This window comes from Electrona antarctica (genome assembly GCF_951216825.1).
Source record: "Electrona antarctica genome assembly, chromosome: 3".
Lineage (NCBI taxonomy): Eukaryota > Metazoa > Chordata > Actinopteri > Myctophiformes > Myctophidae > Electrona > Electrona antarctica.
This window is the reverse complement of record NC_136808.1, coordinates 289,956-362,044: the sequence shown is the minus strand read 5'-3', so window position 1 is coordinate 362,044 and position 72,089 is coordinate 289,956. Positions and strand designations below refer to the sequence as shown.

At 46.3% G+C, this 72,089-nt stretch overlaps 2 protein-coding genes across 2 annotated transcripts; both read left to right on the top strand.

The window, feature by feature from the left end:
- Window positions 1-21,788: 21,788 nt before the first annotated feature.
- LOC306920537 (disks large-associated protein 5-like) lies at window positions 21,789-26,966 on the top strand (the record flags this gene model as incomplete). The annotated part of the gene is given in 3 exon segments (XM_079497351.1): window positions 21,789-23,038; window positions 25,970-25,982; window positions 25,986-26,966. Coding segments are annotated over 3 exon segments (2,244 nt in total).
- A 22,628-nt stretch (window positions 26,967-49,594) lies between these two features.
- LOC306920419 (ADP-ribosylation factor-like protein 2) lies at window positions 49,595-50,149 on the top strand (the record flags this gene model as incomplete). Its single annotated transcript, XM_079497168.1, has 1 exon — window positions 49,595-50,149. One exon carries the CDS (start codon window positions 49,595-49,597, stop codon window positions 50,147-50,149), a length of 555 nt encoding a protein of 184 aa, XP_079353294.1.
- Window positions 50,150-72,089: the final 21,940 nt, after the last annotated feature.

Below are 72,089 nucleotides of genomic sequence, written 5' to 3'. Positions count from 1 at the left end.
CCCCTTCAGATGCTGTGTACTCCTAATGGCCATTGTCTCTCATGATGAAGATTGTCTCTCAAGCTGACTGCATTCTTTTTCAGACTGGAAGAGGTCCTCGACATGGCAGGGAAGAAGCTGACCACAAAGGTCAAATATTATTCAGATTTTGCAAAGTTTCTGACCTACTTCCTTCACGAGCGCCCGGAAGGCTCAAGGATCAAGGAGGCGCAAGTGAGGTTGACTCTAATGAGGGTCCAGGCCATTGGCAAGGGCCTCAACAAGGAGCTGGCGGTATGGCAGAGTGAGGTAATGATTTCCTTTTGCTACAATAGTGGTTGACCCCTGACAGGTCTGCACTCCGATCTTTCAATGTGTTGTTCCCAGTCCCAAAAAGAGCCTATATGTCTTATCCTAGACGTCTAGGCCCTAAGAAGGCCCACTGGTGACTGTTTCAACTAACAGTTAGTCTACGTGTAAGTGCCATAAGTTGAAAGAAGGTGGTCTAATGAGCTGAAGTTGGTGTTTTGCCCCTGGGGGCCGTTCAAATGCTTGCATTGAGAAAGATCACAGATTGAATCATTTGTCTTAACTTTTAATCTGCTTTCAAGGTTTCAACAAAAGGAGAGGGCCCTCATCCCTCAAGACGTCCTGGCCACATGCAGGGAGAGGAGCAGGGAGATGATCCCTAAAATCCTTGGTAACCTTTTAAATACATCTCTGCTTAATGTAAATATGTGATAAGTCAAATGTACTAATAAACATTTTCTGCTATATCTAATCAATGTTTGTTCTAACAGCTGAGCTGGAGGCTGCCCCTCCCACCCAGACCAGACGAGTGGGCGGCTTTATGACTGTGGCCAACCGCCTCTACGGGTTCCTGGGGGCCTACATAATCTCCCTTTATGGGAAACGCCCGAGCGCCCTGACCAAGCTGCAGGTCAAAGAGCTGCTGGAGGACGTTATCGGGGATGATGAGAGGGGCTACCTAATTAACGTGAGTTAATTATTATTATTATTATTATTATTATTACTTTCTTTCAAGCCCTGACTTGGATAGATACCCTCATCTCTTGTGGCTTCAGGAAGAGCAGATCTACCACTGACATGGTCTTTGTCCTAAGGCAGTTACTGGAGAAGAGCAGAGAGCAGCGCAAAGACCTACACATAGCCTTCATTGACCTCAGCAAAGCATTCGATACCATCAATCGCGAAATGCTCTGGAAACAACTTTCCAAACTTGGGGTACCACCCAAGTTCCTTTCTGTCCTGCAGCAACTGCACGACGGGATGAAAGCCAGAGTCCTCTCAGGAGAACTCCAGTCTGAGTTTTTCGGTGTTAATGTTGGGGTGAAGCAAGGCTGTGTCCTGGCACCAGTATTATTTAATCTCCTCCTCTCTGCCGTCACTTCTCTCTTCCACCGCGCCCTAGGACACGAAGATGGTGTTCAAATACAGTACCGCTTGGATGGAAGTCTTTTTAATATCCGACGCCTCCAGGCCCACACCAGGACAAAGACCTGCCAAATCTGTGAGCTGCAGTATGCTGACGATTGCGCAATCTTAGCACACAGCCCAGAATCCATGCAACAGGCCCTCAACACAGTTTCCACTCTTTACCAATCCTTCGGACTTCAGGTCAACATCAAAAAAACTGAAGACATGTCCCAACTCACTACCCAGTCCTCTCCACCCCCCAGCTTCCACATAAACGGTACCCCCATCAAAACAGTCGATCACTTCACCTACCTTGGCTCCACACTGTCCACACACTGCTCCCTCGCAAGTGAGGTTGACTCTAATGAGGGTCCAGGCCATTGGCAAGGGCCTCAACAAGGAGCTGGCGGTATGGCAGAGTGAGGTAATGATTTCCTTTTGCTACAATAGTGGTTGACCCCTGACAGGCCTGCACTCCGATCTTTCAATGTGTTGTTCCCAGTCCCAAAAAGAGCCTATATGTCTTATCCTAGACGTCTAGGCCCTAAGAAGGCCCACTGGTGACTGTTTCAACTAACAGTTAGTCTACGTGTAAGTGCCATAAGTTGAAAGAAGGTGGTCTAATGAGCTGAAGTTGGTGTTTTGCCCCTGGGGGCCGTTCAAATGCTTGCATTGAGAAAGATCACAGATTGAATCATTTGTCTTAACTTTTAATCTGCTTTCAAGGTTTCAACAAAAGGAGAGGGCCCTCATCCCACAAGACGTCCTGGCCACATGCAGGGAGAGGAGCAGGGAGATGATCCCTAAAATCCTTGGTAACCTTTTAAATACATCTCTGCTTAATGTAAATATGTGATAAGTCAAATGTACTAATAAACATTTTCTGCTATATCTAATCAATGTTTACAATTACAATTTACAATTTAGGCATTTAGCAGACGCTCTTAATCCAGAGCGACTTACATTAAGCAATAACAAAAAGCATGGCATACATCACATGTATAAAAAGTAGTTATCATGAATCATGCGTAAACTAAGAACGTAACAGTGGAGTATCTATGTAAACTATACATACTATACTATATAATATATTATACATGTGTACTATAAAGTGCTATGACTACATAAAGTGCAATTCTAGAGCTGTCTACATAACAAGCTATAAGTCTGTTTAAAATACTATCTAAGTCTACATAATGTGCTATCTAAGGGGCTAGGCTAGGGCAAGTGCTACGGGCCATGGTGGAGTCTGAAGAGGTGGGTTTTCAGACTACGGCGGAAGATTGGGAGTGAGGCTGCAGTTCTGACTGCAATGGGAAGTGCATTCCATAGTTTTGGAGCCAGAAGGGAGAAGAGTTTGGGACGTGTGGAGCGTTGTCCCGGCGTTTTTAGTGAAGGTACCTCCAGCTTCCCTGCGTTGGCTGATCTGAGTGAGCGGGAGGGTTTGTAGGGTACGATCATACTTGTGAGATATGGGGGGGCCATGCCTTTGGTTGCTTTGAATGCCAGCATCAGAGTTTTGTATTCTGTGCGGGCAGCGACCGGGAGCCAATGGAGCGAGCGGAGAAGGGGGGAGACGTGTGAGAATTTTGGTTGGTTGAAGACCAAGCGTGCTGCGGCATTTTGGATCAGTTGGAGGGGCTTAAGTGCACATGCCGGTAGGCCAGTAAGGAGGGAGTTGCAATAGTCAAGTTTTGACAAGACTGTTGTCTGGATTAGGAGCTGGGCTGACTCCTGGGTGAGGAACGGTCTAATTCGTCGTATGTTGTAGAGTGTAAACCTACAGGATCTAGTGACAGCTGTGATGTGTGTTTTGAACGAGAGCTGACTGTCCAGGACAACACCAAGGTTCCTGGCTGTCGGGACAGACTTTACCAGGGCGTTGTCTACGGAGATAGTTAGCTCCCGCATAGGGCAGGACTTAGCTGGGAAGAACAGAAGCTCAGTCTTGTCTGGGTTCAGCTTGAGGTGGTTGGAAGACATCCACTGTGAGATGTCAGCCAGGCATGCAGTGATGCGCTCTTCTACCTGGGTGGCAGAGGGGGGGAAGGATAGAAACAGTTGTGTGTCATCGGCATAGCAGTGATAGGATATATTGTGAGCAGAGATGATGGTGCCAAGGGATTTAGTGTACAGTGAGAAGAGGAGGGGACCAAGTACAGAGCCCTGTGGGACCCCAGTTTGGAGGGTGCGGGGGGGTGATAGCAAACCTTTCCAAGAAACCTGGTAAGTCCGGTCAGAGAGGTAGGAGGAGAACCACTTCAGCGCCGTCCCGCCTATGCCTAGATCAGCTAGGGTGCCTAGGAGCAGCTGGTGGTTCACTGTGTCAAATGCCGCCGATAGGTCTAGGAGAATCAGGACTGCAGAGTGGGAAGCAGCCTGGGCAGCATGTAGTGCTTCTGTGACTGCGAGGAGTGCAGTTTCCGTGGAGTGTGCCTTCTTGAATCCTGACTGGTTGGGATCCAGCAGGTTGTTCTCTGAGAGATGGAGAGAAAGCTGGTTAGAGACAACACGTTCAAGGGTTTTGGAAAGAAAGGAAAGGAGTGATACCGGTCTGTAGTTCTTGACATCTGAGGGGTCAAGAGTTGGTTTTTTGAGGAGTGGTGATACCCTGGCTGACTTGAAGGCAGATGGGACGCAGCCTGAGGTTACTGAGGTGTTGATAATGGAAGTGATGAAGGGGAGCAGGTCGGGTGCGATGGTCTGGAAGATTGGAGACGGGGCGGGGTCGAGAGGACAGGTGGTAGGTCTAGTGGATGTGACTAGTTTCAGGACCTCATCTGGAGATAGAGGAGAGAAGGAGGACATGCATGGTATGTTATGGTTAGCATTGGTTGAGTTTGTTCTAACAGCTGAGCTGGAGGCTGCCCCTCCCACCCAGACCAGACGAGTGGGCGGCTTTATGACTGTGGCCAACCGCCTCTACGGGTTCCTGGGGGCCTACATAATCTCCCTTTATGGGAAACGCCCGAGCGCCCTGACCAAGCTGCAGGTCAAAGAGCTGCTGGAGGACGTTATCGGGGATGATGAGAGGGGCTACCTAATTAACGTGAGTTAATTATTATTATTATTATTATTATTATTATTATTATTATTATTACTTTCTTTCAAGCCCTGACTTGGATAGATACCCTCATCTCTTGTGGCTTCAGGAAGAGCAGATCTACCACTGACATGGTCTTTGTCCTAAGGCAGTTACTGGAGAAGAGCAGAGAGCAGCGCAAAGACCTACACATAGCCTTCATTGACCTCAGCAAAGCATTCGATACCATCAATCGCGAAATGCTCTGGAAACAACTTTCCAAACTTGGGGTACCACCCAAGTTCCTTTCTGTCCTGCAGCAACTGCACGACGGGATGAAAGCCAGAGTCCTCTCAGGAGAACTCCAGTCTGAGTTTTTCGGTGTTAATGTTGGGGTGAAGCAAGGCTGTGTCCTGGCACCAGTATTATTTAATCTCCTCCTCTCTGCCGTCACTTCTCTCTTCCACCGCGCCCTAGGACACGAAGATGGTGTTCAAATACAGTACCGCTTGGATGGAAGTCTTTTTAATATCCGACGCCTCCAGGCCCACACCAGGACAAAGACCTGCCAAATCTGTGAGCTGCAGTATGCTGACGATTGCGCAATCTTAGCACACAGCCCAGAATCCATGCAACAGGCCCTCAACACAGTTTCCACTCTTTACCAATCCTTCGGACTTCAGGTCAACATCAAAAAAACTGAAGACATGTCCCAACTCACTACCCAGTCCTCTCCACCCCCCAGCTTCCACATAAACGGTACCCCCATCAAAACAGTCGATCACTTCACCTACCTTGGCTCCACACTGTCCACACACTGCTCCCTCGACACCGAAATACACACCCGCATCAACAAAGCCTCCTCAGCCTTCGGACGACTGCGCAGTAGGGTTTTTGAAAACCGCAACCTGAAGGTCAGCACCAAAGTTGCCGTCTACAATGCAGTTTGTGTGTCTACCAGACATACAGGCAGAGACATGGACTCCATATCGACGCCACTTCAAAAACCTGGAGGCCTTCCACATCCGCTGCCTTCAGAGGATCCTTGGAATATCCTGGGAGGACAGAGTCCCCCACACGGAGATTCTAAACAACACAAAATCCACCTGCATGGAAGCAGCTGTGGCCAAAAAACACCTGCGATGGATAGGACACACCATCCACATTTTCTCATTCAACATTCAACACATTGTCAACATAACGGCGGACGATCAAGCTTAAACATACAGTTTTTTATTTATTTTTTCTACTTTTAAATTTCTTCTTGAGATGGATGTCCATGTCCCCACGAGTTTGCGGTAAGTCGGCTTTTCTTGGAAAATGTAAACAATTGACCACCGCCTGCCCCGCCAAGTCCTCTACGGCCAACTGCATGATGCAAAGCGTGCCGCTGGTGGACAGAAGAGCCGCTACAGGGACTACACCAAAGACCTCCTAAAGCGCACTACCATAAACCCCACGCAGCTCGAAGCTCTGGCACACGACCGCTCAGCCTGGCGGGTCACATGTGCCAGGGCAATTTCGCAGATAAGCGACAACAACCAACAGAGGAGGCTCGATAGACGCGCCCAGCGACACCGGAGGGAAGCCGGTGTTCCTCCGCCTGTGGACAGATCTGCGGCTCGCGCATTGGCCTCGACAGCCACACCAAGTGGCATCAGCGGCAACAACGCTGAACCCCCCCCCCCCCCCCCCCCCGACCCGAAGCAAGCGTCATCATCGGACACGATGGACAGCTAAGATGTGTGTGTGTTCAGAGTTCAATTGAAGAGGGCACTGGACTGAACGCCACCATGGATGTTCCGGTAAAGCACGCACACACGCTCGCAGAACATGTCTTGTGGTACCTTGTCATATGAAACTAATTCCTGAATGGTAGACTGACATTGTAACAAGATCTAGTGATGCTGACACAAGCGTTCCTCGGGTGTTGTTGTGCATGCTGATCATAATTCTGTTGTGTTTCTACTGCAGTGGAGACTGGAGTCGTCACTGTTGCCCGTCAGTGACGACTATGGGATGGACCAGAATAGTGCCGACTCGACGGATGATGAGTCGGCACCACGGAAACCCATTCCGTCCTGGGCGGAAGGTGAGCCGGCAATTTATATTGACCCCCAATTTATATTGTAAAATCAATGCTAATTTAACTCTGAGAGCGTATAACGGGTCCATTTGGTTCCATTTGTGCACTCTCTGAGTTGCAGACCCATAAGGGTCCATTTGGCTCCAAATTATCATTTCGCTGGGTACCCCCTGGAACTCCCTCAAGTACCCCTGGGGGTCCCCGGACCCCACTTTGGGAACCACTACTCTAGCTGTTCACTTTCATTCTGTTTTCAACTTTGCTTATCCTTTTGTTTATGTTAGTTCCCTTCGGGAAGGAGCTGTAGGTCAAGTTGTAGTTTTCCCCCTTTGTTGATGTTAGGTTCCAGTTAAGTTAAGAGTTTATTATTTGTGTCTCTCCATTTTCTTTTAGAGGGAAACAATACCATTGTAAGTTGCACTGTTCCGCTTGAAATATATATCCTATTTATAATATCGTCTACTACTTATCCTCTATTATAAATGTTTGCCAATATACTTGAAAGTCGATTAGCTTCCATCATGTAATTGTATTCAAGATCAAACCCTTGTAACTCTATAACCTTTTGAGTATACAAGTAAAGACTTTTTCAACTTTTGAGTGAGGTTTCCTGTCCAGTTTATATGTTATGCATACCCATTACCCCTAGACATATTGGGCCGTAACACACACTAAAAGCTGGACATACGGCCCCTCAAAAATTGATTTGTTGAAAAAAATCGATTATTGTTTTAGCCTAATGGAAAAGTAATGGAAATTATATCGTCTGTCAGGTGGAAATCTGTACGTCCAAAATGGTTTCTTTTCAGGATTCAAATGAAAAAGCATCAGATCTACAAGCTCAAAACGCGTCGTGAATGATGGCCTGTATCTTGGCTTTTATGCTGTGTTCAAACTGGCAGCTACAGTTAGTTTAATGTAAAATTTATGTTTTTTTTGTTTTTTTCTCTCCAAGGTCAAGCGCTGCAGCAAACTTCTCAGAGAGTACCTCAACCCTCCAGACCTCCATGCTCTGTTTGGCACCATCTCTTCTCCCAACCTGGAGGAGATCTTCCACACAAAGAAACCTCGCTTCAACAAGAGGACCAGCTCTGCTGTCTGGCCCACTCCACCAATGTTTTAACTTATATACAAATAAAGTATATATACAACAGTGTGTGCGCGGCCTGCCCGCAGGGTGTAGTGATGCGTCCAGTGCAGCACGCTAGAGAGACGTTGCATGTAGGGATGCATGTGGCCCCCCTCCCTTAGTTCCTGCCGCTGACCAACCCAGTTTGGGTAAAGGAAGCCGAGTGTGTAAGTCTTCCGAGGTCAGTACATAGCCTCTCCTTCACCAAGACCCCTCCCTTGCCTCCTCGTGGCAGCACACGGTAACTGGAGTCCCGCGACTCCAGGCTAAAAGGAAGGGGATCGCCGGGCAGCAGTGGGCCCCACCAACACACCACTGCCCCACTGCCATGTGGGTAAACCTGGGAGGGTGCTTTGGCTAGGGGAGTAAACCCCGAAATAAAATCTGCACATGGGGACAGGCACAGGCGGAGTCCAAAATACCGGATCACCGGCAGTCCCCTGCAACTCCAGCCAGATTGAAGGTCGTCATGGGTTTCTCATGCCACTGGAAGTCCACCTGGTTGGAGCGAAGATGGTGGAAGTGAGGACTGCGCACCCACACCTTCACCTTAATCCCCACCTCTGCGCAAGCTTCTTGCTTCACCCCCCCCCTACCTTCCCCCACCCCCCAAGAAGCAGCCCTGTGGCGATATGGAATGGCGGCAGGCACAGGCCAAGGATGTGGCTGGGAGTGTCTAGTCAAACCATGCACACAGGCGGCAATGGAGTGATGGTCGCTGTGACTGCGGGATGGAGAAGCGCATCACCTCGGCAGCTTCCATTGTGACAGAGCAGCCCCACGCTGCTCTCCCCTGAATAGGGGAAGGACCTAGAAAAGGTGGTCCAAACATTGTCTGCTCCTCCAACTCTGGACGGTAAACCGCAACCGTCGGAGCATCCCCCCTCGCGGTCGAAAAACAATGAAAATAAACAAAAGTCTTTGTATTGCCTCATGGAATGTACGCACACTGTTGGACCTGGCCAACAGTGATAGGCCCCAACGTAGGACAGCACTTGTGGCCCTGGAACTTGGGAAGTACAACATCGACATTGCAGCACTCAGTGAGACCAGACTACATGGAGAGGACTCCCTGACAGAGGTTGGTGCAGGTTACACCTTCTTCTGGAAAGGGGTCCCTGAAGGCACTCGTCGCATCCATGGCGTAGGTTTCGCTGTGAAGACCAAGCTGCTGCAGAGCATCCCAGAATCCCACATTGGCATCAATGAAAGACTGATGACATGGCGTATTCCCCTCACAAAGGGACGCTTCGCCACTCTCATTAGTGCTTATGCACCAACTCTTGATGCCGAGCACAACACCAAGGAGGACTTTTACCGGGCACTTGACTCTGTCATACAGAAAACCCAGACCACTGACAAACTCATACTCATGGGAGACTTCAATGCTAGGGTGGGTACGGAGCACCTGGTATGGAACAAAGTTATTGGCCAACACGGAGTGGGGAAAATGAACAGCAACGGGCTACGGCTCCTCTCCCTCTGTGCAGAACACGACCTGGTCATCACTAACACCACCTTCCAGATGAAGAACAAGCTTAAAACAACCTGGCAACATCCCCGCTCAAAGCACTGGCACCTCCTGGACTATGTAATTGTCCGTCAAACGGACAGACAGGATGTTCTCACCACCAGAGTCATGCGCGGAGCAGAGTGTTGGACTGATCACCGCATGGTCAGATCCAAACTCTGCATGATCATCCAACCCTGTCGTCCAAGAACAGCTGCAACCCGAAAACTCAACTGCGCAGCACTAAACAGCCCCACCACCCAAAACAACCTCCGACTGCTCCTTGCAGGAAACCTTGACAACATCCCTGAGGAATCCACTGAATGGCCTGTCCTGTGTCATGCCATCCACAGCGCAGCCTCAGAAGCACTTGGGGACGCAAGGAAACGTCACCAGGACTGGTTTGACTGTAACTCTGCTGAAATACAGTCACTTCTCCAATCAAAACATCAAGCACATAAAGCTCTCCTGTCCTGCCCTGGATCTTCCACTCTGAAAGCCACTTTTGCTGCGGCAAGATCTGCAACCCAACGTGCTCTCCGGAACATGGAAGACACATGGTGGACGCAGAAGGCACAAGAGATCCAAAACTTGGCAGACTGTAACAACACCCAGGGCTTTTATGATGCTATCAAAGCTCTGTACGGCCCTAGGAAGCGGACAATTGCCCCTGTCCGTTCAGATGATGGATCCACCCTTTACAAGGACCGCCAAGAGATCCTCGGCCGCTGGGCAAATCACTTTGAGACTCTCCTCAATCACAACAACCCCATTGACCCCCACATTCTGGACAACCTCCCGGACCTCCCGCCGCTCATGCACCTCGACACTCCACCACAGTACTCCGAAACCAGCCAAGCCATTATGAGCCTGAAGAACAACAAAAGTCCAGGCCCTGATGGCATCCCGGCAGAGGTGTTCAAACGCGGAGGGTACCTCCTCAAGCGCCGCCTACACCTCCTCATCTGCAACATCTGGGAACATGAGACCCTCCCACAGGACTGGAAGGATGCCAACATCGTGGTCATCTATAAAAACAAAGGTGACAGAGCAGTCTGTGGGAACAGCCGCGGAATATCTCTCCTTTCCATCGCAGGGAAAGTGCTGGCAAAAATCATGCTCAACCGGCTGGTGGAGCACATCTCAGAAGCTGTTCTCCCGGAGACACAATGTGGCTTCAGGAAGAGCAGATCTACCACTGACATGGTCTTTGTCCTAAGGCAGTTACTGGAGAAGAGCAGAGAGCAGCGCAAAGACCTACACATAGCCTTCATTGACCTCAGCAAAGCATTCGATACCATCAATCGCGAAATGCTCTGGAAACAACTTTCCAAACTTGGGGTACCACCCAAGTTCCTTTCTGTCCTGCAGCAACTGCACGACGGGATGAAAGCCAGAGTCCTCTCAGGAGAACTCCAGTCTGAGTTTTTCGGTGTTAATGTTGGGGTGAAGCAAGGCTGTGTCCTGGCACCAGTATTATTTAATCTCCTCCTCTCTGCCGTCACTTCTCTCTTCCACCGCGCCCTAGGACACGAAGATGGTGTTCAAATACAGTACCGCTTGGATGGAAGTCTTTTTAATATCCGACGCCTCCAGGCCCACACCAGGACAAAGACCTGCCAAATCTGTGAGCTGCAGTATGCTGACGATTGCGCAATCTTAGCACACAGCCCAGAATCCATGCAACAGGCCCTCAACACAGTTTCCACTCTTTACCAATCCTTCGGACTTCAGGTCAACATCAAAAAAACTGAAGACATGTCCCAACTCACTACCCAGTCCTCTCCACCCCCCAGCTTCCACATAAACGGTACCCCCATCAAAACAGTCGATCACTTCACCTACCTTGGCTCCACACTGTCCACACACTGCTCCCTCGACACCGAAATACACACCCGCATCAACAAAGCCTCCTCAGCCTTCGGACGACTGCGCAGTAGGATTTTTGAAAACCGCAACCTGAAGGTCAGCACCAAAGTTGCCGTCTACAATGCAGTTTGTGTGTACCAGACACACAGGCAGAGACATGGACTCCATATCGACGCCACTTCAAAAACCTGGAGGCCTTCCACATCCGCTGCCTTCAGAGGATCCTTGGAATATCATGGGAGGACAGAGTCCCCCACACGGAGATTCTAAACAACACAAAATCCACCTGCATGGAAGCAGCTGTGGCCAAAAAACACCTGCGATGGATAGGACACACCATCCACATTTTCTCATTCAACATTCAACACATTGTCAACATAACGGCGGACGATCAAGCTTAAACATACAGTTTTTTATTTATTTTTTCTACTTTTAAATTTCTTCTTGAGATGGATGTCCATGTCCCCACGAGTTTGCGGTAAGTCGGCTTTTCTTGGAAAATGTAAACAATTGACCACCGCCTGCCCCGCCAAGTCCTCTACGGCCAACTGCATGATGCAAAGCGTGCCGCTGGTGGACAGAAGAGGCGCTACAGGGACTACACCAAAGACCTCCTAAAGCGCACTACCATAAACCCCACGCAGCTCGAAGCTCTGGCACACGACCGCTCAGCCTGGCGGGTCACATGTGCCAGGGCAATTTCGCAGATAAGCGACAACAACCAACAGAGGAGGCTCGATAGACGCGCCCAGCGACACCGGAGGGAAGCCGGTGTTCCTCCGCCTGTGGACAGATCTGCGGCTCGCGCATTGGCCTCGACAGCCACACCAAGTGGCATCAGCGGCAACAACGCTGAACCCCCCCCCCCCCCCCCCCCCCCCCCGACCCGAAGCAAGCGTCATCATCGGACACGATGGACAGCTAAGATGTGTGTGTGTTCAGAGTTCAATTGAAGAGGGCACTGGACTGAACGCCACCATGGATGTTCCGGTAAAGCACGCACACACGCTCGCAGAACATGTCTTGTGGTACCTTGTCATATGAAACTAATTCCTGAATGGTAGACTGACATTGTAACAAGATCTAGTGATGCTGACACAAGCGTTCCTCGGGTGTTGTTGTGCATGCTGATCATAATTCTGTTGTGTTTCTACTGCAGTGGAGACTGGAGTCGTCACTGTTGCCCGTCAGTGACGACTATGGGATGGACCAGAATAGTGCCGACTCGACGGATGATGAGTCGGCACCACGGAAACCCATTCCGTCCTGGGCGGAAGGTGAGCCGGCAATTTATATTGACCCCCAATTTATATTGTAAAATCAATGCTAATTTAACTCTGAGAGCGTATAACGGGTCCATTTGGTTTCATTTGTGCACTCTCTGAGTTGCAGACCCATAAGGGTCCATTTGGCTCCAAATTATCATTTCGCTGGGTACCCCCTGGAACTCCCTCAAGTACCCCTGGGGGTCCCCGGACCCCACTTTGGGAACCACTACTCTAGCTGTTCACTTTCATTCTGTTTTCAACTTTGCTTATCCTTTTGTTTATGTTAGTTCCCTTCGGGAAGGAGCTGTAGGTCAAGTTGTAGTTTTCCCCCTTTGTTGATGTTAGGTTCCAGTTAAGTTAAGAGTTTATTATTTGTGTCTCTCCATTTTCTTTTAGAGGGAAACAATACCATTGTAAGTTGCACTGTTCCGCTTGAAATATATATCCTATTTATAATATCGTCTACTACTTATCCTCTATTATAAATGTTTGCCAATATACTTGAAAGTCGATTAGCTTCCATCATGTAATTGTATTCAAGATCAAACCCTTGTAACTCTATAACCTTTTGAGTATACAAGTAAAGACTTTTTCAACTTTTGAGTGAGGTTTCCTGTCCAGTTTATATGCTATGCATACCCATTACCCATAGACATATTGGGCCGTAACACACACTAAAAGCTGGACATACGGCCCCTCAAAAATTGATTTGTTGAAAAAAATCGATTATTGTTTTAGCCTAATGGAAAAGTAATGGAAATTATATCGTCTGTCAGGTGGAAATCTGTACGTCCAAAATGGTTTCTTTTCAGGATTCAAATGAAAAAGCATCAGATCTACAAGCTCAAAACGCGTCGTGAATGATGGCCTGTATCTTGGCTTTTATGCTGTGTTCAAACTGGCAGCTACAGTTAGTTTAATGTAAAATTAATGTTTTTTTTGTTTTTTTCTCTCCAAGGTCAAGCGCTGCAGCAAACTTCTCAGAGAGTACCTCAACCCTCCAGACCTCCATGCTCTGTTTCGCACCATCTCTTCTCCCAACCTGGAGGAGATCTTCCACACAAAGAAACCTCGCTTCAACAAGAGGACCAGCTTTTCACCCCAACAGGTGTGTAAAGTGCTTGTCCCTTCAGTACTGAAGATATACACAACAAAGGAAGGCCCCACCAGAAGAATCTCAAAAAAGCTACTTAGTTACCAGTTGTGCTCTTTTTTTTTTGTTGTTACATTTTATTGTCATGATGCTCTGTGTTCTGTAACATGCATGCCCAAATATGGAGTGTTGTGAGGTCAGAACAGGCCAGCTCCATATATGGACCATGGGCAGAGGCCCTGTCCGGAGCCCAGGCCTTTTCGGGGCGGTTCTGGACAACCGTTGGTCTGACCGACTTGACACTGGGCACTGTGGTGGGAACGCATGTGTCGAATTTGAAGCCAGTGGGGCGAACGGTTTTCGAGTTACGTGGATTACACACGTACACACAGAGCTCTTTTTTTAATTTTATTGTAATGGTGTGGTGTTTTATTGGAGTTTTGTGTCGGGTATGCCCAAATATGGAGTGTTGTGAGGTCAGAACAGGCCAGCTCTATAGAGCGTCGCAGTCCCGCCTCCTACCCTGGACCAGGAAATTAAACCCAATGCATTATTCTCATAGACATTTCTTAAAGTATTTATTTAAAGACGGTTACGCCGCGGACAAAGCCAACTCGAGTCGTGACAACTCATGACAACACAAACAATATTTTGGATCAAACAAATAATTACAAAGAAGAAAAACAACAAAAAAAGTGTTGTAACCTGCCGTTTTTTTCTTCTTTCTAATTATTTGTTTGGTCCAAAATATTGTTTGTGTTGTCATGAGTTGTCACGACTCGAGTTGGCTTTGTCCGCGGCGTAACCGTCTTTAAATAAATACTTTAAGAAATGTCTATGTGAATAATGCATTGGGTTTCATTTCCTGGTCCAGGGTAGGAGGCGGGACTGCGACGCTCTATATGGACCATGGGCAGGGGCCTCCGGGCACTGCACCCCCTGCGGTGGGGTGGAAAGTGTGTGTCAATTGTGTGGATCGAGTTACGTGGATTGCACACGTACACACAGAGCTCTTTTTTAATTTTATTGTTATTGTGTGGTGTTTTATTGGAGTTCTGTGTCAGGCATGCCCAAATATGGAGTGTTGTGCGGTGGGGTGGAATTTGTGTGTCGAATTTGTGGATCGAGTTACGTGGATTGCACACGTACACATAGAGACTTGGCATTTATAGTTATAGATTGTGTTGTATTATGGTGTACATTGTTGATTTATATTTTTTGTAAATATATCTTGTACCCTCACATTTGTTGCCTCTCCTTTCTGCCGAACATTCGTGTGTGTGTGTGTGTGTGTGTGTGTGTGTGTGTGTGTGTGTGTGTGTGTGTGTGTGAGACGTTTACAATATGTAGGCTATATAGGCTACTCCAGATGATCCGACCATCATACAAAATTATTATGCATATGCCATGTTAGCTACAGTTTAATTTTGAAGTAGGCTATTTATTTAAACGAGATGAAGAAAGTCCCCACTCGGGTCCAGTTTTAGGTGATAAGGTGACCACCACTTTCACTGAAAACTACAACATGACGTCACTGAGCTGCGGTGAAGAGCAAACCAGCGCTCTCCCCAGCCCCTCGCTCTAATTTGAGGAATTGTTGGCCATGGAGGTTAGGAGATAAGAGCACGGTGATCAGGGTGATGGACTACGAGCGCCGCCATCAAAAACACCTAGTCCAGCAGGAACGTCCGTCCGCTTTCCCCGATACTCTGACCCCAAACTGTAGTCAACAATGTCACTGTCCCGACCCCCTCTGTGTCTCCCCAGTCCCCTTATTATAATACACAACAACTTGAGTGATGTGACAAATGACAGCAGAACGTGTATCCACAGAAATCTGACAGTGTTGTTGGTTGGTTGACTCATAGATGTCTATGGGTTTGACTTTTTCCAGGGCCTCTCTTCTTGTCTTGGGAGTTCTTTGCTGACTGGGCAGTGGTGAGACTACCAGCGAGGTATTTCGACACCGCTTGAGCTTGGAGCGGACTGGAATCCAGGCATCCGATGCAGCCCTACCGGTGGTAGTACTAGCAGGCTGTTTCGGCTTGGCACCGAGGGAAGGCCAATCCTCCACCGTGATGATGGCACCGGCTCTGGGCAGTGGATCCACACCCGGAGGCTCCTTCGGCAGGCCCATGGATTGGCGGCCAGACACTGAGTGCTCTGGAGAGGCCAAACCTGAGGCGGCGACAGCCAAGAAGTCCAGAAAATCCTCATCATTTTTTATCTGGCGGAGGAGCGAGATACGGACCTCCAATTCTTTTATTTTCTGCCCCTGACTGAGACAGCTTTCACAATCGGGATGGGAGGTAAGTGGTGGCATGATAGCCACAAACACCCAGCCCAAGGTCAAGCACTGCAGCAAACTCTCCTCAGAGAGTACCTCAACCCTCCAGACCTCCATGCTCTGTTTGGCACCATCTCTCCTCCCAACCTGGAGGAGATCTTCCACACAAAGAAACCTCGCTTCAACAAGAGGACCAGCTCTGCTGTCTGGCCCACTCCACCAATGTTTTAACTTATATACAAATAAAGACTATTTTTGTTATTGACTTCTTTGTGATGTGAAGTGTTATTCATGTTCAGTTTTGTGAATTTTGAGGTGCTGTACTGGTTGAATAGTTGACTAGACTTTCTTCAAGCTCCAGGCAAGGCGTGAGCTTGTAGATCGTATTTTCGCTATTTTACAATCTTCAGGAACTGTGTTGGACATAGAAGGTTTACACCCGACAGCAACATTTGGAAGTTACTTTATAAATAAGTTTGATTTTAAACACTCCAAACATTACACAAAACGGTACATATTGGGCCCTATCTTTTATCAGCCAGTATTGTACCCAACATTCACATACAGTAAATGCTTCAAACTAATTTAGCATACTTTTAATTTCATGATCCCCAAATCGTTTTTCTTTCAGTGAATTGATGGAAATCTTAATCGGTCCTCCTTAACACGTATATTCCAACCAATTTTATTGTCAAATTTGCTTGGCTTCATTTCCACACATAGGCTATACGTGTATACTTGTTCCACTTCAAATTTTACATGTGATAATATGTTAACCTGAAAACACAGAACGCATTTTGATCTTTCACTGTTCCCATTTGGTTTATTTCAACTGAACACACCAGTTGAGTATATACATTGTACAGTATGTGTTTATGACATGTGTATATGAGGGCTTATCAAATCCTTCAAGTTATCTGATTTTGACAATAGAAGGGCTTCTCTAACTGCGGTAATAAGGAAATTATGAATGACAAATTTGTCTGTCAATGTCTTTGAAACGGCTTGACACCAGTCCTGCTACCTCTACAGGTACTCTCACAGTTATCTTTCTTCAGCTCCTCACTACATAACTCCGAACTTTGCCAACCACACTGGCACGAATGGAATCTTGGAAACCCGAGAGGAACATGAGAAACAAGACTGAGGCTCCAACTAAACAAACTCAACTAAAGTCAAATTCCAGGTTCACTGATGCACAAAAAATGACAGAACACAAGAGAGGAGGGAAGTGTTCTAGCAAATTTCAGAAGCATGGAGTAGATAAAATAGTAGATGACAAAGCACCACGACGGCTCACTTCATTCCAACTCCTCCAATCCAAATTCATGAGATCCACACCCAAACCACCAATGACCAACCAACGCGATGTGGGAGCTCTGGCTTCAAGAGGAAGAGGGGGGGGCTGTTGCCTCCAAATTCAAAACAAAGAGACTGCTTTGGACAATAGGGAGAGTTTAAGAGGAGGCAGTGTGAAAAATATAGTTGCAAAGTTTGCTATGGCTGAGCAGAAAGAAAGGGGAGTGAATGTACTGGGGCAACAGTCCATCAAGCCTAGACAGATTGGAAAAGGGCCTCTGCTATCGTCATTAATGGAGAAGTTTGAAACCATGGCAACCATCTATAAAGGAGGTGACTTGAGATGTTCCAATGAAAGGCCTTTGGGAGGAGTGAAGGTTTCAAGTAATATCAAGAAGATTATTAGTTTATTAGTGGAAAAGAGCAACAGCAGGAGAAATGTCAAACCGTCTATTTACCAAGACAACTGAAGCAGGTGAAGATGACATCTGCTGGACTACAGCTCAAAGAAAACGATTCAACCACAGATAGAGATAAACAGAGACCGGAGCAATGTGGCAATGTTACAGTTGCAGATCAAACTGTGCACAGACCAAGGCAACCGAAGCAGGTCAAGATGACATATGCTGGGCTAAAGCTGATAAGAAATGATTCAGCTACAGATGGAGATAAACAAAGTCCAGAGCAAACCAACAATGTTACAGTTTCAGATCAAACTGCCCACGCACGAAGACAATCGAAGCAGGTGAAAATGAGATCTGCTGAACAAACCCTGATAAGAAATGATTCAACGACAGACAGAGAACCACAAAGACCAGAGCAGCAAAATGTCCATGGACAAAAACAGTTGAAGCAGATTAAATTTAGAGCTGGTGGACAACAGTTAAGATATGATTCAAACACAGATGGACAACAAACACCAGAACAGCAAGTTAGCATTTCAGTTTCAGGCCAAATTATTCATGAAAGAAAATCTAAATCTGTCGAACAACAGCTAAAAGGAAATAATTCCACCACAGAAGGGAAAGTACAAAGAGAAGAGCAGCCAATTAGTGTTACATTTTCAGCAGGAGAAAATGTAACACAAATAGAACTAAATCAATTGCCAGCTAAGCAAGTAATGGACCAGCTGGCTTCAGATCGAATTTTGAAATATGCGAATCTGCAGCAACTTCTCCATTCGATATCTGTTGTAGAGTGTTCACTCCCAGAGCCTCAAAGACTTACACCTCAGGTGGAGACCTCAGTGAAGTGGCATGAGGCCATTTCTCTGCCTTGTCCTTCTGTGTGGAACTTAGAATGTGTTGAATCCTCTCCTGAGCAATGTTTAGTGAAACTTAAACCCAGGACCACAGAAAGCCCCCTATCTCTACATCCAGAAAATATATCCACCCAGTCAAAGGAAGCTCCTGATGTGGTTGCAAGATACTCTAACAATGAGACAAGTACATGTGGACCTTCTAATAGTGATGGGAATGGTACTCTCAAACTCCCAAGTAAGGGGCTTTGTCTGTACACAGCTCAAACCTCTGTATTAGACAGGGTGGTGAGACAGCTAGATGCATCCCAAGTTCATATCACTGCAACAGGACTGCCTAAGTACCTGATTCCACGTCCTGATCAGGCCAGCTCCTCCCCTCTTACGGAACCACAACCACACCCTGGATATATGACCCTTGCAGTTACCATGTGTCCTTCATCTTCTGATAATGATCTGACTGACCTCAATGCTGGAACAGCGACATTAGAGTATTTTAAAGACCTTCAGTCACGTGTACCTAACATTAAAGTGCACGTGTTCGATATGGCATCACAAGACAATTCAGCAGATGAGAAATTGCAGAAGATGGAAGAGGAAGGGAAGGGAAGAGAGGATAGAGAGACACTCGAGCACAAAGACAACATCAATGCTTTGCATAGTTCTACTCTTTCTGAGCTCACCACAAGCAAATCATCACTGGAGGGCAGCAAGATCTCAGTTCCAACACAATCTACTACAGAGATAGACCAGCCTCAAACAGACGGCCACAACGAGAGACCAAAGTACAGGACTATAAACTACGGCGATCCCTCAGTGAAAGACACTTATAAACCCAAAATCATCCGCTTTACAGACACCTTTACGTTCTAGATTAGTCATCTAATCTCATTTTCCTTGTACTCTACCCTCACACAGTGGAACCATAGCACTAGTCTGTAATATGTAATAGTATATTCAGTGGAGCTCATTTAACCATATTTCTGTACGTATTACTTATTTTATTACGACTGAACAAACGAAACAACACACATTTCATCAATCAAATATATTTTATGTAATGTATCTGCATTGGATTTTGTATTGCATTAATGTATTAAATCATATTTCTTTAAAAATAGTGTTTATTTTTTTGAAAAAATAAGTTGAATAATAGAATAATAAATATTTGATGGTGTATTTAATAACAGTATAGCAATAACCCCCATATAACCTACAGGAGTTAAGCTGGTATACGTTGGTTCCTCTGCAAACGGTACCTTTCAAGGTACCTTTCATGGCAAGCCGTTTTAACATTTAAGAGCTAGAATGGATATATATTCCTATAAGTTAAACTAACTAACTAAAAATAAAACTGGCTGGCTGGCTTTTGCATTGAAATTGTAAATGTTGTCGTGAGCTGCACACAAATTATCATGGCAGGTTAATAAGTCGTGCATGTTTGAATTGCTCAAATGCTCTTTTATGCTCTGCTCTTAAAATTGCATTCAAATTAAACACTCATGTAACTTAACCATGCCATGACATAAGTGTGTTGGGGTATTTATCTCAAGCAGGTTTGAAGTATCTTGATCTGCTTTGGAAAATAGACCGTTTACAGAATTGTTCTGATCAAAGATGGAATCTTGGAATTAATGCTGTTTCTTAATTTCTTGTCCTGATCAAAGATTTCCTGGAATTAATGCTGTTGTAAGATGTTTGTTAAAGATTATTTCTTTGATCATCAGTTTATTCTTTGTTATGGTTATGTTAAAATTATGTCAAGATAATGGCTTTGCATCTACAGTACATATTATTGGCATGCAAAACTGGTATTACCCAAGATTATTTGATTGTTATTTATGATTTAATAATTGATACATGTTACTGTATAGTGTATACATTACATTTACTTTTTTTTTGTTTATTTTTAACGTTATGACTATAACATTTTGTTCAATATGTGTAAAACCATGACAAGAAATAATTGTTTATGTTCTGTAAGGCTGGAGCATCAAAGGTTCCTCCATATTTGGAGCAAAATAAAACGGATTAGAATCTCAGTTCTGTCTGTTATTCTACATTCTGAAACAAATCTATTTCATGTGAAAGACTGAGAATCTCTACTGCAGTTCAATATACTCATGTACTTTTCTTGTAACATCTCCAAATCATATGCATAGAGAATATAAACCCTCGTATTGAGAATAAAATACAACACAAACCACCAACAATTTGCCAAACCCCCACCCCAACCTTTCACCATTTAACAACCACCCAGTCAACCTTCCCGCCCAAAATTTCCCAATCAAAGAGACAGCCAAAATGGCCGCACACAAAGAAGAAAAAGAAAATGGCGCCTGACAGACAAACAAAGGAACAAACTTATTTTTTTTTCTTTACCAACTACAAACTTAACCACCAAACCAAATCTTAACGTGAAAACATACCTCTAAAAATGCACTCAATGCACGAAAAACCCTCCCTCACAAAGGAAAAATATTAACACAGTGTAACCAAATGGAGTCACACCGTACTCCCAGTATCACAGTTACTACGCCACTCCAAATTACAGGGTGGGAGACCCGAAAGGTAAGTGTTCAGTTGAGTGAACAATGGTGAATAATGATGGTCGGTTGCTCATGTACATAGAACTTTATTTAGAAAAGTACACAGTATTGGCCTTTAATCAAAACACATTTCCAAATGTCACCAATATAGATTGCAAAAGGCTTAATTAGTCAGATCATAACTTGGGTAAATAGCTGTACTGAGATGTCTTATTTGATTAGTTCCATACACACAGGTAACACTGCAAATGAGCAAATCGAAGCCACTCAGAGCCAAAGGTAATAGGCATTAAACGCTTTAAACACAGCAAAGATCACTGCAAAACAATATCAAAAGGCTAAAAGCCATAAACACAGCAAAAGGGGCAGTAATCAAGCGCCAGTCTGCAGCATAACCATTAACCAAGTATATGTCTGTCTTTGATGCCTATTAAAGCAAGTTTGGTAAAGACGACAATTAAGGACTCGTTTAAAGCCACATGGGCTATTTCAGGTACAGTATAAAAGAATAAAAATGTAGCAGCATAGAATTTAAAACCAAAATAAAAGGTAAAAAAGAACAGCGGTTCAACAGTACACGATCCCTGTTAACAGGTGTCAGGGCATCCCAGGTTGTTTGAACAGTGTTTGCTCGTTCAGCACACCATGATCTCTAGACTCATGTCACACACACTAGCAGCCTCTCGTTCCAGCTCGTGTGTGTACCACGCACACACACACACACACACACACTCTAGCAGGGCTCTCGTTCACAGCGTCTTTGTTTCTAGCAGCCTGTATACCAACATGCATACAATGACAGCTGTCCGCTCTAAGTCGGAGCTCCACCAACGTCTCGACGCTGTAAGTGAACACAAACTTGACGCGACGCCAGAACGTTTGAACCGACGCCGGAAGTGGGCAACCTGGGCAATACACAGCTTCACCCTATGCCTGACTAGCTACGTAATATGCTGAGCTGAGGGGGTGGTGCTAACGAAACACAGGCAGTGTCAGTCCCCTATGCTCAGGGTGAAGATGTCCCGGAGGAGATCACAATCTCAAAAGGAGAACCGGGAGCGTGCCGTCAACAGCCGCAGGCAGCTTGACCAGGTCCCTGAGCTGGACTCGACACTGGAGGCCTCCATCATGGCAGTCAACATCTCCAATGTTAAGGAGACCGCGCCACGGGTTGGACAGTCTGCTAAAGACTTGGCTGTCGCACAACGACTGGAGATGCTTAAAAAATGGAAGGAGACTAAGAGCTTAATAAAGGAGAAGGAGACGAGGGAGAAGGAACGTAAGGGGGTCTTTAAGCTTATTTTTCACCCCACAGACTCATTCTCCCGACAGCTTCCAGTTGCCAAACCCTGTGAGGCAGCGGTGAAAGTGCCACAGACCCGTGGCACACGTTTAACAAAGCTGGACCAGCAGCCAAACAAGCCTGTAGTGGGAAGAATGACCAGGAGCCGCACAGCTCTTGTCCAGCCACAGCCAGCCCAAGCTACAACCAGCGCCAAAGTTGTCCAACCATCTGTACAATCTGCCAGAGCCAAAGTCCAACCAGCTGCTACCAGGGGCAATGCTGTCCCTAGAGCAGGGCCAGTGGCTGGTGCAGCAACCGTCTCAAACGTGGACAAGCCTGCTGGAGGTAGGACAACAAGAGGCAATGCTAAGCCTGTAGCAACCTCTACTGGCAGAGGCAAGAACAAAGTGGTTGATGAGACTGTGGTGGTTGACGAGACTGTGGTGGTTGACGAGACTGCAGCTGTGGTTGTCAAGACTGTGGTGGTTGACGAGACTGCAGCTGTGAAGCAGGGTGCAGAATCAACTCGCCGTGAGGAGGAAGCTGAGTTGGTGGCGGAATCTGACACCCTTGCTCCCAGGCCTGCCACTGAGGGTACCTCCTCCTTTGCCCCTAAAGGGTTTGTGTTTGAGACCCCTGCTGGTCTCTCCACATTCAAATTCGAGCCGCTTACTCCACGCTCTGTGGACACCTTCCTCAGACCCAGCTCAATGTTGAACATCCCACCTGTTCCCCTCTTGGAGGCTGAGACGAGTGGACCGTCTCCTCCTAAATCCCCACACCGCTCCCCTCAGGCTCCAACCAGCCCCCAGGAGCCCCAACATGACGTGCCATACTTCAGGTCACAGGTCACCACTGAAACGGCCAAGTTGACCACCCTCAGTCAGCTCTGGGATGTGAAAGTGGACGATGACTCCATCCCTGAAGAGATGAGGGATCGTATGCGCACAACAGTGGGCCAGGCCAGGTTGCTCATGAAGGAGCGTTTTGGCCAATTTCTGGGGCTTGTCGATGACTGTGAGCTTGGACGAGGGGAGCAGCCCACCAGCTGCAATGACCTGCAGGGTTTCTGGGATTTCCAGGTTGAAGATGTATTTCGGAAGTTTGAGGAGGAGGAGTTTGAGGAGGCTGAAGCAAGATGCTGGGTGGAGGAAAATAAACCTGCACCGCGTCGGTGGAAGATTGCCAAGAAACCACCTCCCGCTGCTGCTGCTGCTCCGAAGGGCGTAGGCACGAATGCCGAGGCCAAGTCACGCCTGGCTGCTGTTAAGGCAGCAATGAAGGCCAAGCAGCAGGCTGCAGAGGTGGAGAAGGCCAGGCCAGGCCAGGCCAGGTTGCTCATGAAGTAGCGTTTTGGCCAATTTCTGGGGCTTGTCGATGACTGTGAGCTTGGACGAGGGGAGCAGCCCACCAGCTGCAATGACCTGCAGGGTTTCTGGGATTTCCAGGTTGAAGATGTATTTCGGAAGTTTGAGGAGGAGGAGTTTGAGGAGGCTGAAGCAAGATGCTGGGTGGAGGAAAATAAACCTGCACCGCGTCGGTGGAAGATTGCCAAGAAACCACCTCCCGCTGCTGCTGCTGCTCCGAAGGGCGTAGGCACGAATGCCGAGGCCAAGTCACGCCTGGCTGCTGTTAAGGCAGCAATGAAGGCCAAGCAGCAGGCTGCAGAGGTGGAGAAGGCCAGGCCAGGCCAGGCCAGGTTGCTCATGAAGTAGCGTTTTGGCCAATTTCTGGGGCTTGTCGATGACTGTGAGCTTGGACGAGGGGAGCAGCCCACCAGCTGCAATGACCTGCAGGGTTTCTGGGATTTCCAGGTTGAAGATGTATTTCGGAAGTTTGAGGAGGAGGAGTTTGAGGAGGCTGAAGCAAGATGCTGGGTGGAGGAAGGTGGAGGAAAATAAACCTGCACCGCGTCGGTGGAAGATTGCCAAGAAACCACCTCCCGCTGCTGCTGCTGCTGCTCCGAAGGGCGTAGGCACGAATGCCGAGGCCAAGTCACGCCTGGCTGCTGTTAAGGCAGCAATGAAGGCCAAGCAGCAGGCTGCAGAGGTGGAGAAGGCCAGGCCAGGCCAGGCCAGGTTGCTCATGAAGTAGCGTTTTGGCCAATTTCTGGGGCTTGTCGATGACTGTGAGCTTGGACGAGGGGAGCAGCCCACCAGCTGCAATGACCTGCAGGGTTTCTGGGATTTCCAGGTTGAAGATGTATTTCGGAAGTTTGAGGAGGAGGAGTTTGAGGAGGCTGAAGCAAGATGCTGGGTGGAGGAAAATAAACCTGCACCGCGTCGGTGGAAGATTGCCAAGAAACCACCTCCCGCTGCTGCTGCTGCTCCGAAGGGCGTAGGCACGAATGCCGAGGCCAAGTCACGCCTGGCTGCTGTTAAGGCAGCAATGAAGGCCAAGCAGCAGGCTGCAGAGGTGGAGAAGGCCAGGCCAGGCCAGGCCAGGTTGCTCATGAAGTAGCGTTTTGGCCAATTTCTGGGGCTTGTCGATGACTGTGAGCTTGGACGAGGGGAGCAGCCCACCAGCTGCAATGACCTGCAGGGTTTCTGGGATTTCCAGGTTGAAGATGTATTTCGGAAGTTTGAGGAGGAGGAGTTTGAGGAGGCTGAAGCAAGATGCTGGGTGGAGGAAAATAAACCTGCACCGCGTCGGTGGAAGATTGCCAAGAAACCACCTCCCGCTGCTGCTGCTGCTCCGAAGGGCGTAGGCACGAATGCCGAGGCCAAGTCACGCCTGGCTGCTGTTAAGGCAGCAATGAAGGCCAAGCAGCAGGCTGCAGAGGTGGAGAAGGCCAGGCCAGGCCAGGCCAGGTTGCTCATGAAGTAGCGTTTTGGCCAATTTCTGGGGCTTGTCGATGACTGTGAGCTTGGACGAGGGGAGCAGCCCACCAGCTGCAATGACCTGCAGGGTTTCTGGGATTTCCAGGTTGAAGATGTATTTCGGAAGTTTGAGGAGGAGGAGTTTGAGGAGGCTGAAGCAAGATGCTGGGTGGAGGAAAATAAACCTGCACCGCGTCGGTGGAAGATTGCCAAGAAACCACCTCCCGCTGCTGCTGCTGCTCCGAAGGGCGTAGGCACGAATGCCGAGGCCAAGTCACGCCTGGCTGCTGTTAAGGCAGCAATGAAGGCCAAGCAGCAGGCTGCAGAGGTGGAGAAGGCCAGGCCAGGTTGCTCATGAAGTAGCGTTTTGGCCAATTTCTGGGGCTTGTCGATGACTGTGAGCTTGGACGAGGGGAGCAGCCCACCAGCTGCAATGACCTGCAGGGTTTCTGGGATTTCCAGGTTGAAGATGTATTTCGGAAGTTTGAGGAGGAGGAGTTTGAGGAGGCTGAAGCAAGATGCTGGGTGGAGGAAAATAAACCTGCACCGCGTCGGTGGAAGATTGCCAAGAAACCACCTCCCGCTGCTGCTGCTGCTCCGAAGGGCGTAGGCACGAATGCCGAGGCCAAGTCACGCCTGGCTGCTGTTAAGGCAGCAATGAAGGCCAAGCAGCAGGCTGCAGAGGTGGAGAAGGCCAGGCCAGGCCAGGCCAGGTTGCTCATGAAGTAGCGTTTTGGCCAATTTCTGGGGCTTGTCGATGACTGTGAGCTTGGACGAGGGGAGCAGCCCACCAGCTGCAATGACCTGCAGGGTTTCTGGGATTTCCAGGTTGAAGATGTATTTCGGAAGTTTGAGGAGGAGGAGTTTGAGGAGGCTGAAGCAAGATGCTGGGTGGAGGAAAATAAACCTGCACCGCGTCGGTGGAAGATTGCCAAGAAACCACCTCCCGCTGCTGCTGCTGCTCCGAAGGGCGTAGGCACGAATGCCGAGGCCAAGTCACGCCTGGCTGCTGTTAAGGCAGCAATGAAGGCCAAGCAGCAGGCTGCAGAGGTGGAGAAGGCCAGGCCAGGCCAGGCCAGGTTGCTCATGAAGTAGCGTTTTGGCCAATTTCTGGGGCTTGTCGATGACTGTGAGCTTGGACGAGGGGAGCAGCCCACCAGCTGCAATGACCTGCAGGGTTTCTGGGATTTCCAGGTTGAAGATGTATTTCGGAAGTTTGAGGAGGAGGAGTTTGAGGAGGCTGAAGCAAGATGCTGGGTGGAGGAAAATAAACCTGCACCGCGTCGGTGGAAGATTGCCAAGAAACCACCTCCCGCTGCTGCTGCTGCTCCGAAGGGCGTAGGCACGAATGCCGAGGCCAAGTCACGCCTGGCTGCTGTTAAGGCAGCAATGAAGGCCAAGCAGCAGGCTGCAGAGGTGGAGAAGGCTGCCCAGGCTGCTGTCACAGAAGACACCCCCAGCATCAATGTGTCTGAAGCCCCAACAGTTACCCAGGCCACAGACACTGTAGTCTTTAATGGCGGTTTCTTTAAGGTGGAAAGCCCAGCCAAGACAGGATCGCTGAGTTGCCTGAGTACTGCCAAGACGCCTCTGGCTTCTTCTCCCTGTGGTAGAGTGACCCGCCAATCCATTGCCATGTCCAACCTCTCCCCTCTCAACTACTCCTCCCCTGATCACCGTAGTCGCACTCCTGCCCGCCACGCTCTCGCCCTGCCTCAGACCCCCTGCACTCTGTCTGAACAATCTCCAGTTACTGAAGCTGCCAGCAGTTTGGAATCTGCTTCTCGTCCCGTGCAAGATGGAGAAGAGGAGCCAGAGATCGGCAGCCAGCCACTCTCACCAAGGCTTTCCCCTGCTCCATGCATGCCCACTTCTCCCTCCAGCCAGTCTCCTGAAGCAGACCTGAGCTTCACTGTGTCTCCCTGCCCTGTTGTGCCATCTACACCCTGGCCCATGAAAATTACACTCCAGACAGCTCAGTTGTTGAGGATGGTCCTGGCTTGGATATGGCGAGATACTTGCAACCATCAGATGATGATCGATACAGCCTGTCGGCGAGGAACTTTGATGCCATAGAAACGTCTCTACCTGTGGATGTAGAAATGGAGAGTCCTATCGCTCTGCGTGGGGATGAGCGAACGCAGGAGGATGCCGCTATGCCTCCCACAGATTTGGACCAGGTATTGCCACCCCAGTTACCACTGGCTGCCATTGAGGCCCAAAATGCTGAATCAGACCTCCTCCTGTTCACCCCCAACCTGAAGGACCGGATCAGGCAAAGTGTCTGCCCAAGTGACCTGATGGCCTTTACACCGCCTAACTAATGGAGATTCTTATTTTTTTAACCTGAGCTTATGTGTATATGTTGCTCGATGTGGTTTTTGTTCAAAATAAATCTTTGTAATATAAACACATTATGAGAACTCACATTTTACACATTATAAAAAGACGTAATGCTGTCGCAATACAGACGCTAAGCCTACCTCTAGACTCATATCACACACACTAGCAGCCTCTCGTTCCAGCTCGTGTGTGTACCACGCACACACACACTCTAGCAGGGCTCTCGTTCACAGCGTCTACCAACGAGATAAGCATTGACATAAATAACTGGGGCACCATTTCTTAGATTCAACGGGTTGTTTGTGCTATCGCCGTACGAGGCAAGCCTACCTTTGTTTCTAGCAGCCTGTATACCAACATGCATACAATGACAGCTGTCCGCTCTAAGTCGGAGCTCCACCAACGTCTAACAAGAGAAGAGGTAAACGTAAGTAAGAGGTTGTTTACATAAGTCAACCTAGAAACTAGACAGCACTATATTAATTAAAACTACGGCTTACCTCGACGCTGTAAGTGAACACAAACTTGACGCGACGCCAGAACGTTTGAACCGACGCCGGAAGTGGGCAACCTGGGCAATACACAGCTTCACCCTATGCCTGACTAGCTACGTAATATGCTGAGCTGAGGGGGTGGTGCTAACGAAACACAGGCAGTGTCAGTCACACTGATTACAACAGTAACCATCTCACACCCTTATCCCCGCCTCTGTAAAATCAGAGAAATAGTCGCTCCTGAACCAAACCATAACATTTCTCAGCTACAGAAACGCCATTTTGACAGACTTTGCACCAGGACAAATCCAAACACAATTTCATAGAATTAAAATGCAGATATCAAACGTCCCTTTAGCGCGCCGTCGACAGGTGAATCTACAACAAAGGCTGACAAACCAATCAGCCGAGTCTGCAACAAAACCCGTCGCTCACAGGCGCATCTGCCCAAACCAACCAACCCGCAAACCCAGGTTTCCCACCCTGAGACCCCCTTTTTAGACGAAAAAAAAAAAAAACCTCAGTAAAAATGTTTCACCCAGTACTTTACGTGCAAACACCCATATAAATAATCACGACCCACCGTTTTAACAGCACATCTCCGGCCGCCACCACCAGGGTAATCACAAACCAAATTCGCGGCTTTTTAACAAGGTAAAAGACACTACTCACCGTAATTAGACCGTGCGTAGAAAATAGCAAAAATAACAAAAACAAACAGTTGTCCCGCTCAGTTAAAAACGACCCCTTCTTGTGTCAAACAAAGCATCGAATCTATGAAGGCGAACAATCAATGATTAATTAACCCTACCATTAAATTCCTCGCCGCAGAAAACAAAAACAAAATGAAACGCCTCATCCCATTTCATTCCCATCCATAACTCACGACGCTTTACGGTAGCCGGCATACGCGCTTACGGCAAGCAAGCCACCGTAAAGAGAAAACACGCACACAAAGAAGAAAATGTGCGAGCAAAGACCTGAAATGTGAACAAAGAAAACTACCAAATACCGGACTTCCTGAACAGTCCCACGGAAAAACAATACTACTGCACGAGCAGGGATAAAAGACATCCCACTCGGATCGTTTATAACGGCCTGAAGCAAAAAACCCCGCAAACGCCAGCCCATTGTTCCCAGAATGCACGCATAGTACGGAAACAGATCCCCAGTTCTTTTCGATAAAAAAGCACATCGCCATTGGTAATCAAAAAATAACTTACCCAGGGCTGCCAAGTTTCAGAAAATGCCAAGAGTGAGACCTTAGTGTCTTAATGCGTTCGACGGCGGAAAACAATTGGCCTTTTTTAATGTCGATTTGGCCTCCCACCCTAGAGTGGTGCAACTCCGTGTGGGGGCCCCCGGGGGGGGGGGGGGGGGGTTTCAGACCCACAGGATAGAGCCCAGGGTGCCGGGCCGGTTCCTGTCGTCCCTGCCGTCCCGCGTCCGAAACGGTAGAGAAATGACAGAGTTACCATGTGGGGGGCCCACTACTGTACTGTACTGTACTGTACTGTACTGTACTGGCACACCCGAAATCATCATATATACAGTTAATATGTGCATGTGTGTTTGGTTGCGCACAGGTGGTGAAAAACAACCACGCTGTTTTCGTGCTCAGACCCAGCCAGCCAGCAAGCCACACACATAGTGCTCAGACCCAGCCAGCCAGCCAGCAAGCCACACACATAGTGCTCAGACCCAGCCAGCCAGCAATCCACACACATAGTGCTCAGACCCAGCCAGCCACACACATAGCTCCGTAAGGGAGTGGTTGCACCACTCAAAAAATCTTCAAAAAACTGAAGAGGCTACTGGGGATTGGAGAACCTGATTTGGACATGATCTGATGCAGGACAATGTCACTATGACAGAAAGAGAAGATGGGTCTGGCCACATTCATTCACCCCATAATCTCAGTGGAAATTGGGGAATATGTTGTGAAATAAAAAGTCAGAAAACTGGAATTTGGGAAAATGCCTTATTTTTAATTTCCCCATGCCCACACATCTGTTCTCTCTCTCTCTCTCTCTCTCTCTCTCTCTCTCTCTCTCTCTCTCTCTCTCTCTCTCTCTCTCTCTCTCTCTCTCTCTCTCTCTCTCTCTCTCTCTCTCTCTCTCTCTCTCTCTCTCTCTCTCTCTCTCTCTCTCTCTCTCTCTCTCTCTCTCTCTCTCTCTCTCTCTCTCTCTCTCTCTCTCTCTCTCTCTCTCTCTCTCTCTCTCTCTCTCTCTCTCTCTCTCTCTCTCTCTCTCTCTCTCTCTCTCTCTCTCTCTCTCTGAACAGAACTATAACGACAAGTTGCGATGCGGCCCCTCCCCCTTCACACACACACACACAACTTTGTCCCTATAATGTGCGTAGGCTACTGGCACCGTTCCTCATATCACGCAAGAGACGCCACACACCAGTATAGAAGAGAGATAGTCACTTGTGACTTACTCACTTAATGTTGTAACTTGTGGAGGCTATATTGTCTTCCATGAAAAATATTTCGAAGCGATGTTAAACTCTGCATGGCTCATTTCCATGCGTCACAGTCAGGGACCCTGCTGACGATTTGGTGGTCCACTGCCTGGTTACCCTTCTACTGCATATAACAGTGCTGCATGATCTCCTGCAGATCGGCTATTTTTGCCGTTTGTGAGGACGCACACATGGGTGCGCGTTATTACGCGGCGGAGCCGCGGAGAAAATTGTTATTATGTGAGCCGGCTTGGCTTTTTTGGCACATTTTATGCCCCCCTCGGCATGCGTATTGTGCGTGCGTGAGAAATGAGAGGTGTGGCGTGGTGCGTGGTAAAAGGTCAAATTGCGTGACTCTCACTCTCAAAGCGTGAGACTTGGCAGCCCTGGTCTTATTATTGGCAATGTAAACTATGTATTCTCAGGCCAATAATAAAGCACCTCCAGCTCACAGATGGTGGAAGTGAACGGAACACTGTCCCCCCCCCCCCCTCCCAGTGAGCTGTGGCGTTCCACAAGGAAGCATATACTAGGGCCTCTACTGTTCCTAATATATGTAAACGACATGACTTCAGCTTGTGACTGCAACTTGTTCCTGTTCGCAGATGACTCAGCACTGCTGGTCTCGGACAGGGACAAACTGCAGGTTGAAAATGCCCTCAGCTCTGAACTCGGTAGAATCTGCACCTGGCTCGCTGATAACAAACTATCTTTACACCTGGGAAAAACTGAATCCATTCTCTTTGGCTCCATTAGTAATCTCAGCAAGGCAAATGGCTTCTTGGTTAGAGTGGGTGACAATGTTATCACACGTAAAGATGAAATTACCTACCTAGGTTCCATCCTGGAGGCTAATCTTTCCGGTGATAAAATGGCCACCAACGTAATCAAAAAAGTCAACCATAGAACAAGATTCCTCTACAGGATCTCCTCACAAACAACAAAAACACCTTGAAGACCTTAACAGGAGCCCTTGTACAGGGTTTCTTTGACTATGCATGCACCTCCTGGTACCACAGCACCTCAAAGGCCCTTAAAACCAGGCTCCAGACTTCCCAAAACAAACTGGTCAGGCTCCTACTTGATCTAGCCCCCCGAACCCACCTCACCCCTGCCCACTTCGACAGGCTGGAATGGCTTAGGGTCGACGACAGAGTACAGCATCTTGCAATGGGTCTGGTCCACAAGATTCGATACACCACCAAGATACCCATGTACCTGTCTAGATACTTCCTTAATGTTAACGAAGTCCACACCCACAACACCAGAGGGAGTGCAACGAACCATGTACAACCCAGATTCGGCACAAACAAGGGACTAAATTCTTTTCGCTCCTATGCCACCAAAATGTGGAACGCCCTACCAACTGTCATTAAGACATGCGAATCCCTTGACTCCTTCAAAACCGCTCTCAAAGGGCACCTACGGATGGCTGCAATTCGAAACTGGCCCCCGTAAAATCTGAATCCCCCCCCGCCCCTGCTGTCACAACACTGTTGCATGGGAGCCATTACTTAGTTAATTATGTGAGAATTATGTCCTCTCTGTCTCACACTGGCCATGCTCTCTCTATTAGATTAGTTGTCTGACACCCCAGACGACCATTAAACTATGGCATTTAGATGCTACTTAACACTAGGATGTCTGAAAAAAATGCACTACTAATATGACGGCTAACGGTCAGGCTGACCGGTGTTTTTCGTGCTATTTGATTGGCCATTGTCTCCCCCACTGTCTAATGATCTTCACACCTCTCTCTGCACCCGTTGACGGCTTGCAATTGTCTTCTAAATGTTACATTCCAACGAATTCATTGCTCAGACGAAATACGACATTAGTTATATATTGTCATTTTATATAGAGGGGGAAACATCGATGTAATTAATATATATTTGATTGATTGTGCCAAAAAAAGGAAAGAGCTGTGCGTGCGTGCAAATCAGAAAAGTTTAGGCTACAGACAAAGGAGTTGGGAGTTTGGGATCGGCTAGCCTTCTATATAATGCTGCGCACATATTAGCCTATATATATTTAAAAAATACCCAGCATAATTTTTGGGAAGGCTAAGCCTGGCCTAGCCTTACATACCCGCCGCCTATGATCGATGTCATTTATATATATTTGATTTATTGTGCCAGCAGAAAGGTCCATAGCAGCAGCACGGTTTATATATACACCATAGGATAGATCAAGTCATGTGACGCATCACCGCCACAAATAGTGCTACAGCGTTATCTAAAATGCACTTCCGCATACCTCACCGTCAGTTACTTGGATATTTTCTCCCTCTCCACGAGAGAGGGAGAGAGAGAGGGAGAGAGAAAAAAAGAGAGCCGTGATGCGTGGAAATCAGTTCCACTGGTCGCGTGCAGAAAAGTTTACAGACGAAGGACGGACAGAACTGTTCTTCTTACTGACAAAACATTTAGAAGTTCGGGACGTCTATCGGGTTGGACTGATTTCAAACACTGTCATTTTTATTTGGCATCGCGCTGATTCGCGCATCGGCGAACATTCTCGCTCCAAGGAAATGTCGGTCGGGTCAAACAGACCATGCTATAAACTTTATTATTCCAGGATAATTGATTCATTTTGATCATCGCCACCTTACATAATTATGCTATAAAGATGGCGTGTATAGTCAACATGGATTTATATCTATTGAGCTATGCGTTTGGTTGAAACAATACGCCAGTCAGTCAATACACCATATTTCACCATATTTTTGATGCGCTGATATATGAAATGAATATGCGCGACATAGTCACAATGCTATAAACTTTATTATTCCAACATAATTATGCTAAAGATGGCGTGTATAGTCAACATGTATTTATATCTATTGAGCTATGCGCTTGGTGGAAACAATACCACACACCATATTTCTTTTTCCGTTTCGAGAAATAAAGGCAGATATCGTTATTTCTGCAAACCGCATATAACAAATATAACATCTAAAACAACATTTAGTTTATGTAAGTTTGTAATGTAAGTTTGCCTACATGTGGAAGGCTAGTTGGAATGCAAATGACACATTAGCTTGAACAATGCCCGTCTCCAGCCGGGAGGGAGGTGTGAAAAGCACTGCTTGTGGGGGAGAAAGGGTGAGGGCTCTAAGAGCGGTCCCACGGACCGAAAAAGAGCAGACATTTTAGTAGAATTATGTCCAAAACGTTTCAGATGAAAAAAAAAACAGAGATGGTTTGAATCGAACATTTAGAAAAAGTCATGCAAGGGGAACTTTCTCAGGACTTCATGGGCAAAGAAAATCCACTTCAAAATTTCAAAATCGGTCAGCCTGACCGCTCCGACGCGCTAGTGTTAATCTCTGTCCTATTTATCAATCTCCGGTTTGGGCACTTGACCATGACCTTGAACTTGATGGAGAACTCCGCCCCAGGCTTCCATGGTGTTAATGGTATGGTCACATATTATGCCAATTATGAAAATTGCTCAACATATGCAAGTTAGCATCCGGCAGTTTCTACATGCTGGGGACCCATACTAAACATTTCTAACATAAAACGTTGGTGTACTCAACATGTCCGGGTTAACTTTTTGGCTACTAGGCTAATACTGGAAATGGTGTTGTGCAAAATACTAATAAATGGTCATAAAACATAAAAGACAAAGAAGGAGCAGTCTATTCCTGGAGGATCGCCGAATCCCAAGATGCAGCGGCACCACCGGCAGCATCCAAACCCAGAGAAAGCAGACCTCCACACCCTCCCCGTCGCCAGCCGTTCTCCGATCAGATGTCAACCAGCAGCGCCTCCTCATCGATCTCGAGCAACGCTTTTTTATACAACAGAACCAACCGCCGAAACGCCGGACAAAGCGGGGGAAGAGGCTCAGACGGGTTCTCCCGGAGACCACAGACAGCAGGTCACAACGGGACTGAATGTCGTAAACCTGTCAAGTAAGGAGCTCAGCCACGCCCACCTGTCACTACTAAGCAGAGGTTTATGTTTTGTTCCTACTACTCAATCAAGATAATTTCTGATATGAAGATAAAGTCTTTTTACACAATATTAAAGTTGTGTAAAAAATATGAACCCCGAAGGCAAATCGTGTTAATTTATTACATACATGTTTTCTAGGGGTATTAAGGGCTGCTGAATCCAAATCTGCTGTATGTATAACTCAAAAATGGCCGCTAAGCCTTCAAAATGGACCATTTAAAGATGGTGGCCACCACTGTGCTGAAACATAATAAAGCTATATACAGTATGTTTGACTAAATAAGGTAGAAAATAGACTGAAATGTCATTGTTTATGTTTTCATATATGGGACATATATGAAATATTGACATATTCATATTTAAGATCAATTGTGAAGGAACCACTTTTATATCATTTATATTGTGAAAATTGTCCTCTTTAGTAATTAATAATGTTTTTTTATTATTTTTCATGATTTGCTTCAAGCCTTAATTTGTGTTTGACTTGTATTTGCATGCAGCAGACACATGGACTTAGTCCCAGCCATCCTCAGTGTTCTGGCAGGAAGAGATCACACACTATCCATAGCTCACTTAGGCCAGAATCAGCCATGTGTCGTCCTATTATACCAAGAAAGTTCATGGCAATATGAAGTCCTCCAAGGCAAGGGATAAGCACATCCTTGTATTCCTCTACTGACCACTTCAGCTCCATCAATTTGGGATACAGTGCCTCGTCCACAGTCAGAACGACATGCTGCTCTTCCATTGCTTTGGCAATATGGATCACTCGCTTTACAACTGTGTTCAGTGTATCGAGTTCAGATGCAGGAGCCTGTATAATAGGTAGGTACCCAACTGTAGTTTTCTCAGGGTTAACTGTGCTTGCCTGTTGGTTGTAAAATGTCCAGGATGGCATTGGTGTGTGAGATGTCCTTGACACAATGAAGGCCATGTCAGCAGCATGTGCTTTCTGCGCTGCAGGACATTCTTCAGGTGATTGTGTGAAGCAGTCAGCTGCCATCACACCACCAAATGGACGCTCTGTGATTCCGCTTTTTGGTGCAGGTATGATGTCATTCATTGCCTTGGGGATATCTAAGCTTTCTGTCTTAGAATAAAGATCAATTCCATTGAGAAGATCACCTTCAGGTGGACCGCGTTGCCAGGCAGCCACTTGAGTGGCATGGAATGTGCCTTTTCCATCCAGGGTACACTCATTAATGTCTATGTAGTCAGTTGAGAAATGAACAAATCGACCCTTAACTAAATTTTGCGGAATGACAGCACCATCATCCTCCATGGTCTCCAATGTCTTTTTAGCAAGTGCAGTGTCAAGTTGGATTACCTCACGATACCTCATGACATGACCTGCCTGGTGAAACATGTTAACCAATTATTTTGATCTTGTAGCTTGATGAAGGGTACTGGCCATTCCTATATGCTTTGGAGTGAGGAATGTGTCTCCACTGGCTGTGTACATGAGGTCCTGAGCAATGCTGATTATTCTCAACTTCTGTCTTGCTTCATTGTTATCATTGTCCAGTTCATCGTCATTATCAAGTAGACGCTGACCACCTAGCAATAAGTTAAGGAACATATACAGGTTGTTAGGTATACAGTCTATTGCTCTCTCCTCACTGATATCAATCCCTTTTGGTTTGGGATGTGACAGCATGTCACCACGGATCTTCAATGCAACATGAACCATGTTCAGAAACATATCCTGTTCCTCATGTTGGAATGAAGGAATGACTCTATTGCAATTGGTGGTGTCATCTTTCATCATTGCTGACAGTGGAATATGCCGGAATTTTGATGGAACCATTACAGTACGAGGTTCATTTCGAGGGTGATCCTGCAGAACAACAAAATCAAATATGCCCTCAAGTTGATTGACTAATTTATCCTTGAATGTATTCCGCCGACAGAAAAGAAGGTGGTATATCTAGCTGACTCTCTTGAGCTATGTCACAGTACCTGTCCCATACATCTACAAGATCCAAGATATCAGCTTGCTTTGCCGTCTGTTCAAGCTCTTGGCAAAGCCACACTAATGGCATCTCTGTGCTCTGAAGTGACATATTGGCCATGCGATGAGCCCTACGTTCAAATAAGACCATGCAACTCCGGTGATATTTTCCATCTGCAGCTGTAAGATCATTTACACAAGCTAGTCGAACTCTCAGGATTTGATCATACTTTGCTGATTCTATTATTCTCCTGCTGACTTTCACTTCTTGTATGAGATGAAGTTTCTCTTTTTTATCTTGTTGACAAAAGATACACTGCTTCCAATCAACTGGAGATGTTTTGCTCCGTAAACTAACATTTTGCAGATTGGCATTTGATGTGGATGCAGACGAACTTTGGTCTTTTCCTTTTTTCAATCCAGCCTTCTTTAAGAATGCAATGTTAGTTTTACTCATGTAACTAGATCGACAGTTCTTATGCCATAATAATGATTGCGATGAGTTCTCAAAAAGTATTTCAAGTCGATTGGTTGCATCTCTGAAATTGTCATTATGTAATTTAGAACGGAGTTGTCTAACACTATCAACGGAGTGGAGGCCATCATTACTAACTGTCATGAGCTTTTGCTTATTGTCTTTCTGACATATGATACACAACTGTGGCTCCAATGACACCTTGAGTATTGTCCATTCCCTCAGCCATGTTTTCTGACAACAACAAACTTGTGTACAATCTGTGTGTACAATTTGTGTTCAACGTCAGGTACTGTGAGATACTCAAGATTACACAAATATCAGGTTCTTTAATGGCAACTAAAACAGTTCAAGGAGTAGGCAGAGACAGAAACGTGGGCAGGCAAAAGTTCAAATAAAAAAAGGTCAATCAGCGAGGCAGAGGCACTGTAAGGGATAGGGCAAAAATCGTAGTCTAAAACAAGCAAGGGTCAGAATCAGTTCTTAAATAAGGCTTAGCAAAAATGTCTTGAGAGCTTGATGTAGAGAGCTTGAGAGCAGAAACAATCTGGCAAGCTGGTCAGGGAGAGGCTGTGACTTAAATAGGGCTGGCCTGATGACTGGTGATGGTCTCCAGGTGTGTTCACTCTGGCAGAAGCTCCAGCCACACCCAGAACTGTGTGTGTGCGTGCGTGCGTGTGTGTGAGTGATTGTATTGTTTCTCTTTCTGCAGCTGAGCAGCCTTTCTGTGAGGTTCAGCTCCTTCTGAGAGAAGCAGCAAGGTGTTAGTGGCTGATATTTGAGTTAGGCCATCTGTTAAATACCACATGCTTGCTATATGATTTTTGAGCAAGTATTATGGAGTTGGTTACCTTTATATAATGACACATTTATGTATAAAATTACAATTTTAACAACATATATGAGTTTTACGCAATTTACTCTCACTTTATTTGAAATCTGAATATTTAATTGGATTCCCCATATATGTTTCTACCTTTTTTTTGGTCAAAAATATGCTATGTAATATATTTCAGTATAGTGGTGGCCGCCATCTTTAAATGGTCAATTTTGAGGGCTTAGCATCCATTTTTTAGTTATACATACAGCACATTTGGATTAATACCCCTAGAAAACATGTATGTAATAAATTAACACGATTTGCCTTCAGCACTTTGAATAAGCACATTTTCTTCAATACAGCCTAGTCTACTCAGGGTTGTCTCATTCAATCACTCGTTTGTAATCTCACAGGGTAACCAGCCAAAAACACCATTACAGGCGTATTGTTGACGTTGGGTTAGCTCACGCGTCCTGTGGTGTATAGCCTGTCTGTCGACCTGCGGGCAGGGACACAGACAGGACAAGTGGCTCGGTAACCCTTGTTAAAGGCAGCGGAATAGAGCTCTATACGGGTGTATTGTTGGCGTAGCGTCAATTCACGCACCCGTGGGGCATATTCCGTGGGCTGGAGTTGACCTGCGGTGGCGCAGCGAAACAACAGTCCTGCCAGGCTAGCATTGAACACAGCACACAACACAGTCGTATTGTTGCCGGGCGACTTCCGGGTCTGTAGCGCTGTGTCTTTGCTCGCCTCGTGAGAGCTCGCTCGCTTGAGTGTATTGCGGCCATAAAACCGTTCACGCACTCCGGTGTAGACTGCGTGGTAGAACCCGTGCGGACGGGGGAAGCCACGGAGCAAGTTTTCCTCCGAATAGAGCAAAAGAAAAAAGTCCACACTGACAGTGTGGACAGTGACACGACACGAAGGGAATCCCGTGTGACGTCACGGAGCAAGCTCTCCGAATTGAGAAAGGCAGTCAGTGCACCGTACTGTCGTATTGCTAACGGGTCAGCTCACGCGACGGTGGTGGTTCTGTCATAGACAGGACGAGCTGAATGCCAACTCACGCATGCAGCGAGCGGTCTCGCTGACACAGCGGGGCATACATTAATTCCACAACAAACAAAGTCTGGTCTCCAGTGCTGTGTAGGGAATCCCGTGGGTGACATCCCCGTGACATCACGGTGATATATCGTAGGGTAATTGTTGCCTGGAAAGCGGACTCATAAATCCCCGTTCTAAGCATGGGCCAAACAGTGGAAATCTGCATACGTATATACACTATATAATGCAAAAAGTTTGGAGCAGAGTGTTGTCTCCAACTCAAACACTCTGTGCCTCAGCTCAGCTGTGGAGTTCAGGTGCGACCTCCTCCAGAGAAAGAGATAGAGAGAGATTATAGAAGCTCTGCTGGCTGTTGTTTATTTATTTGGTTATTCGGAAAGATCCCCATTAGCTGATGCCATGGCAGTCAGCTAGTCTTTTGGGATCCACACGAAACATGTTACAAATTGCAACAAAACAAAACAAAAACAAAACAACAACACATGAATATCAATATGTGACTGAGAGACAGCAGTGTAAACTGTGACCCTCACTTCTCAAGCACATTACTATACTCCCCGTTTTTGAGCATGTCCAAACAGAATGTGTATTTATTTAAGCATTATTATAATATAATTATAATTATAATTATTATAATATAATATAATTAAAATAATAGTGTATATAGGTATTAAATTAAATGGAAAAACAGGGTAACCAGCCAAAAACACCATTACAGGCGTATTGTTGACGTAGCGTTAGCTCACACGTCCTGTGGTGTATAGCCTGTCTGTCGACCTGTGGGCAGGGACACAGACAGGACAAGTGGCGCGGTAATCCTTGATAAAGGCAGCGGCATAAAGCTCTATACGGGTGTATTGTTGGCGTAGTGTCAATTCACGAGTCCGTGGGGCATATTCCGTGGGCTGGAGTTGACCTGCGGCGGCGCAGCGAAACAACAGTCCTGCCAGGCTAGCATTGAACACAGCACACTATACAGGCGTATTGTCGCTGGGGCGACTTCCGCGTCTGTAGGGCTGTGTTTTTTGCTTCGCCTCGTGAGAGAGAGCTCCCTGGGGTGTATTGCGGCAAAAAACGTTCACGCACCCCGGTGTAGACTGCGTGGTAGAACCCGTGCGGACAGGGGAAGCCACGGAGCAAGTTTTCCTCCGAATTGAGCCACTGCACTTTGCAGTTCAGAGAGCTGACGCTGAGTCGTCCCTCTCGGGGTTCGATCGTGGCTCGTTTGTAGTTAAAACTACCAAATCCCTTGGGATCAGAGCAGACAGTCTATTCAAACACCACACGAGTGTATGGCTGCCGTGGCAGCCATCTTCTGCGTTGAGTCTGAGTCTGCCAGGAGCAAGCCCTGAAATCACAGCCCTTTGCACACTACTGTATATACGGCGTATTGCTGACGGTGTCAGCTCACGCGTCCGTGATGTAGTTTCGCCAATTTCGGTAACACAGCGGAGTGTGCCGTGGCTGTCGGGCGGAGTACACTGTACGGTGTATCACGGCAAGGCCGTTCACGCACCTATAGGTGTAAACTTGCATGGTATAATCCGGTTACCGGTTCGAAACCACAAAGTAAGCTCCTTCTCATCCCGAGAATGCACTATGGCTATCTAGGCGCAGCTAGTCAACACAGGCCTATTTTGTCACTACTTCAGCACCGGCTTATATGCGGCGCTTATGTGACCATAAGGGCCCGGACCTTTAGGAGCTGCAGCTACTGGCTTCCAGGCTCCCCAGGCAGCAGCAGCGGGCAATGCTATCGATGCCCTTTGATGAGGCGCCATCTGTGGCGGCCCCAATCCAAGCTGCGATAGGAGGACCAAGCTCCCCCAATGACGCTGCCTATTGAGCCGTCGGCCATGTTTGGCCAAAAGGCCAGTGCTTTGCAACAGCAGGAGGCTGTGGAGGTGTACAGGATGTGCACCTCCACAAGCAGCCGTGAGCAGCTTGCCTCGGTTGCCCTCAGGCTGTGCAACCCCAGTCAGGTTTGGCAGTTCCAGGGACCTACGTGTCCGGTTACAGGCCAACCGGCGGGGTATGGCTAAAATGTGCTCGGCGGGCTGAGCCCATCCCTCAGTCCTGACAGTTAAGGCCCCCGACCCCACCCGCTGTCTCTCGGGACAGCGGCTGTCCTGGAATACAATTCAGGTGGACCCCTGGGTGGGTTCCACTATGTCTTCGGGGGGTGGTGTGCTGCTTACAGCACTCTCCTGGCAAGGAAGGGCTGAGGGTCTGGCAAGCCATCCTCCAAGACGACTGGCTTGCCATGCTCGACCGGGGATGTTTATACTCAGATCCCGGGTCTGACATACTGACGCACTGACCGGCTTGTCTTAGACGACGGAACCTTTGAGTCCCGTATCCTCCCATTCGGCATATGTCTACCCCCCCGATTGGACGCAGTCCTTGGCGGGAGGGCCTTTGCATCCTAAATTGGATAACTGAATGATGTGTGCTCGCTCAGAGGTGCAGTGCCACAACAATGTGGCCAGGCACCTGCAGCACTTTGGGCACCTAGGCCGGCACCTCGACAAGAGGCCTTGCAGGCGTCAACTCTCACAGTCCGCAGCACTCCTCGGCATGTGTTAGAGGGCAAAGCAGGGACTCGGTCCCTTGCTCTAGTGAGTCGGGCCACCCTCAGGCTGTGCCTCCGCCCCTTAGGGCCGAGGGCAGTCACGGTGCACTTGGTGTCTCCGGCTCCTCTGAACATGCGGCCAGTGCATTATCTGTCATTCACAGTCATGCACTACGCGGGCGTATCGTTGACAGCGTCAGTTTACACGTTCCACGTTGTTCCAGCGAATAATTCTGTCTGTTCACACAGCAGAATGTGACTGTCAGGGGTGAGCAGAACCACCATAAGGTTGTATTACGGCATGGCCGTGTAAACACCTGGGTGTAATTCTGTGTGTTGGAGACCGGCTACCGAAGCCACGGAGTGAGCTCCCTCCTCATCCAGAGGTATTCGTGTGGCTAGGCCAGGGATCTGGAAACAGGGCGGGCCACCGTCCCACACAAGGGCGACACAATAGTCACCCAGTCGGTCCTCATACCGTTCATCCCTCACACAATAGGCCAGCAGTCCCTCCTCTGGGGGTGGTACTGTCTGCCTTACGTTATGAGCCAATTAAGCCCGTGGAGACTTGGGCTGCAATGGCTTCTCACAGGACAGCATTCTTGCCGTTAGCGGCCACAAGAATGTCCCTGTCAGTGAGGGGTGCTGCCGCTTCCTACATGGCAATGTAGGTGTCGTCGGCACCAATCCCTGCATTTTGCCCTACGGCCTGATCGGAGTGTGAGCCATCCAGTCTATTGATTTTCACCCTTCCCACCCTCCTAAGCAGGGTGGTGAAGCAGGGCCTTCCTCAGTGTTCTTCTCAGGGCCTTAAACTGTCTTAGGCAGATAGTCTCCAAGACTGGACTTCACTCATTGGCTTGTGAAACAATCCAGCAGGCATATAGGTGGGCAGGCAGGCCAGCCCCAACAGGAACATGTACACATTCCACACAGGACCTCGCTGCCACATGGGCTTCGAGGTGCCCTCCAATCTGATATCTGTGGGACAGCCTCTTGATCGACGCTGTCAGGTTATCAGGTTCTACCATATGTGGTATCAGTGTGGGGGCCAGCACCCTTCTCACTGTGTGCTTAGCTCCGCAGCATAAACGCGATGGGAACTATGCACAAAAACGAAGGCCATCCACTTTTTACTTGTAAAACTGTGATGCGACAATAAGGATCGTTCTGGTTCTGAGAACAGGGCTTCAACAGTCAGCTGACCGAGTGTTCGGCAGGCTGACTTGAGCGGGAGCGCAGGCCCTGCAGACTGCAGTAACCTTGTTACAAAGAAAAGAAGAGCATTTCCTGAAGGGTGCCCTGAGGCTCAGAGGGGCTCAGGTTAGGGACCCAATCAGGCCTATCTGGGGTTAGCCCTGGAGGCTCTACGACCTTTAGTCAGTGAGCCTGACATGCTCAAGACAGCAGTCTTGTCGGCGTCACATCTGCAAGGAGAAATGGGGGAGCTGCGAGCTCTGTCAATCCATATTGAGCTCTGCAGGCCTATGGATGATGGTATAGTCTTATGCCCCAAACCGGCCTTTTCTCCCCAATGTTTTCAAAAGGGCATGTCTCAATCAGGTGGTTGAGCTCTGCCCTACCGTCGTCATACAGACAGTCGACGTGCAGAGACGGAGTCGGTCCCCACTCTGCCCTATTGGAGCATTAGAGTCGTATGTCAGGGCCACACAAGGCCCACAGAATAACGGACCAGCTCTTTGAGTGCTTCAAGTGAGAGTGCATGGATCACAGAGGTTATCCAGCACACAAACAGGCAGGAGTACCAGTGCCGCTTGGAGGGCAGGCACACTCCACCTGGGGACGCTGCGGAAAGGTGCGTCTCTGACAGAGATCTGCACAGCGGCGACTTAGTCTACTCCGTCTACATTCACCCGGTTATACCGGCTGAACATGCAGCATGCAGCGTTTTTTTCGTTTGGCCCAAAACATTGTGTTTATTGTCATGATTTGTCACGACAAGAGTTGGCTTTGTACGGGCGTAAACGTCTTTAAATAAATACTTTCTGAAAAGTCTATGAGGAAAATGAACGGGATTTATTTTCCGGGTCTCTCGAGGGGGCGGGACTGCGACGCTCTATTAAGCTATACTTAAATCAAGGCCTACGTGAATGAATCATTGTCACATTTAGTATGGCTTCCATGTTATCAAGTAGAATCTATATTATAATATAGATGAATATGTGTTCTTCCCTCTCTATCCCACATGGCAGTCTGTTTTTTGTATAAACATGTCCCCTAACTATAAGTGACATTAAGATGTTGTATTGACTTTACACTGTACCTGTGTGTGCAGGGCTGGAGGTGGGTGGACCAGACCCGGTTTGACTACAGCAACTGGAACTCTCAAAACAGTGTCAGCTCATACCAGTGCATGTATCTCCAGAGCCGGGGTAAGACACACAGTTCCACTGACCACTGTGGTCTGTAAAGTGTATTTAAACTGTGGGAGCTGTAGACTCGAAATACAATAGAATAGCCTACTTTCTATTGGTGACAAACAGTGTCACCAATCAAAAAATGCCAACGTGCATTATACACATAAAAGCTGAGGCTTGTAGCAACTCATAATGTAATTACTGCTCATTATGTAATAAGGGCTCATAAGGGCTCATAATGTAATAATTTAAATGTAATAAAAACTCATAATGTAATAATCAACTCATAATGTAATAAAAATATGAGTGCATAACGTAATAACAGATTTATTTTATAATGTAATTGTAGTGGCTAATTTACACCAACAATAAAACTTAAAAAAGCCACTAAGGGCACCAGGTAGCGAATCGTACTCAGAGGTAGGAATGAGACCATTGTCAGACAGGCAGCGACGTTTAGTGGTGTTTATTTTCAGCTTTTTGGTCCAGACAGCAAAAGATGGAAAATGTTCAGGTTCATCCCTAACCTGCTGGTGAAAAACCATATGCCTTCCTGGTGCTCTGCTGACTGACTGTGTGTGCTCATTAATTAAGTAACCTCAGCTGTGCCCCAAACTGCCCATCACCTTCAAAATAAAAGCATATAGCTGCAACACAAAATGTAGACTGAAATAATGACTGTAAACAAACCAAGCAAAATAAACAAATAATAAATGCATTAAATCATTATATAGAAAATACTGAATTAGCAAAAATACTTAATACACAGTAATGTTATAATGTGTTACGTTATGAACGAACACATGGCAGTTCATAATGTAATAAAAGTCCATAATGTAATAATGGCCCATATTGGTGAGAAAAGTCTTACACTGCCATATGTATTACTTCTGTTGACAAATGTAGACTTTCTTATGGCCCATATAGTCTTACACTGTCATATTTATTACTTCTGTTGACAAATGTAGACTTTCTTATGGCCCATATTGTTGAGAAAGGTCTTACACCATCCTATTTATTACTACTGTTGATAAATACATTTTGTCAGTAACATGGCCAGTGATCGGTATCATGATCAGTATCATTTTTATCCAAGCACCCCGGCTGCTTTTCTCAAACGGGGTGCGTTCGGAAAACTCACAGTTGCACACCGGGACCGCACTCGCCTATTAGTTTGTATTGGCAGTGCGGTCAGCGTGCCTATATCGAACATAGATATATATAAACTCTAGATAGCTCACCCGCGCTGTTGGCCAATGGAGAGCGATGTCGTTACGTGGCGGCCATCTTACTTCGGGCCACATAACATTGTGTCTATGGGGCATGTACTCTTAAATGACCATAACGTGCTCAATTTTCAAACGGTTTGGTTTGTTATAAACGTCAGAGACGTCCGCATACTTATATGCTTTTATACGACGTTCATAAAAAAAAAAGCAGATAAGCGTCCTGAATCATAGCCACGTTGACAATGTTTGGAATAAACCAACCCGTTTGTAAATCCGTCAAGATTTGAGCGAGTTATGACTGTTTCTGTTTGAGCTGCCATTGAACATACTGTACTGTAGCCCCGAAGTAAGATGGCTGCCGGGTGAACGACGTCAGAAACTCCGCCTTGAGCCATCTAGAGTTTATATATATATATCTATGATATCGAACACACCCAGTGAGTGTTTCAGAGTGCAACACTCCTCCCGACCGATAGTTGAAAGCCAATGGCAAATAAAACAGCTCGGATAAAAATGCCTTTTATTAAACAACGTGGAATGCAGCAATGCATATCGCTGTCCCAGCTAATTTCTAACACCCGTGGCCCACGTGTACTTTATGTTTGAAATCTGAATGTTTATGTACACGTTTACAATGTAAATGTAGCGATCGCGTAAAACAGGCTGACGTTACGCCATGGCTATATGCCTATTTGCTCAGGGAGGGGCTAGCGCCCCTCAAAAATAAGCTCCTTGATTTGGCTAACAACGTATTTGATTGATTGATTGAAATATTTATTAACACCCCCTCTGCCATGTGAGGGAGATTTCTGCAGTGTGCTACACTCTGCTCAGATGACCAATTATGTCATTACTTGCGCAAGCAGAGCGCGCAGGTATTGTGGTCGGCTGTACCAAAAGTGGTATGTATGTATGATATGTGTCGGTATGTATGACGGTATGTATGTCGGTATGAATGGTGGTCCCTTATTGGCTGTTGATGGTGACCTAACTAAGGCACGCTTTAAGGTTGGTTTAAGGTCAATAACGGGTCTAAAGGATTTAGAACAGCAGATGTAATAGAGGGTATGCGCGTGACATCATCTTTGCCAAGTCACTTTGCCACTCGATTTGCCACTCACTTTATGCATGCGCATATAGGCCCTCATTTATCAACTCGGCGTACGCCAAAATATGGGTGCACGCCGAAATTACCGCAATTGTTGGCATTTACCATTTCCGCCAAAGCTTGAAATTGAACGTGTGCCAGGACAAAAATCACGTCTGGTTGGGAGCTGTCGTACGCTTTGTCCTCACCTGATTTTCTGTCATAGAACAGCGGAGCAGCATTGTTTGACCAGCTGAGAGGCTGTCACAGGCATCGAAACATATGTATGCACTTAAATGTTAATATAAAACTGTATGTATATGGGCTACATGTAAAAAAGAAAAGAAAAAAAGGAATAGGCCTACATCAATGATGTGTCTTTGTGTCATATGAAATTGGTAGGAGATTACCAACTTTACAAGCAATTCAAATCGTTCAATTAAAACAATGTTGCAAGTTTAGATGCTTAAGCCATTTAAACAGTGTTTTCTGTTTTGCATGAGCGCATACCGTATGCGAGGAATTGCGCTGCCTGTGCTGGAATCCCCCTTTCTCGAGTTACATCTCGTCGTTTTAAGGATAAACCCGACACGTCGCTTGATGCCAAATGTGCCGTGCCTGCGTGCCAGCCAGCGCAAGTGCAGGGGAGTCGAGGGGACCGCATCGGAGATAGGCTAACCCTGTCAGCCCACCAGTGCCAGTGCCATGTACATGAGGCTGGTTTAGGCAGCACATTCATATTATATACAGTATCATATATCATACAGTTGACAGCCCAGCCACTGCAGCGACTTGCGAGGCAATCTAAATAGATTGTCATAAACGTGCATGGTCACGGTGTCATGGACGGACCACCACAGTGATAGAGACAGACAGACAGGACAGGAGGGAGGAGATGCACCTACAACAGCAGTGTGTGTGCGGCGTTGTGCGCGCCTATTTGTTATTTAATTCATGGTTCACAGGTTCAGGTTTTCGTTCACTAATATATCTTGTTGTATATTAAATTAATAAAGACTTTAATAATTTAATATAGGCTACAACAGTAGCCTACAACTAACAACACACAGCAGGCGCTTAGCGTGGATCAAATGATTGACTGGGCAAATTAGCATGGGGGGGGGGGCATCCCCGGCCGATAGGTGTGAAGTTTGAACGGTTTGGGGGACCATTTAAAACAAAGGCGGCTTGCATGCTGTGGTTTACTAACCAGAAAGGCAAGCGAGGCGAGAGGAGAAACAGACAGGGTAGGCCTTATTGGTTAATTTTATGGCCAGCAGGTTGAAAAGACGAGGCTTGAGGATGTTGTAGTATACTCAGCATTTTATTGGTTGCTAAGGAGTCATCGAGTTAAACAGAGTTGAACAGAGTTGGTGGATGACGGCGTCCTGTTCTGGCTCGTATGACTGACTTTCGTCTGTTTGCATTGAGCATATATAGAACCCGAACATAACATGTGTGTCTGTATGCGTGTGTGTGCACTGTGTGTGCGTGTATGAGTGTGCATGTGTATGGGGTCAATTGAGTTATAATAATGTGAGTCCGACAACACATTCCATGACTCCAGATGTTTGCCTGCACTGTCCCATAGCTCCAAATACAACGGGCGTATGTGTGTGTGCATGTATGTGCATGTGTGTGCATGTGTATGTGTGTGTGTGTGTGTGTGTGTGTGTGTGTGTGTGTGTGTGTGTGCAATTAGTCCGACATGCTGGCGTCATTCTATGGTTAGTTGAGTTATAACAATGTGCATAGGATGTCAACACAGTGTCCCATTGATCACTATGGCCCTGCGCGTGGTGTTTCACCAGACACAAGTCATAAGTCCAGAATACCATGCAGTCACCTGCATGCATTCATCACTATGCACAGTATACTGCATGCTGCAACAGTACATATAAACATCAAGTACATTCAGATATAAATAATTTCCTATAGCCTACAGCTTTATTTAATTTATGCAGGTGTTTGTTCTTTATATAGGCCTACCGTATTTAAGATACAATAACACACCAGTTGGGCTTGCAAGTTGCGTGCGTCTGTGTGTGTGTGTGTATATGAGAGGGGGGGGTGAGGCGGGCAGCAAGGGGAAACTTTTTTATTTGCTTTTTCCATTGTGTAACTATGGTTACCATGCGTTGTTTGGTCGTATTGCAGTTGTGCATGTCGCAAAAACGAGGGCGAGGCTTGATTTCATAGGGCGTGCCAGATGGATTTCAGCCGTCACATTTATTAACGTCGGAACGAAATTAAGGAAGGATCAGCTGTTTGCGATCACTTTATAAATGCTGTGACCCACGTACCTACACTCGAATTTGGGGCAGATTTTACAATCAATTGATAAATGAGGGCCATACCCTCTATAGACATTAGTAAAATACACCCCTGTTTCCCCTCACTGTATATGTTTCTTTTCCCTTTTTACCTCCTATGATGATTTATTTTTGACTATATAGTTGTGTATATTCGTACGTCTCTAAATGTTTTGATGAATTGAAAATGGTGGGCCCTATTGTAAACTGTAATGCTTTATGGTGTCGTCCACTCACTGTTAACAGTTTTTGTATTAAGTTGTACTTGAAATGTACTGTAATTCTACCCTTCACTCTGAATTTGACTTGTTGCCATCGGGCAGGAGGCTTAGGGCAAAATTAGCTAAAAAGAAGGGTTACAAAACTTCGTTTGTGCCAACTGCGGTGGACATTTTAAATACAAAAATGTTTAAATAGTCTAATCCCCACTGTTCATGATCACTGTTGCTGTGTTAATGTGAATGCATTTTATATAGTATTTTAATGCACCTGTGTATGTTTTATTGTTGTAACTGACTGCCGGTGTGCCAAAGACGAATGTAAATTTAATGGACAATAAAGTTCTTTATCTTTTATCTTTATCTTTATTCTGCAAACGGTTAATAAATCAATCAATCAATCAATCAATCAAGTTAGTAGTAGTACTTGCACAAGTAGGCCATGTATGGCCTACTTGTGTGCAAGGCGCAAGTAGGCCCCTCAACAAAGTGCATTTCTAGTTTATTATTATTTGTATGTAAATTATGATTTATGATGGATTGTTTATTGCAGCGATTCCCAACCTGTGTGTGTGTGCGTTCTATAGGGCCCACCCGTGGGCCACAAGGGTATTGCAACTGGGCCTCCAAATAATTGGATTTTTTTTAAATAATAAGGTAACATTTATATAAAAAAGGTAAAGTTAAAAATAATGTTATGGTCTTTGTTTTCTTTAAAACCTTGAAAAGATATATTGGTATGGGTCCCTATACCAATATCTTAGCATAAGATGAGAGATAAACAGGGAACTTAAAGTAGGCCTAGCCTATTCGTTGCTTAGATTGATCCAAGCCGGAACATGATCGATTGATTGACCGTTAAAATAAACTTTTGAGAATGCACCTACGCAGAATTAACTTCTGAATGGGTCGTGAACGCTTTTGAGATTTTTGTCTCCACCAGGCCGAAGGCAGGGGAGAGAGTATGTTTTGCACTCCGTCCGTGTGTGTGTGCGTGTGTGTGTGTGTGTGTGTGTGTGTGTGTGTGTGTGTGTGTGTGTGTGTGTGTGTGTGTGTGTGTGTGTGTTTGTGTGTGATGTCAGAGAGAGAGGAAGAAGGTGGATAATCACACAATATTACGTCACCCCGCAACTCAGTGACATCACTGACTATGTCACTCACTGTGTGTATGAATACAGGACATTGTTGGCTGCCTCCTCTGAGATACTCCCACTTGCATCCACTTGAAGCATTTTGGATCCATATTTGTAAATCGCAATTTTATTAATTGGTAAAACGAGTTGAAACATCAAATTAACGCATGACTGACTTTCATCTCTAGTTTTCGGCAAGATGGGTTTGCTGACAATTCTTAAGAAAATGAAGTACAAAGAACGAGAGATGAGACTTCTGATGCTGGGTCTTGACAACGCCGGAAAGACGACAATCGTGAAGAAATTCAATGGGGAGGACATCAGCACCATCTCTCCAACTCTTGGTTTTAATATCAAAACACTGGAGCACAGAGGGTTCAAGCTGAACATATGGGACGTAGGTGGCCAGAAGTCACTGCGCTCCTACTGGCGGAACTACTTTGAGAGCACGGATGGCCTGATCTGGGTGGTGGACAGTGCAGACAGACTCCGGCTGGAGATGTGCAGGCAAGAGCTCGGCACACTGCTCATGGAGGAGAGGTTAGCAGGGGCTACTCTGCTGGTGTTTGCCAACAAACAGGACCTGCCAGGGGCCCTGTCTAAAGAGGCCATACGAGAGGCGCTAGACCTGGATACAATTAAGAGCCATCACTGGTGTATCATTGGCTGCAGTGCAGTAACGGGACACAATCTTTTGGCTGGAGTGGACTGGCTACTGGACGACATTGCCGCAAGAGTCTTTACCGCTGACTAGATGGAACGACGGGTCGTAGACGATCGTGTATTCCCAAGGAACCTATACTGTGTAGGAAGCCGTTTCCTATTTACTGTAAGTGAATGGGAAACAGAGAAAATGCAGGCACACCAAGGCCAATTGGCACCTGTTGCTGAAAAAGTAATAAGTATATTCACCCTATCCATATGTCTGTGTCTCAGACGCTGCTGGTCTGATTGGTGTCAAACGTTGCACTCTCAGTAGGCCAAGGAAAGTGCCCCACTTGAAATTGGCCTTGGACCATGTGACAAACACTGTCACGGTTTGACTGTCAGTATAGTTGTGTGCATTGCATTGCCCATTTCTTACAAAAGGTGTGTGGGCAGGGCCTATTTCTTACAAAAGAGGGTGGGCGGGGCCTATTTCTTACAAGAGTTGCATATAACATGAACGCAACATCCAATCACATTGAGGGGCCCCTATAGGAACCCCACACCAGGTTCAATCATCCCCCATAACACCTCTAGCCGCAGGACATTCCACTTTCATCTGCTGTCACAAACCTGGGTGTTAGAATGGGCCCCCATCTCAACTATGAGGTGGAGGCCCTCCCTCAGTATGGCAAGATCTCAAAAGTGGTGATTTTGTCGTCAGTACCAATCCTTCCTTTCACATCCATTTGACCTGATCACGCTCAAGAACATGTCAACAAGATTCATAAAGGAGAAGGTGCCATTTCTGGCTTAACCACTGATCCTCGGGGTCTGCTGAAATACTGTCTGAGTACCCCAGTACTGGCAAGACGTGAAACTGAGCGCCTACTTAACATAGCTGATGCCAACCCAAAGAAGCATCACCAACACTCAGCAACTAGAAATGCACGACAGGATACATCTGTGAAACAACTGAAGGATGTGTTGACCAGCGCAAACCCCTTCTGTTCTCCAGAAAACAATGATGAAACTGAAATTAAGTTAATCATCTTTGTTTCCAAACAAATAATGCCAACAACAGTGCAGAGCCATGTCTTTGAGTTACAAGGGAGCAGAGCACTTGACACTTTTGTGAATGAGAGGGTCAGAGGTTAAAAGAACATGTGGGACAAAATGACAAAGATGAAGTATCGTAGTAGTAGTGGAAAGACGGATGCAAAACTATCTAGCTCAAGGCATCATCTGAAATAGTCAGCTTGAAAGCCACCAATTTGAAAAGTTTGTCCGCTTGCTTCTCATTGCCAAGTCCTCAAAAGAGCTGGACCTGCAGAACATTGTGGGATTTGCCGATCACAATGCAAGCTTAATGAAGTCTGATGATTCTCTGTTCACTGGTATCTTCCTGCTTCAAATCGTTCATGAAGACTGGTGATCATGTACTCCATGCACTTGCTGAACTTGGTGTTGGCCCTTATCCATCCTTGGGAGGTGTTAGCCGGGTGTGAAAAGTCAGCTCTGTGTCAGCTCTTCAAACCTGGATATGAATCAGCTGAAGTACTTCGGTGGCACATGTTTAAACAGCTCAAGGGCGAACAGGGTGTTGAAAAGATATGTCCAATGCAAGGGTCCATCGTCAAACTTATCCTGCGAGCACAATGGCAAGCCAATGTATGGGCACAAGACATCGTAGCTGAGCCAAAGGATTTAGATCCACTTTCTTTAGGATGGAAGCAACAAGATGATGGAAGGTGTGTCCCTGTAGTCTCAAAGGTTCCACCTGCACCAGAGGCCGTCGTTGAACTCGTCAAGTGTGCATGTGTGTGTAGCGGCCACTGTTCTTGCAAACTTATAACCTTCCAAGCACAGAGCTCTGCAAGTGTGAAGCTGCTGTTCATGTGATAATCTTCCAAAAGATGAGGCTGAGAGTGATGACAATAATACCTACAGTGATTATTTGTACATTTGAGCATGTCACGCTCATGTCTTTAATTGAAACTGTATAGTGGTTGTTGTTGTATGCTCTATGAAACTCCAGTTGTTAGTGTTGGTATAGTCTATGAAACATCAAACATGCGTTTCACTTCAAACGGGGACGAAATACACAAACCTAGACAAACATTGCTATTGACCACATTATTATGTGGTCATGAAAATGATGTCCATGAAAATCCCTCTATTTACTATATTAAGTCTTATCTTTGTATTAAAAAAAAACGGTGTGAGAGTTTTTGCTTTTTTGTGTGGGGGGATTATTATTATTATCGTTATTATTATTTTCTAATTATCATGGATGCATGATGGTGCATTTTCTCAAAGGACAAAGTCAAATAAACCCTTGGATTTGAAATAAAACACTGTCTGTTACTGGTCTGGTAGCTTTTGCACCTTGTGAATTTGCATATTGAATCTGTTGTTGTAGTGCCACCTATTGGTGGATTGTGGTCAAATGTGCAGGGCTTGTGCAAAAGCCCTTGGTGCAAGAACCCAGCAATTTTCATTGAAATTGGACAAGTAGTTTGTGAATAGTCATGAATTAGCTTTTTTAATTGTTTGCTTTAGCGCCACCTATAGGCCGATCTTCTAGAGCACATCATACACTCCTGGACCAAATTTGGTGTAGGCTAAATCGGCCTGGCAGATTGGTAGAAACAATGTCGACAGAAATACAGACAGACACAAAATATTGCTACACCTCTCTAGGGCCCATAGAACAGAAAAAACATGGTTTACAAGATTCTTCACGAAACATTCACTTAAGTACACCATGACACACAAACCAAGTTACACAGCACAGCCCTTGCTAGGCAACCCAGGTGGAGATCTTTTTTCATAAGTTTTCTTGTGATATCTTGTGATTTTGATTTCTTCATCAAAATCAAACATAACAATCACTGTATTGTCCAATTATGGATGGACGAGATATGACGACATTGAGGGAAATATATGTGATCTAGACATGTGCTCTCATCGGAGAAAAAGAAGGAACTGTCATAGTATCACATTCCATGGGGCAATACAAATGTGTTCTAGAGTCAATACTTAGATATTCGGTACCAAACACCTTTATAATAATATCTAAGAGTCTACCGGGTTTAAGCTGGTCAGAGAGAGTTCCAGGCTTGCATCACAAGGAGTGTGATGCAAGGCGAGGGCTTAGAACCGCCTATCTCAGGCGGAGAAGGGGCCACTGGGCTTTTGATTGGCCGGGGAGGAGGGACCCATCCAGGGCCTGCTGTATGTGGGTGAAAGCAAGCAGTGCCAGGGTTAGATTCAAGGAGAACACCATGAGGAGAGCAGGAAGGCGGGAGGCCAGTGGTAAATATAGATACGTGTGCTTAATTAATATCATGTGTTGTGTGATGTTTAGATTATAACAATGTATGTATCTGTGCCTCTTGTTTGTCTCCCAATCAGATTTAAAACCATAGCTATAACCAGGTGAACATAGTATAACCATAGGTATAACATCGGTGAACATGGGTTGTAGACTACCAAAGGTGATATAGGTTGGTAGTGTTGAGCTAAATAGTAACAAGATCAACAGGGGCTGAACTCCTCAAAGACAGATAGAGAGGAACAGGCTGTTAGGCAAAGATCCAGAGTACTGTAACCACCTGTGTGTCACCAGTGTGTATGTTGTATATGTGTTATGTTGTATAATGAGCTAATAAACCATATAAAAAGCATGTTGAGTTTGTAAGAGAAGCGATTATTGGAACATTTAGTTTAGCCTATGCGTGTTAATTCTTTAGTAAATCCCGCCTGTTGCTAGAGTCTGTCGGATACTCGGCTAATCTCCCGAAATCCGAACAATCACCGCAAGGTTGACAGGACCCTGATCGGATTATCTCTGTGTGCAACTAATCTCAGACACCAGTGTTAAACTTTGCATGCACACCCACAGTAGTAGGCCAAGGAAGACACTTCACATTTGATATGAAGGAAGCCTTGTGGACATTTCTTTATGCATTAATAACAGTTTATAACAAGGTCACTATGGCCAGTGCTCTCAGAAACAGTTGGCTTCCTTCTCCATCCATCCATCTTCAACCACTTATCCGTAGTCAGGTCGCGGGGGCAACAGCTCCACCAGAGTGCTCCAGACTTCCCTCTCCAGAACAACATTAGTGACTTCCTCCTGGGGGATTCCGAGAAGTTCCAAGGCCAGTGAGTCGATGTGTTTCCTCCAACTGCGCCTTGGTCTGCCCCGGGCACGTCCCAGTGGGACGTGCGTTGAGGACCTCCCTAGGGAGACGCCCGAGAGGCATCCTAACCAGATGCCCGAACCACCTAAGCTGGCTCCTTTCCAGGCGAAGGAGCAGCGGTTCTACTACGAGTCTCTTTCGTGTGACTGAACTTCTCACCCTATCTCTAAGGGAGATGACAGCCACCCGTCGAAGAAAACTCATTTCGGCCGCTTGTATTCGCGACCTTATTCTTTCGGTCATGACCCACACTTCATGACCATAGGTGAGAGTAAGAACGAAGATTGCTCGGTAAACAGAGAGCTTTGCCTTCTGGCTCAACTCTCTTTTCGTCACAACAGTGCGGTACAGCGACTGCAATACCGCCCCTGCCGCTCCGATTCTCCGGCCGATCTCCTTCTCCGTCCTTCCCTCACTCGTGAACAAGACCCTGAGATACTTGAACTCCTTCACCTGCCTCATTCCCTCCCTGGACTGCACAATCCACCGTTTTCCTGCTGAGAACCATGGCCTCAGATTTGGAGACGCTGATCCTCATCCCAGCCGCCGTACACACAGTGAGAGCTGAAGGTCTCGCACCGATGGTGCCATCAGGACCACATCATCTGCAAAAAGCAGTGATGCAACCCCTAGCTCACCGAGCCGAATACCCTCTCCGCCACGACTTCGCCTCGAGATCCTGTCCATGAAAATCACAAACAGGATAGGTGACAATGCGCAGCCCTGGCGAAGGCCAACCCCCACCGGAAACGAATCCGACTTACTCCCGAGCACACAGACACAGCTCTCGCTTTGGGTGTACAGAGATTGGATGGCCCTCAACAAGGTCCCCCTCACCCAATACTCCCGCAGCACCTCCCACAGGACCCGGTTATATGCCTTCTCCAAATCCACAAAACACATGTAGACCGCATATGCATACTCCCAGGCCTTCTCCAGGATTCCTGCAAGAGTATAGATCTGGTCAGTTGTTCGACGGCCAGGACGGAATCCACATTGCTCCTCCTGAATCTGAGGTTCGACTATCGGCCGGACCTTCCTTTCCAGCACCTTGGCATAGACTTTCCCCGGGAGGCTGAGTAATGTGATACCTCTGTAATTGGCACACACCCTCTGATCCCCCTTTTTAAACAGTGGGACCACCACCCCGGTCTGCCACTCCCTCGGCACTGCCCCAGACTTCCACGCAATGTTGAAAAGGCGTATCAACCAAGACAGCCCCTCAACACCCAGAGCCTTCAGCATTTCTGGACGAATCTCATCAACCCCCGGGGCTTTGCCACTGTGGAGCTGCTTAACACAATGCGTGTGAGCGATTACCGCCGCCTGATTACCTCTGACGCTACGCTGATAGTATTGGACGACCAACCTTTTCGAAGACCGACAGCAAATGTTCTTTTAAAGCGAGAAGCACACCGCATACCTCAAAAGAAAGCTTAATTTGTCCACTCCAATTTAAAAAAAATGATTTTACCATCTTCCATTCTGGAGATATTTACCTTTATGTAACACCTGCTTTTGTAGTAACGTGCTCTTCTTGAACAGAAAGCCTAGTTAGGGACCGTTTTATGTCAGACGTTGACAGGCAGTTATAATAAAAATGAACATAAAAAATATCCTATACATACTATACACCGAATGAAAGCCCTGAATGTCTACTTTTACGAGGAAAAAAGTACACATTGATCCCATCTACCCTTCGTCGGTAATTGGCTTTTGTATGAGCTAAAAAATGAGCATAGGGACTGAGGGAACATGTGAGGGCTACGTTACTACTGTTTTGTTTATTTTTTATGATGATGATGACGGATCGAGCAGACGCCAGGCGGGTAGATAAAATGATGCAAAGACACGTTGTCATTACTTGCGCAAGCAGAGCGTGCAAGTAATGTTATCAGTCACGTGCTACGATGCGCGTGTCCGGGGCCAGCACATGTTATGACGTCATTTGCTGGCACGAAGTTGACCGTGCAGGTATGTTTTCCGTCATGCTACGAAGCATATGTCCCATGACGTGATGAAGATATGTACCAATGTCCCTTAGAATGCACGTGATATGATGTCATACGGACATACGGAAGCTGACCGTGCAGGTATGCTTTCCGTGAACCGTGATGAAGATTATGTACCAACGCCGGGGTATATTTGGTTGACGATGGTGACGTAATGATGATATGTTTCAGTGTCAGGGACATACGCAATCAAACCACCCGAGTAACCACATTATACCACCAACCACTCAGAAACTACATATACATACATATAGACATATACACATATATAGACCTATGAGCATATGACGTGATGAATATATGTACCAATGCCAGGTTATAATTGGTTATCGATGGTGACGTAACGATGACGTGTTTCAGTGTGATTTCGAAAAGGTTATACCGAAATACCATAAGTATTTCATACTGATAGCAGTAAGGAGCATGAGACTAGCTGGCCATTACCACCGAGACCAAGATACCACTAACCAACTCAGACATTGCATATACATAGACATAGGCAAGCTCGAAGGTACGTAGCAAATAGCTAAATCTAATAAGTCAATATGTGAGGCTAAGATTTGAAAGTTTGTAGCGGTCTACAGCACTTGCACGCTCTGCTTGCGCACTAGGCCTACTTGTGTGCAACAAGCAAGTAGGCACTCGACAGAGTGCAGTTCTAGTTATTTATCCATCTACCGGTATGTACGTGTCTGTCACTGTGTATCGTTCCAACTCGGCTAGCCGAGTTCGCCGAGGGACGGTGGTGTTGCTGTGCTGCCCCTCCAGTAACAGTAAAACAACAGCGCGTATTTGCATTGTTCCATCTGACCGTTGATCATCATCATCATCAAACAATAACCGTCCACCGTCCCTCGCCGAGTTTGCCGAGGGACGATACAATCCGTGATAGTTTTCTTGTTTGTTCGAGTATGCCGAAGGAATGGAGACGACTTTAGATCTGTGTCCATCATGGAGCCGGAACATGTTAGACACTACTCGACACACAAGAGAGCACAGGGAGAGCCCTCCCCTCCCCTGAAACAAACGGGAGGGGAGGAGGGAGAAACAGGAGGAGAGGTGAAGACTGGAAGCCGGAGACAAGCCGATGTGATTCTGTTGACTGGAGTACGCTCGCATGGGCGCCGCCATTGTGTGATAGAGACTATTCTACACAATGCGCCCCTCCCGTCCTGTTTTCAGGAAGGGAGGGGGAGAGGCATTTTTTATTTTATTTTTATCAAGTGACCGGAGTGTTGTGGGATGAATCGGGGCTGCTTGATATATTGTCCGGGTGTGTACAAAGGCGATTGAAAGTAATCAATAAAAACATGCGCTAAACGTAGATAGCCGTGTCCTGCATCGGACCGTTGGGAATGGATTCGAACCATGTAGAAAACCGATTCCCACAATCAATGCGTTAACTACCTCAGTGACTTCCTTCCGGGAGATTGACGACGATCCCCTATCATCCTCAGGCTCTGCTCCTGTCAGGGAGGGTGGGTCTGATGTTATTGGGTTTAGGAGTTCCTCAAAGTGTTCCTTCTCCACCATGAAAAACACATTAAATAAAATCATGTTTGACAATCAATCTACATTCTACTGTATGAATTGACAATCATTGCAGCAATTTTTATAAAATGTATTCTCATATATTTCTCAGACTGGTATTTTGTATTTGTATGGTGATTTCTTTTTTTACCCAGTATTTGTCATTTGTATCAAAATACTTTTTATGTATCTCTTACATGGTTCTACCAAAAACCGAAATTCTGTTTAAAAAAATTTCATTATATAGATATTTCTGCTGATATCAGGCCAATGTGAAGGTTCACCAATCCTGCAAACTTTGGATGTCAATCTTAGCCAATCAGGATGGAATATGAAAAATCACACCCATGTGAAGTGAGGGGCGCTCTTATCATCTTACAACATCAATTACAACATAATGTTTGTTTAAGCAATGTCGGGTGCTAATGTTTTAGTCTCAAAACAAACATAAAATGTCTCTTTATTGTATATGGCGTTTTCTTAAACAAGCATCGTTGAAAAACAAACATTAAAGCTGTATATAGGAGGGGCTAGCGCCCCTCAAACATGAGACAGATCTGTCTTGATCGCATGACTATAGAGATAATGTGTACCGATTTGCGTGATGTTTGGACAAAATCTGTAGGAGTTATTGTAAATTGTGTTTTTACAAAAATTGTCCTGCTGGTGGCGCTGTAACAGGCCGATGTGAAGGATTCAGGGCAGAGGCTCTGCTCTGGCCTCCAGGGAGTGTCTGTGCACTGTTTTAGTTGTACACACACACACACACACACACACACACACACACACACACACACACACACACACACACAGTCATGGATGGTCTGTGTCCCGTGGCCTGTGTCCCGTGTCCCGTGTCCCGTGGCCTCTCAAAAGCTCTAAAGCGGAGGAAACAGACCTATGACAGACAACGGAGAGACCTGAGAGTTGTGCATGTAGTAGATTGAAATGTGGTTGATTTATTATAAAACGCATCTCTAAGCTATTTCTGTCCAAAGTACTTTGAACTAAGCCTTTATTTTGAATAGCAGCTATTTTTGTATTTGGAGCATATTATTTATTTTGTACAACGTTGTGGGTCCATGTAAAACAGTTTGACATTATTATATTGCTTACAGCATCACAGAGATCGATAGTTCTAGGATCGACTATTGTGTTTTGGTGAATCTGTGATCGATTGGTTTGGTCTGTCTCAGTTGTTGCTGTATGGGAACTGGCGCCGTTTCCTCTTCAGTAGCGTTTGTGCTCGGAAGAGAGACACTGCGTCGTGTGTTTGTTTGATTCACACATTGCTCCTTTTACAGGGGTACTACATTTTGGGGGCTGGTCCGGGATGGTGTGCAGCGTGGGTCCACTTCTTCCAGCTACAGAAGTCCCCTGCCGTCACCCATCTCTCCTAATCAACCCAGTCATCGAGAGCACCGTGGTAAACCAGCTACAGTGGTAACCCGATCACCAGTGAGCAGAAGGCAGACTATCTGAGGTATTTCTACATACCAGGAGAGCTGCTACTACGTTCCAGGGTGAAAAGGTATCATTCTGACGGTTCACAACCACTGCACCAAGATGGCGTCATCCGAAGTGGAAAAACTACAGGTCGAAATAATCAGAGAGCTATGTGAGCTTTCCAGAGACACTCTGGCAGAACTATGTGAGTTCTTACTAATAGCAGGAGGAGCACTTGAGCATGTGACTGGTAAAAGTCGAAGAGCACTCATCAAGCTAATTTCAGACCACATACAGAGAGAAGAGCTAGAAAAGCTAGAAGATGAGGGAATGGCTGGCCTGCTAGAATTTAGAGACAAAATCACAGAGCTCCAGGAAGCCGCCACCCTAGCGCAGCAACAGACACAAGAATCAGAGTTACAAGAGGAACAGAGGAAAAAAGAACAAGAGGAGGAAAGACTACGGAAATAGATCGAGGCCTTGCAACTTCAGCTGGCTGCCACTCAGAAACAGAATAAGGTAGAGAAGTCAGAAGGCAGAGAAGTCAAAACCCCGGCCCCTAGCAGGATGTTAACAAAGAGCTCATCCCACAGTTATCCCTCTACTCCTTGGCACAAGGATTTTAAAATATCTGGTCAAATCGGAGAGCCAGGGCAGAAAGACCGTCTGACCTTTCCAAGTCTGGCCCGCCAAATTGAACATGGTTTAAGTAAAGGGGTTCCAGAACTAGAGATAGTAGATGTAGTGATAAGAGCCATTATTCCTGGCATGGGGCTTCGTAGCTATTTGGAGGGGAAAGCTAACCTAACTCTCCCCACGCTCAGAAGAATACTCCGTTCTCATTATCAAGAGAAAAGTGCCACTGATCTCTACAAGCAGCTGACATCTGAAGTGCAGGGCATCAAAGAAACGCCACAGAACTTCCTCATTCGTTCTCTCGACCTGAGACAGAAGATCTTGTTTGCCTCACAAGAAGCCGAGTCAGGTCTCAAGTATGACCCAGGTCTAGTGCAGAACATGTTCCTCCACACAGTGTTAACTGGTCTTCAGAATGACAGCATCAAACGTGATCTCCAGCCATATCTGGAACAGACTGACATCTCTGATGAACTGCTACTAGAAAGAATGAACACTGCATGTGCATATGAGACAGAGAGGCAGAATAAGAAGAAATTATTAGGACAGTCTAAGCCTACTACTATCCATTCAGTTCAGTCGAGCGACGCTCCTGTTGAAAGGAATGACAAGTCACCTGCTCCACAGAACCCAGTTAAATTACCCCCTGCAGTAGTTTCCCAGCTTGAAGAAATGAGGTCTGAGATGGCCGTGCTGAAAGATCTCAAAGCAGAAGTGTCCCAATTGAGAGAGAGTATGCAGCAGCAGTCCCAGTTCCCCCCTCAACAACAACCCCAGTATACCCCAGCACAATGCCAATCGCAGCCACAGCCCACCCCTCAATGGCAACCTCAGTACAACCACCCCCAATGCCAATCTCAGCCCCAATACAATCCCCCACAACAACCACAGCCCCAATATAACCCCCAATATGGTTCACAACATCGAGGAGGACGGCGAGGAGGCCGCAGCTTTCCATCAAACCGTCGACGGATGAAGAGATGTCTCGGCTGTCTACAGAGTGGGACAGAGGATTACTGCACACACTGTTTCAGGTGTGGCAGCAGTGAACACTACCTGGCAGGATGTCGAGCAAGAGGACAACAAGGACAGTTTGGAGGTGAGCCTTTAAACGATCAAGGGTCACTCGCACGGGACAGGGAGTGACCAGTGATATAGCCATGTCCCAGCACTGTGTGCACTGTGGAAAACAGGGCGAAGATATGAAGCAATGTGCAAAATGTAAAAAGGCCCTCTACTGTTCTAGACCGTGTCAAATTAACAATTGGACTGTGCACAGAGAACATTGTTCACCCTCATGTATGACTATGAACGCTGCCACCAGAAGAGAGAGAAAGGTCCAAGTAGCTCCACTAGTAGGTAAAAAGTATCTGATCGACTGTCACATTCAAGGCCAAGAGGTTCAGGCTCTGTGGGACTCAGGTTCTCAAGTGACAATCATTGATGAGCTATGGAAAGAAGAACACCTGCCACGCACAAGACTAAGAGACATTTCTGAGATTTTGGACAGGGCAAACCCTTTAGATATTGTTGCAGCTAATGGGGAGAACATGCCATATGTAGGATGGGTGGAGGTAACTTTCAGTCTAGCTTCAGGGGGAGCACCTACCACTACCGTTACTGTCCCCACTCTTGTAATGAAGGGTAACAAGCTTGGCCGACCAATCATTGGGTCCAATGTCATTGAGCTCATTATAGACAGTGAATTGAAACAGTCCAATACTCCTGAACGCCTGAGCCACACAGTGAGGACAGCATTCACCAACCTTGAACCAGAGCAAGCTCAAGCCTTTGTACAGCAAGTAAGTGTTGAGCAGAGAAGTGAATATACTGTGAAGACAAAGAAGAAATGGATCAACATACCTAAACACATGTCTGTCAAAGTTGAGTGTCACGTACAAATGTATCCGCCACATGAAGATACCACACTCATCTTTGAGCCCGATGTCAACCCCCGCTGGACAGAGGGACTGGAAATCTGTGACACACTTGTCAGGGTGAGTAAAGACAACAGACCCTCTATCACTGTAAGTGTGCAGAACCCCACAGCCCATGACATCGTGTTGACAGGGAGAACTGTGATTGGAACTGTCCAGAATATTCAGACTGTGCACCCCGCTTCCATCCTAGAGGGGTCCCGCCCTCCACCGCCAGTTAGTATAAGTCACATCAGAGTTGAAGAGAACAAAACGGCTGATCTATGGGACCCGCCTGTCAGTGTGAGTCACCTTAGCGAGCCTGAGAGAGAAATAGTTCACCAGATGTTAAGAGAGGAGTCTGCCTCCTTCTCAAAAACAGATGATGATATCGGACGCATTGAAAGACTGCAACTCAGCATTTCCCTGAAAGACACTGAACCCGTTGCAAAGACCTACCTGTCTGTGCCCAAGCCGCTGTACAGGGAGATGAAAGACTACTTACTCGACCTCATCGCACAGGGCTGGGTTCAGAAGTCCAATTCACCGTATGCATCACCAGTCGTCTGTGTTCGTAAGAAAGACGGGAGTTTACGGCTGTGTATCGACTTCCGTGAAGTGAACAGGAAAACTCTCCCTGACCGACAGCCTATCCCTAGAGTGCAGGACATCATGGATGGCCTAGGAGGAAACTCGTGGTTCTCACTTCTAGATCAAGGGAAAGCATATCATCAGGGCTTCATGGCCAAAGAGAGCAGACATGTGACAGCCTTCGTGACTCCCTGGGGTCTCTACGAATGGATTCGAATCCCCTTTGGCCTGATGAACGCTCCAGCAGCGTTCCAGCGTTGCATGGAAGAGTGTCTGGAGGGCTTGAGGGATGAAATCTGCATTCCCTACTTAGACGACACTCTTTGTTTCAGTAGATCTTTCCAGGACCACGTACAGGATGTGAGAGCAGTATTGCAGCGACTCCGGCAGCACGGAATCAAGCTAAAGCCCAGTAAATGTGAAATATTCAGGCGTGAGGTCCGTTACTTGGGGCGAATTGTGTCTGCTGACGGCAGTAAAATGGATCCTGCCGATACACTCGCCGTGAGAGCATTAAAGGAGAAGAGACCAAAAACAGTAGGTGAGTGCAGGGCATTAATAGGTCTGCTGAGTTACTACCGTCAGTACATTAGAGACTTCTCCCGTATTGCTGGACCCCTGTATGCTCTGCTTGAAGCGGAACCTGGAGCAGATAAACAGCAAAACAAGGACAACGAAAGGAAAAGTGAAGAACAGAGGGACACCTTCAAACAAGCCAATCATCTGGACTGATGAGCATCAAAGGATATTGGAGAGATTGATTGATCATCTAGTTGAGCCCCCTATCCTCGGGTTCCCGGACTTCAACAAGTCGTTCATCTTGCACACTGACGCCTCAAACCAGGGCCTAGGTGCAGTGTTGTATCAAGAACAGGAGGGAAAGCTACGTGTCATAGCATATGCATCTCGCACACTGACCAAAGCGGAGAAGAATTACCACCTTCACTCGGGTAAACTAGAGTTTCTAGCCTTGAAGTGGTCGGTGACCGACCGTTTTAGAGACTATTTGATGAACTCATCTTGTGTTGTGTACACAGACAACAATCCACTTACCTACGCCACAGGAAGCAGGTGGGTTGCTGAACTGGCAGACTTCCATCTAACTATCAAATATCGTCCAGGCAGAGAGAACGGTGACGCTGATGGCCTGTCCAGGATGCCCTGTGACATCGAGGAAATGATGGAGAACTGTACAGAGGAAATGTCCTCCCTCTCAGTACAAGCTACAGTGCAAGCCATAGAAACAAAAGACTCTGAAACAGCATCGTGCATGATGGCCCTAGGGTGTGAAGCAACAGATGAGGAGACACCTACACCCTTCTCAAGAGTGGACATCTGTCAGGCTCAGAAGGACGACCCGAATATTGGCCCTGTAATGGACTGCAGACAGTCAGATCAAAGACCTGTTGGACAAGAGCTGAAATCATTCAGTGCACAGAGCAAACGACTACTCAGAGAGTGGGACAAACTCAGTCTAGATGGAGATGGCATACTACACCGAAAGACTGCTACCAGAACACAACTGGTTCTACCAGAAAAGTACAAGACAACAGTCCTGAGACAACTCCATGACGACATGGGCCATCAGGGTGTGGAGCGCACAACATCACTTGTGCGGGATCGCTTCTTCTGGCCACATATGCAGCGAGAGGTAGAGATCTATATGTCCCGATGTTGTGCATGTCTTAAACAGAAGAAGCCCTGTAGAGAAACAAGAGCACCTCTCACCTCCATTGTCACAACACAGCCATTCGAGTTGGTATCCATCGACTTTCTGCATCTAGACAAATGTAAAGGTGGCTATGAATACATTTTGTTGATAGTTGATCATTACACCCGCTTTGCCCAAGCATATGCCACAACAACGAAATCTGCTAAATGTGTTGCTGACAAGATATTCAATGATTATGCCCTGAAATTCGGATTTGCCCAGCGGATCCACCATGACCAGGGGGCCGAATTTGAGAACCAGTTGATGGCACAGCTAAAGAAGAATTGTGGAGTGATGGGCTCGAGAACAACACCGTATCACCCTGAAGGTAACGGGCAGGCTGAGAGGATGAACAGGACTCTCCTGCAAATTCTGAAAACGCTCACTGAGAGGCAGAAGTCTAACTGGAAGGAGTCACTGAACAAACTCATGTTTGCATACAACAGCACCCGAAGTGAAGTTACAGTTCCAAGATTGCCTGTGGACTTGCTGTTTGGCTTGACTCCTGAGACAGGGACTGCAGATCACAAAGAATACATGAGAAAATGGAAAGCACAGATGCAGGAGGCATATGACATCACATCTGCAAATGCAAAGAAAACCGCAGGCAGGAACAAGCGGAATTATGACAACAAGGTGAGGAGTTCTGTATTGCACGAGGGAGACAGAGTCCTCGTAAGGAATATGACACCCAGAGGAGGAACTGGAAAACTGCGAAATCACTGGGAAGACAATATCCACAAAGTCATCCGTCAGGTGGGAAAAGAGATGCCCATATATGAAGTTGTACCTGAACAAGGGAAAGGAAGAGGAAGTAGGATTCTGCACCGCAACCTCCTGTTGCCATGTGATAACTTGCCTCTAGAGATCCAGCTACAACCTGCCAAATCAAAGAGGAAAGCTACAGCTCAGACCAGTACAGACAAGGGAGTCACAAACCAAGAGGATGATGAGAGTGACGACGATGATTTTGGATACTACTACAGGCCAATGGATCAGCCTTTGCCTGTGATGCAAGCTGTGGATACAGACAGAGAGGATGTTAACGATGCTGAGCATCAGCAGCAAAACATACCCCAGCAGCATGAGACTCAGGACATAGGAGATATGCTGAATGAAGAGGAGACATCGGATCAAGAGGAAATACAAGTTGAAGAGGAGCCTGTCATGGATGGAAGACTGTCAGCACCACCGTCGCCTGTTTCAAGTGACAACAGTGAGGCAGCACAGCACTATCAGCGACCAGCAAGAGAGAGACGAGCTCCGAGAGTCTTCACGTATGACCAGCTCGGCCAACCAGCCTGTTATACTGCTGGACCTCCAGGCGACATCATGTACTGGTACCCTCCAGTGCCCCGGCCTTATGGAGCCATGCAAGCAGCAGGTGCGTGGATACCTACAGGACAGCCCTTCGCCTACCAGTCTGCCGTTCCTGGATACTGAATGAAGGTTATCACTCCCCCTCTTCCCCAATGCCACATACATCCACACACAAATGCACTACACTCCTGAACTTTGAAATAAGTCGAGTGCTCCACACACACACACACCCCTACACTCGTGGACTTTGTTTAAGTCGAGTACTACAACATAACATGCACACACTCGTCACACTCCTGGACTTTGCGAGAAGCCGAGTGATATACACAACATACATACACCTCACATTCGTGGACTTTGAATCAAGCCGAATGCTCTTATACACACACACACACACACTACTCGTGAACTGTTGTTGAAACAACCGAGTGCCTTTCGTACATTAATGGACTTTTGATTAAGCCAGAAGAAAAACTGCTTGAAAAAAAGAAATGTTGATGGTACATTATTGCTGTTCTAATGTCGCGGACGACATTTATTTTGAAGGGGAGTGTGTAGTAGATTTAAATTTGGTTGATTTATTATAAAACGCATCTCTAAGCTATTTCTGTCCAAAGTACTTTGAACTAAGCCTTTATTTTGAATAGCAGCTATTTTTGTATTTGGAGCATATTATTTATTTTGTACAACGTTGTGGGTCCATGTAAAACAGTTTGACATTATTATATTGCTTACAGCATCACAGAGATCGATAGTTCTAGGATCGACTATTGTGTTTTGGTGAATCTGTGATCGATTGGTTTGGTCTGTCTCAGTTGTTGCTGTATGGGAACTGGCGGCTCCGTCTTTTTGGCAAATCTAGAACTTCCTGTTTGAGAGCTAGCAAATTTAAGACATCTGGTTGCTTTCAGAATAAAAGCGTCATTAATTAAATCATTATTACATTACATTATTAGTATTATTATTACATTACAGTTATTGTGAAGACACACATTATGTTTCTGTGTAAAAATAAGTAATGAAATAACGTAAAAAAGTTATCTAAATGGATAAATGCCCAAGTCTATGCACTGGAGTGCCCAAGTCCATTCACTGGAGTGCATGGACTTTATAAAGTGGATGCTGGACAAACATCCCTGCTATGTATCGACTAGTGTGACATACGCACATGTCCGTGGAGACCTCCTCTACAACACCACACTGTCCGCTAAGCAGCAGAGGTGTAAAACAAAAATTGGCACGCCATACAGCGAGGTGAAAGATACAAAAAATCCCATTTCCAGACTAAAGTCAACTAAAGTGGACACTGGACAAAACCCCTGCTATGTATCGACTAGTGTGACATACGCACATGTCCGGGGAGACCTCCTCTACAACACTACACTGTCCGCTAAGCAGCAGAGGTGTAAACATTTAATTGGCACACCATACAGCGAGGTGAAAGGTCAAAAAATATCCCATTTCCAGACTAAAGTGAACTAAAGTGGACACTGGACAAACATCCCTGCTATGTATCGACTAGTGTGACATATGCACATGTCCGGGGAGACCTCCTCTACAACACCACACTGTCCGCTAAGCAGCAGAGGTGTAAAAATTAAATTGGCACACCATACAGCGAGGTGAAAGGTAAAAAATATCCCATTTCCAGACTAAAGTCAACTAAAGTGGACACTGGACAAAAATCCCTGCTATGTATCGACTAGTGTGACATACGCACATGTCCGTGGAGACCTCCTCTACAACACCACACTGTCCGCTAAGCAGCAGAGGTGTAAAACAAAAATTGGCACGCCATACAGCGAGGTGAAAGATACAAAAATATCCCATTTCCAGACTAAAGTCAACTAAAGTGGACACTGGACAAAAATCCCTGCTATGTATCGACTAGTGTGACATACGCACATGTCCGTGGAGACCTCCTCTACAACACCACACTGTCCGCTAAGCAGCAGAGGTGTAAAACACCACACTGTCCGCTAAGCAGCAGAGGTGTAAAACAAAAATTGGCACGCCATAGAGCGAGGTGAAAGATAAAAAATATCCCATTTCCAGACTAAAGTCAACTAAAGTGGACACTGGACAAAAGTCCCTGCTATGTATCGACTAGTGTGACATATGCACATATCCGGGGAGACCTCCTCTACAACACCACACTGTCCGCTAAGCAGCAGAGGTGTAAAACAAAAATTGGCACGCCATACAGCGAGGTGAAAGATAAAAAAACATCCCATTTCCAGACTAAAGTCAACTAAAGTGGACACTGGACAAAAATCCCTGCTATGTATCGACTAGTCTCTCAAGACAGACTGTTGCCTGGGATTCTCAGATTGTTTATCGACTAGTGTGACATATGCACATGTCCGGGGAGACCTCCTCTACAACACCACACTGTCCGCTAAGCAGCAGAGGTGTAAAACAAAAATGTAACAACAGACATTGTAATTACTGGTGTTGGAACACTAATGTCTGCATGAATGGTAATGGTAGTACTTAACTATTACTGTGAAGTACTATGTAGATCGACCATTAACAGTCATAGTTAAGTACTACCACTGGCCTATAACAGACAATGGGATGTTTTTTGACCTTTCACCTCGCTGTATGGCGTGCAAATTTTTGTTTTACACCTCTGCTGCTTAGCGGACAGTGTGGTGTTGTAGAGGAGGTCTCCCCGGACATGTGCATGTCACACTAGTCGATACATAGCAGGGATTTTTGTCCAGTGTCCACTTTAGTTGACTTTAGTCTGGAAATGGGATATCTTTGTATCTTTCACCTCGCTGTATGGCGTGCCAATTTTTGTTTTACACCTCTGCTGCTTAGCGGACAGTGTGGTGTTGTAGAGGAGGTCTCCACGGACATGTGCGTATGTCACACTAGTCGATACATAGCAGGAATTTTTGTCCAGTGTCCACTTTACCTCGCTGTATGGTGTGCCAATTACATTTTTACACCTCTGCTGCTTAGCGGACAGTGTGGTGTTGTAGAGGAGGTCTCTCCGGACATGTGCGTATGTCACACTAGTCGATACATAGCAGGGATTTTCGTCCAGTGTCCACTTTAGTTCACTTTAGTCTGGAAATGGGATATTTTTTGACCTTTCACCTCGCTGTATGGTGTGCCAATTAAATTTTTACACCTCTGCTGCTTAGCGGACAGTGTGGTGTTGTAGAGGAGGTCTCCACGGACATGTGCGTATGTCACACTAGTCGATACATAGCAGGGATTTTTGTCCAGTGTCCACTTTATAAAGTCCATGCACTCCAGTGACTAGCATTTATCCATTTAGATATTTTTAATTACTTATCTTTACACAGAAACATTACTTATTACTTATTTTTACATAGAAACATAATGTGTGTGCTATAGCATCGTTTAAATGCTTAATTTATAGTTTTAATGTGCAAATTAATCTTTTTTTCAATACTCTAGAGAGTACTCTTATTTTGAAGAGATCGTCCCCCGGAAGTCTTATATTTGCCAGCTTAGATTTGCCAGAAAAACAGTGCCGAAGAAGGCCAGAAAACACAGCAGGGAGTCAGTCAGTCAGTCAGTCAGTCAGTCAGTGAGGTACAACTAAGTAACTTATATGTTTTGTTATTTTCTCGGCCTAACAGCTCTAGCTCAGTCAAAGCCAGGATTGCCTCCATACGAGTCCTTTCAAAGCGAATTCAATCAGGATCTCTCACAGCCTCACACACACACACACACACACACACACAACATTTAGCACCGGGTAGCTAACTGAAGCTAGTGTGGAATCTCGATGTGTGTGTGTCGCCTCGGACGGAGCAGGAGAAAGGAACAAAGAAAAACCCGTGATGATGGTCTCATGACATCCGCATTTATTTGTAAAACACGAGAGTCAGGGTCGTAACAGAACATGCATGTGAAAAGTACACGCCTTGGTCTGTGTGACAGTGTGACCCCACCCTGTCACTGTTCATGTTTTGCTCATTACATGCCTGTCAGTAGCGCGCACTGGTTAGGTAGGGTATGGACAAACTAAACGACAAACAAATCCCCATCAGCTCTCGGTATATCTCTGTTCAGCTATATCAACATGTTCAATGGGTTCTGTGGAACCCATTGAACATGCAGATTTGACATGTTGTGGATCATGTTAACCCCTATCAATTGGTCCTGTCTAGTGGGAGGGGCCATGGGGGGTATATAGCTGCAGAGAATTGGTATTCCAGTCAGTCTGCTGTCTGCTGGTGTTGGACAAGAAGGTGTCAGTCTCTGAGGAGGTGATGTTTTGATTTATCATTTTATAACCATGGTTGAAATGCATTTTTGGATCTAGATATGTTGATTTATGGTGTTTGATTTGCTTTATATTGGAAAGGCCTGATTTGTAAATACTTGATTAGATTATATATAATGATGATTTGGAATGATTGCTTGATTTACATTATCTATATGAAATACTTGGTTTTGAATATACATTTATTTTCTATTACAGATATTTCGGTCTCCTCTGTATTTGGTTTCACTTATTATGCACTTGAGAAAATAAAACCACTGTTAAAAACTCTGCCCAACTGTGTGCCTCGCCATTCCTGGTGTACGTATTACCCCGCCTGAGACAGGGGTGTGACAGTCTGTCTCTTGTCAGCCTCCGGTCCAATATGAGACTAAGTCGATCAGCCCCGAATGTTGACATTACATGGTATTAAATACTCATGATTCGCCGTCCCCCAAGAAGTCCCTCCCCTCTCTGGGTATAAACACTTCCTGACTTCTAACCAATGAGGTCTGAGCCTGACTTCCTGTTTAGAGGCAGGCACTTCTAGACAAAAGGCAAGTCTTATGGTAAACATTTGTTCCATTGGTGAAATGAGAATACTTTTAACGGAGCAAGAAATAATACCACAATAATGAATTAAAGATACAATGAAGATATAAACCTAACGGAAATATATGAACAGAACTATATGAAACTAAACAGAATTATGTGAAACTAAACAGAAGTATATAAACCTGAACTGACTATATTTAAGAAATGAATGAGCTTGATACATATCACTATATTCCTGAAATACCCTATGTTAAGAGTACATTTTTAGATTAGTACTGAATGCACTAATAATTTAGTAACCGAGTCTATGTATTAGTTTCCTAGCGTTTATCTTTATTCTATAGTAATAGAAGAGTGTTTTAAGACATTTTAAGAAGGTATATCCAACATAATGTTTTAAAGTCATTGCATTAGATTCAAGCAGAAATAAGACCCGATGAACATTTGGCCGTCAGTAGGACAATAAAAGTCTTCTCTGCAGTAAAACTAGCCGTCTGTCTCACACCTTCTGTGGGCTTCAAGGGAACTTAGAACAAAAGCATTTGCATTCTATCTTTGTAAGGTGTTGCTAGCTCAAGACATTGACAATAGCCCCTTTTGGTACCGCTCGTTAGTGTAAACATACCGTATTCATGGAAATAGGAGTCGTCTGGTCTACTAAAATCTTCACTTTGTAACTGTCCAATTTTAACATTGTTTAGCATTGCTCAAGTAGAATATATGCTTATATGATTCATAATTTACCACACTAGCTTCTCCCCTCCAAAACAACAACAACAACAAAGGGACTGACACTGCAGATCTGCGGGCTGCATGCTGATTGGAGCAGCGGTGGCCGAACGGTTTGCGGAGCGGTCTTGATACCGGAAGGTCGCCAGTTCGAATCCCTGGATCAGCACGTTAAAATTACCACCGCTGAAGTGCCCTTGAGCAAGGCATTGAACCCCTACCATGAAATGTTCTATGAGCAGGGTGTGGCTGTAAACAAGCATCTCGAGCTTAGTCCACTTCCCTGGGTAAACAAAGAACTTTGCTTTGTTCTGTCTGTCTGTCTGTCTGTCGTTCTGTCTGTCTGTTCTGTCTGTCTGTCTGTGAGAGGTTGGAGTGGACAGAGATAATAAAGAGCATGTAGTGTCATCATCATCAGAGTTAGTCGTAGCCCCTTTCGGGCACCCTCGGTTAGCCTTTCTGAATTTTTGGACGCGGTACCCTAGGGTCCCTGACAGCTTATTCCACCCTCCATAGGATGCAGATGTGCTAGCCGCAATTTGCAACTCTAGATTTGTTTTACAATGGGATGAATCTAGAGTTGCAATCCCCTCCATTGACTCCCCACTCATCCAATTTGCGTTTGCGATCTGCTTGTCTTAAAGGACGTTAAACTGACCAACATTGCAGCTGTAGTCCAAGCTTGAATTATCCTCTTTCAATCTGCCGAACTTGTTTTTCATAAAAATCCCCTGTAGTCATGTTATGAGCTACTTTCTGTCCAAAATATTCCACAAGTGATATTCCGAGCCGCCATTTTGTAATTTTTCGACAGGCCGTAAAACAAGACGTGAGGGGGAGAGCTTGTTTAATAGAATCTTACATGCGCAGGTAAGACACCTAAAGAAGAGGCCGACGCAGCGCGACGCCCCGTCACGCACGGCCTTCTATTAACGGTCCTTCTGTATTGATGTACTGTGTATATTTCAGGGTACGCTGTGCGATGTGGTCCTGGTCGTCCAAGGAAAACACTTCCCCGTGCACAGAGTGGTGCTGGCTGCAGCCAGCCACATCTTCAGCCTCATGTTCACCAGTGAGTGCACGCACACGCACGCACACACACAGTCACGCACACACGCACGCACACAGTCACGCACACAGTCACGC